The following is a 72,089-nucleotide window of genomic DNA, read 5'->3' on the forward strand; positions in this document are numbered from 1 at the left end:
AACAGTATTTGGACCAAATGTATCCATTTCAAGGTCAAAGGTAAGTAAGAAATAAAGTACCCTGTACAAAATTTACTTGATCAGCAAGTTATCTTGTGGGGGCTTCTTCATAATATTAATAAAGTGGATATATTGTTGAAATGCTCCCCAACATTGACTCCACTTCTTCTGGTAAAAGTACTTGTTTCTCTTCAGGGGACTAGCTTGACCCCACTGTATACAGTCTTGTCAATTAAGATGCCCCAAAGCTTTCCCAGCCAGAGCTGTGCCAATATCCAAAGCCCAAAGCTACTGAAGTTGACTAATTCTGATAACAGAACCCTGAGAACAGTTCTAGACCCCAAACTATTCAGGTTTCTCTCACCTCCAGGGCCTCATTCTATGTTTTTTCACTTGAATCTGTGAGTTATTACATACTTTGCCACTATTTACTTCCCCCTAAGTTAGAGTCCATTCCTCTTGCTTGCAAGTCAAGAACTCTGAGAGCCATGTATCTTCTTTCTCTCCTTAAACCTGGCTCAGATTTTCTAACCTCAAGTCTTAAACATAGAAATATAGACAGGGCTGCCTGGGTGGCTGAGTCAGTTAAGCATCCACCTCAGCTTTGGCTCAGGCCATGATCTCATGGTTCGTTAGTTTGAGCCCCGCTTTGGGCTCTGGCACTGGTGGCAGAGAGCCTGCTTGAGATTCTCTCCCCATCTGCCCTTCCCCTACTCGCGTGAACACGCTCAATAAATAAAACATTAAAAAATACAGACATTAAGTAAATGAACGTTAAAAAAAAAAAAGAAGTATTCACAGACATTACATGGAAGTTCAGATAATAGACTATCAGTGTCTGGGAGTCCATTAGATGGTTGGAATAATCCTGGCTAGCAAGCTGTTCAGGCCAGCAAGTTGGGAATCAAGGCCAGTCCTCAGTACCAGGGAGGGGTGATAGCAAGAGGCCTAGGATAAAACTTAGGTCCACACAAAACCTGCATGCTGTTTATAGCAAATTTATTCACAGTTGCTAAAACTTGGGAGATAACTAAGATGTTCTCCAGTAGGTCAATGGATAAATAAACTGTGGTACATCCAGAGAGTTGAATATTATTCAGCAGTAACTATCAAGCCATGAAAAACATGGAGGAACCTTCAATGCATATTACTGAGGGAATTAAGCCAATCTAAAAAGGCTGTATACTGTATGATTCCAATACATGGCATTCTGGAAAAGTCAAAAGTATGGAGACAGTAGGATCACCAATTGTCAGGTGCGTGAGTGGGGAGATGCATAGGCAGAGCACAGAAGACTTTTAGAACAGTGAAATTCTGTATGAGACTATAATGATGGATCATGTCTTTATACATTTGTCCAAACCCATAGAATGCACAACACCAAGAGTGAAACCTCACGTAAACTGTGGACTTTGGGTGATCATGTGTCAACGTATTAATCAATTGTAACAAGTATACTACTCTGGTGGGGGATGTTAACAGTGGGGGCAGCTATGGATGTGTGGGGGCAGGGTGTATGTGGGAAATCTCTGTACCTTCAGCACAATTTTGATGTGAACCTAAAACTGTTCTAAAAAATGTTTCCAAAAAAATCTTCCTTTCTTCAACAGCTGTCAATCCAAATACCATAGCACTCTTGCTAGGGTCAGACATTACCTCTTCCTCCTTCAGGGAGCAGGAGGATATTTGTGAACATAGTAGACTCTTCAGATCAGACAGAGTTGGAATTCCAGTAGCTTCTATGCAAGGCTGGCTTCATGGGTGAGTCCATTTCACAGGACTCAATGCTTACAAGGGCCTGTACATGGGGCACCTGGCTGGCTCAGTCAGTAGAGCATGTGTCTCTTGATCTTAGGGTTGTTAAGTTCATCCCACGCTGGGGGCAGAACTTTACTTTAAAAAACTGGGGGGACTGCACTTGGCTTAACACTTTACCGTCACGGTCTTGTAATTCTTATTTTTGAATGAAGAATACATTTTTATTTTGCACTGGGCCCATTACTTCTATGCCCTGGGAGTATCACTTCTCCCAAATATTACCATACTCTATCTAAATTCCTTGAGAAAGTCTTTCATTGCCAGTATTTAAAATCCAAACATGTTATTTCAAAAATAATATATATGCGTGGATTGTCTCCATTATACGAGCAGGGGATTGGGAGAGGAAGCACAAGCTAGAAACTTCAGGTCCTTTAAGTGGGTGCCAGATGTCTAATGGGGTGAGGGAAGGATGCAAAAACAAAACAGGCTGGGCACCATAGAAGATTCTCTCTGGTGATGTCACAATTCTAGGATTTGACCTGTTTAGCTCCAATTGAACATAGAAAAATAAAACTCGGGAAGTCATCAAAATCCTTGAGGAGAAAGTAGGCAAAAACCTCTTTGACGTTGTCCACAGCAACTTCTTACTCAACACATCTCTGGAGGCAAGGGAAACAAAAGCAAAAATGAACCATTGGGACCTCATCAAAATAAAAAGCTTCTGCATGGCGAAGGAAACAATCAGCAAAACTGAAAGGTGACCTAAAGAATGGGAGAAGATATTTGCGAATGACATATCAAAGGTTAGTATCCAAAATTTATAAAGAACTTATCAAACTCAACACCCAAAAAACAAATAACCGAATGAAGAAATGGGCAAAAGACATGAATAGACACTTCTCCAAAGAAGACATCCAGATGGCCAACCGACACATGAAAAAGTGCTCAACATCACTCATCATCTGGGAAATACAAGTCAAAACCACAATGAGATACCACCTCACACCGGTCAGAATGGCTAACATTAACAACTCAGGCAATGACAGGTGTTGGCAAGGATGCAGAGACAGAGGATCTCTTTTGCACTGCTGGTGGGAATGCAAACTGGTGCAGCCACTCTGGAAAACAGTATGGAGGTTCCTCAAAAAATTAAAAATAGAACTACCCTAGGACCCAGCAATTGCACTACCAGGTATTCATCCAAGGGATACAGGTGTGCTGTTTCAAAGGGCCACAAGCACCCCAATGTCTAGAGCAGCACTATCAACAATAGCCAAAATATGGAAAGAGCTCAAATGACCACCAATCAATGAATGGATAAAGAAGATGTGGTATAGAGGCGCATGGGTGGCTCAGTGGGTTAAGCATCTGGCTTCGGCTCAGGTTGTGATCTCGCGGTTTGTGGGTTCGAGCCCCGCGTCAGGCTCTGTGCTGATGACTCGGAGCCTGAAGCCTGCTTCGAATTCTGTCATCTCCTCTCTCTGCTCCTCCCATGCTCATGCTCTGTCTCTCTGTCTCTCAATAATAAATAAACATTAAAAAAAATTTTTAAAAAAAGATGTGGTATACATATACAATGGAGTATTACTTGGCAATCAAAAAAGAATGAAATATTGCCATTTGCAACTACTTGGGGGAACTAGAGGGTATTGTGCTAAGCAAAATTAGTCAGTCAAAAGACAAATATCATGACTTCACTTATATGAGGACTTTAAGAGACAAAACAGATGAACATAAGGGAAGGGAAGCAAAAATAATATAAAAAGAGGGAGGGGGACAAAACATAAGAGACTCTTAAATATGGAGAACAGAGGGTTACTGGGGGGGGGGGGGTTGTGGGAGGGGGGATCGGCCAAATGGGTAAGGGGCACTAAGGAATCTACTCCTGAAATCGTTGTTGCACTATATGCTAACTTGGATGTAAATTAAAAATAAATAATTAAAAAACAAAACAAAAACAATAAAAGAAAAATAAACAAAAGTGTGCCTGGAAGGAATTTTGCCTCAGAGTGTAAAATGTAAGCAGCTCTGTTTTGCTAAGTCTTTCGGGACTCTAAGAATACAGCTCCCTTTTCTTTGAAAAGGCATTAAATTCCTACGAGATTTCTGAAGGTATTCCCAAGTCATATTTGATTTGATTTGCAACCATTTCAGGGTTACACAGTACTTATTTCCTCTTCCTAGTGTGCTCACTATCCCTCCATCCCCCCTCAGCTCAAATAAGAAACTAAGAGGTTTCTTGGGTGTGATGGCTCTGACCCAATTCCAATGTCATTCCTTCACAACTCCATTTTCCTTCTTGCTCTGTGCATCTCCTGTATATCTTTTTCTCTGTCAAACCAGTCTACGAGATTGCAACTTTTAAGTGAGTGAACATATTTTCCAGATTGTTGTTAAATTTCTAATTCTTTAATTTCCATACACAGTGCTCTGATTTGGGGGACCCTCTAGTGGCCACATCAGGAATTGTTTTAGCTAAAACGAATTTTCAAATGCACTTAAAAGATAAAGATATTAGACATACCATAAAAACTTTTAGAAGTGTGCTTTTCTGACTCCTAACTCAAGAGAGAAAAATAAAGCACTGAATTTGCCACTCTCCTTGAGAAATGCCAGGAAAGGGGCAAAGCAGCAAATCTATGGTAACACCGGAAAGATGGCAATGGCCTAGAAACTGTAAAAACTCTAGAAATACTATTTGGCTTACCTGTCATCTCCGCAACATACCAAGAAAAAGGTGAAGTAAAGACAGGAGCTGTTCGAGCCCCAGAGAGGTTCCAGGAACCAGGTAGAGCAATAGAAAGGGAAGGAGTGCACGGTGAGACAGCAAATTGAGCAGCTAATTTGAGTAGGCAGTCATTTCTGCGTTAAGAAGCCTTCAGTGCAAATAGGTCCCCACAACTGCAGCAGGGCTCCCATGCCTGACACCTAAGCTTACTGACCCTAATGTGGCTAGGTTGTCCCTGTACAGTGGTTGGTAATGTTGCTGGGGCCTGAGGCTGACCCCTCATGCGATGGAGGGGTTAGACAGTCTCAGCAGGACTATGGCTGTCAATAGACGTGTCTTTAGGTACCTAGACAGCGAAGGGACCAAGATTAAAATGTTTACCTTACAATTTACTTTGGGAAAACTCAACATCTTACTTTTTTCACGTTTCACAGACTTTCTGATATGAAATTTCTTTTGGAATTTACACATATTTTCACTTGCCGAGGGTGTATAAATTCAGGAAGTATTTAGCTTAAAAAAGTAATGTAACAGTTTATCTGAAGCAGATTGGTGGCCCATGAAGTCTTTTCATTAACCCTTTGAATAATAAAGGTTTAAATGGTTAGATCCTCATCAAAATCAATCTGGTCCATTGTCTTGTTTCTTAAAAAACAATTAGGTGTTAAGATGCCAATTTGCAATCATTCATGATATTCACTCAAGTAACTCGATCATACTTTCATCAAATAAAAACAATAGTCTCAAAGAGATAGCAATGCCCAAGATGAACACAGATTGACTAAAAAAAACCCAAAGAGGTGAGATTGGTGAAGAAAAAAACAATAAGGGGGCATTTAAGTTTTTAAATATGATGTGACCCAGCAAGGCCACTGCTGGGAATTTATATAGTGGAAACTATAAGAAGCAAAATAACTGTATGCTGCACTATAATTATTTTCATTTATTCTGTATTCTTGTAAAGTAGAAGTCAGCAAACTCTTTTAGAAAGGGCCAGAGGAGAAATGTTTTAGACTCTGCGAGCCATACAGTCTCTTCGACCTACTCAATTGCAGTTGTAGCATGAAAGCATGTATGGCTGTATTCTGAAAAAACTTTAAGGATCCAGAAATCTAAATTTCATGTAATTTGCACGTCACCAAATTATCTTGTGATTTTCCAATCATTTAAAAATGCACAAACTACGCCGTGCTGCACGGGATTTAGCCCACGGGCTGTAGTTGTGAAGCTATGGGCTGCAGCATCATTTTCATAAGGTTGCATAGCGTTCCATTTTCTTATTAAAATTTTTCACTGTCCTAAACATCACACAGTTTTGCAGACATTTACTTCCCTCTCACGCTACCTCGGAAATCAGATATGCTACCAAAGAGTAAATGAATTCCACTCAACTTCCTTAACACTGAGTCCGAATCTTAGAAATGAAAGGTGTATGGCAGTCACAAACTGAACTGCAAGAACAGTTCTTATTTATTCTGAAGTCTAGTCTCAGCTGATTATGATTTTTTAACTGTACAAAACTATAATCTCCTTTATATAAACAAAGTAAGCACAGCAAATCAGGCTAACATTCCTTCTGACCACTCTCCATCCTCATAGTCAATGTCCTCAGTTTCCACTAGACTTTTTCTATTAAGTTTACGTATTTTTAAATGTACATGGAAAATACAGTGTTAGTTTGACAATATTCAGTATTCCTTTTTCGGTAACATACAGAGCATGTTTTGACGCAGATTATCTATTTCTTTTCTGAGAAAAGAATTCCTTTTTTTCAAGTGATAGTGTTGGGTTTTGCTCTTTTTCTCTTCCCTCACTGGGAAGCTTGCTTAACTCATGAAAAGACAAGGAGAGCCTTTGTGTCTACTGAAGTGCTTCCCCTCAAGATTATAATGCTCTCCAGAGATGTTTATGAATGAATGCATTTTTGAGACACTCTGAGCAAGGGAGATTTTTATGAGAATCAAGGATTTATAGATTTTCCTTTATAATGAATACCAACGTATTTAAAATCTCATTTTCAAGCAGACTTTTATAACCTTACCCTTTTTTTCCCATCACCTTACTCTTACTCCCAGAGGATAATGTTTAAACTAAAAATCAAACAAAATGTGTAGTCAAAGAACCTATTAGTGATTTTTATATTGACATGTGCTCAGAAATGAAACCTTTCCTTGGAAAAAGTTGAATGGATTAGATGACTACAGAAATAAAGACAATTCTAAAAAATGAGCCTAAGAATTTTGGTAAGAACAGTTAGCCTGGAACAATTTAAAAGCATCTGACTAAAACAAAAGTCAAAGATACTACCTCTGAGATAAACATTTTAAAGATAATTATTAACGGTTACCGTAAATTGTGTTATAAATGGGTAATTAATTTTTTTAATGTTTTTATTTATTTTTGAGACAGAGAGAGACAGAGCATGAGCAGGGGAGGGGCAGAGAGAGAGAGAGAGACACAGAATCCAAAGCAGGCTCCAGGCTCTGAGCTGTCAGCACAGAGCCTGACGCGGGGCTCGAACTCATGGACTGTGAGATCATGACCTGAGCCGAAGTCGGATGCTTAACCTACTGAGCCACCCAGGCGCCCCAGTAAATGGGTAATTAATTTTTTAAAAATAGACTGCCAGGTCAAAAAAAATTACACTGTCTCAGGATGCATTAGTTAATATTTTATTAGAAAAACGATTTTTAAGGTAATACACTGTAAAAGTAATCTATCTGCTTAAGTTTTTATTATCAGAAATGAATTAATTTTGAAAGCAATTATATGTATGTGTGTTCACACTCACACTCACTCACATATACTCTCTCTCTCTCTCTCTCTCTCCACACAAAATATTTAAAATAACACTCAAATTTTAATGAATTAGGTCTTTACCAAATCTTATTAGAAGTTCTGGGGTGTCAGTAAACTCAGTTATCTGTTTTTGTTTCTCAAGGTGTTTCTGGATTCTTTTACCTATCAGTTTAAATATTACCTCTTGGAAAACGGGTCATCAATGCAAATGAAAAGTAATTTCAAATGTTGGGGTGCCTGGCTGGCTCACTGGAAGGGTGTGAAACTCTTGATCTTTGGGGGTTGTGAATGCCAGCCCCATGTTGGGTGTAGATTACTTAAAGTAATCAAGCTTAAAAAAAGAAAAGTAATTTCAAATGTAAACCTGATTAAAAAAATTAATTGCAATAGACTCTGAAACCAAATATAAATTAGTTTTGATAGATGAGCGTCTGGCATTATCATTACATCTTTTTTTTTCATCATATGAATAAACAATCAAAACAATCAAGACTCAACTACAACAAAATAATCATAGTTCATGTTTGGAAAATATTTACCTCATCCTTAAATCACTAGATTTATTATTTGAAATACCAAAATAAAATGTTTTACTATTTTCCATTTTTCAAGTCTGTATTTTAGAACTAACCAGAAAAACTATTCCAAATACTACAAATAATATAATCAATTTAATATATTTAGTAAAATCTGATATTTAAGGCTTTTCTTTCAAGTTTGGACAGTATAAGAATGCTTTAGGATAAGAAAAAAGCCATATTACATATTCAAAGGAAAAATTTCCCAAACTTGTCTTGTAAATTAATAAAGGATCTGTTAACTTAGCAACTTATAACAAAGCCAACAATGATTAAATTTAAATTGTTTTTATTCACATATATGGTAAATACTATCCTCTACTAAAAAAAGCAATGACATCGTCTTTCAATCTGTCAGGCTTACTAAAGAAATTCATGTATTTCTTTTCTACATCATGTGTTGACATGGCATAGGATGCAGGATGTAAAAATCAATTTAATTGACATTATTAAATAATTTTATACATATGCAGAATCTTGGATAAATGGTTAAAATTATAGATGAACATTAAATGTAGGTACATGGGTATTTCATGTACACCAATGGGTCTATCAGAAAATGTGTTTGCACTGATTTCTGGTAACAATTGGCTTTCTGTGAATGTTTAAATACCCAATTCCAAATCTTCCAGCTCCTGGAGAAGGGCTTTCTCTTTCTGAATCTTCTCCAACTAGAAAAGTTTCAAACAACAAAGTTATTAAATAGGAAATGAAATAAAGTAATTATTGGATCTTTACCCAAAACAACAAAGCAGAAAAAATTTGTAAAAGGTGTATTTCTGACATTTTAACAGATCCACTGGTAAATACAGATTTAAAAATACAGAGTAACAAGCTTTAATTTGTTGCGTGGTATAAATCAAGGGGGCAAAGCACAAATGCCGCCTTACTGCAACTCTGAGGGTCCAATAAATTTTCATTCTATACTTCGGCATCCCTCAGAAGGCGAGAAAGGAATAAAAACAGGGCAGTGCAACCTGAGATATAGGAAGGAAGAGAATCTTGTGTTTATCTACTATAATACATCGTCTTTATTTTCAGCAGCAATGGCCTTACTATGCCTCTTAGAAATCACGATTCTCTCATTTACCATGGTCTACATCCGGTCTTCCCCTGTGCTTCTCCGTTTAAGTATAAAAGGGTTTTACAAAATATATGGTTTTCAAAAGAAGTTTTTAAACTCATGTGCTCTTACTTGATTAAATGATTGTGTATAATAAAAAGGGAAGAGTGGTAGTGACTACACGCGCGAATGAAACACGTAAAAATGACCTGATTTTTTTCTAGCTGTTTTCCAGCTGCGGCTTGTTCTTTCAGTTGTTCGATTGCTTTCAGTTTCTGCAAACATCAAATATATTATGAGTCAAGAGGAAGGAAGAATAAGTAATTTCAGAATGCAAATTTTTTTAGTATCAACTCAATCACATAAATGGGAAAACTGAGTAAGGAGAATCAATTATCTCATCTTTGGATCAAGGATAGTCTGGTAAAATGCTAAGGTAAACTCTTTTTTTAAACTTAGATGTAAAACTAAACATGTTAAGAACACGGGATTTGGCAAATTTTCAAGTTTTCAAGTAATGGTATTATATATGTACGTGTATGTATAGACATACATGTATTCTTAGGTAAATATATCACTAACTTCACTGTTTTCTCTAGCACTCCACTGTACCTAGACAATGTCTGTGGCTTAAAGAGACCCTTCATAATGCAGCCTGGGCAGGCTCCAGAAACCCGATTTTATACCAGGGCCATCACCACAAACTGGCTGCAATTTGGCAAATTAATAAACTTCTTTTTGTCTCCGTTTCTTCACCTTTAAAACTGGGATAAATAGCTGTTCCCCCTGATCTCGTAAATGTCTAATGAAATACTGAGTATAAAATAGTTCAGCATATTTCTGTACAAATGGACCTTTTTTACTGCTCCAAAAATCAATAATAAAAAGACTTACAGCCTTTAGACATTTATGAATAGAACTGAAACCAGTGCCATTCCTAAATTATAGTATTTCATAGTGAGAAAGCAATAATCAGAGCTGCTTCTAACTTCTTAGATGCCTATCTTTATATATTTCTCATGTATGTCTTTTAATAAACACATCTGCTTTTTACTTAAGTCTCTTACTTTCTTTAGGTTCTTGATTTTTTTGTCTACTTCAGGGTCTCCAGAGGTTGACTGCGAGATAGTATTTCGTGGTGTGCTCTGTGGGGCAGGAGTAGGTGCCAAATCGGGACTCTTTTCATTCCTTGCTTCCTGCAGGAAATATTTTCAAAAAATCAATTTTCTAAAATCAAAACATTAAAGTACGTCAACCAACAGAGCCTTGATATATAAAATGCTAAAGCCAAAATGTGATTTTATCTTTTATACTACATTTTATGTCATTGATCTGAATTGAATGTCTCATGAAATATGCCACATTGTCCCATAACAGAAAGATACAATGCAGCTTAAAAAAAAGTATCACAGTATAAGGAAGACACCCAGAAGGTTTTTACTATGTAATTGTCATAGAGACTACTTTGCTAGATCTAAAATTTAAAGTAGCATAATAATTTGAGACCCATGTTGAGCACTGTTAGTGCAGAGCCTACCTGGAATTTTCTCTCTCCCTCTTTCTTTGCTCCTCCCTCCCCCCTGCCCCGCTCCCATGCTCATGAGCATGCACACTCGGTCCCTCTTTCTCTCTCTCTCAAAATAAATACACTTAAATAAAAAGTTATATTTAAAAAAAAAGATACTTCTGGAGATGAAATATATTAACTACAGAAGAGCACACTGATTTTTTTTGAAGCTCAGATTTTAGCAGACTATGGCTGCATAATGCAATTCTATACCTTAAAATAGTAATTGCCTGTCAAAACACGTAAGCAACCTAGAGCTGTCAAAATTCAAGCATTGCCAGCAAGACTGCCTTGTCCGAATCTCAAAACTATGATCGCCATGACTTCACGAACAGATACTCCTAGCTTAGCTGATCTCACCATCACTATAAGACATACACAATCATAATCTGTCAATTATGACACCGCTGTGTTTTTTCAACTATAAAATCATATAACAATCCACCGTTTTGGGTACTTCTGGTGTTGAGATTCCCAGCTGAATAATTTCCTATAGTAACGTAATACTGAGAAACAAAGTGGCTTTAGTATCGTGTCATTTCTGATCTCTCCTAACAAACGTATGCTTTCAGGGAGCAAACTGCACCACTTCACACAGGCTCCACCAAAAGGGTCTACGACAAGTAACGTTACTACACAATCCTATCAGGGTTTCAGGTTTTAAGATCAGGTCGTTTCCTCGCTTCCTCATTTTATTTTATGGAACTATTCAGAAATTCACAGGCAAACACAAAAAGAAAGATATTCTGGCTATTTATATCTAACTCCAACTACATTTTATAACGGAATAGTCAAGTCTTGAGGACTAGAATCTTTAAACTTTGAGGCTTAAACTAAGCTAATTTAACTGGTTTTGTTTGTTTTGTTTTGAAAAGATTGGTGCCCCAAATACCTGTTTTGCAGCTTTCTTAGCCTCATGCTTCCTTTGATTTTTCAGGGCTGTTTTTGATAATGGCTTATCATTTCCTGCTTGTGGTTTCATATTCTGAGGTGGTTCCTCCTCATGCTGTGGAAAAGTAAAATAAATGACTGTGAAATGCAGTCCATGTTTTTAAAAACAGGCATCACAAATCATATAATTTTGCTAGTGTGGAATAAACTTATTAAATTTGTTTTACAATCACTGGCAAAGAATATTTCAAAATTCTTATTAGTAACAGGCACACTCCAACTGTCAGGATGGATTTAATAAGGATCTTCCTATTAACTGATATATGGTGTCTTTCATTTATACAAGATCTGGCAAAATTCACTTCAGTTTTGCTTCAACAATGGAACTTTTTTTAGTACCACTATGACACATGATTCTTCTGAAAGTAGATACTAACGGTAGCTCCTTCCGGAGTCTTTTTGGATCGGACTACTGCCAACAGAAACCTAGTTGCCTCATTTGTTTTCTCTGCACAAAGAATTACTTGCTAGATCTTTATATGCAAAATCAGAGATTAGAAGATTAAAAATGAAAGCAAATTGAAAAACTAAAACAGACTAGAAGAAAACAAAACAAGAGGGGTGACCAACTGCATACTTATAAATCCAGTATTAACATAATGAAGAGGCATATGAAAAACTCAATGACCTGTCAGACTATACAATAAAAACACATCATCATTTCCATCATGAGATATTTATATAACCATCCATCAACTATATTCTACAACAGAAAGAGGGTGAATTAAGGAGTGGATCAAGGAGAAATTTGTGGAAACTCAAATGTTCTCACCACACACACACACACCCCACAGTGAGGTGAGAGATTCATTAATTAACTAGATGGGAGGAATCCTTTCACAATGAATACATCTAACAAATCACCATGACAGACACTTTAAATATCTTACAATTTCACATGTCAGTTAATTTCAATCAAAGAATACACACATACAGGTTTACGTTATCTCCGGAGCTGCTTCAGGCAACATACAGGATACATGACAGTATGACAACTTCTTATCAGGTTCATCTACTCAGTGATTTCCCTCTAAACTGCCGTTATCTTAGCGGTAACTGTCTCTTGGACTCTATCATTCTCAGCACATCAAAAGAACCAGATCTCCATGAAGGTTCTTAAGGACTAGCTCTCAGATCCATGTTGTACTTAAAAGTGCTATAAGGAAATGGGCAGGGTCAAACATTTAAGATGACGGAGGAATAAATAAGAAATCATACCGTGACTTCATCTTAGCTGCATGAACCGTAACAGGTCATCAAAGTTGTGTGTGCATACATGTTCTACTTGAAGCAACTGAATATATGAGAACCCACAATTGTAGAACAGATTTGATGGCACGTCTCTTTCACTTTCTTATCTACACAGCACACAATGTTAGTTGAGACATGGCTTTATTTGCCGAACATTTGTTTTACACATCAAAATTCTCTCAATAGTGGGCTCTCCTATAGTACTTTGCTTTGGATAAAAAAGTTTCTATTCATGAGAACTCCAGGGAAATGACAAAGCAATTACAAATGATGTAAGAAAGGATAAGTTACAAGGCTATTCCACAAGGCTCTTATCCACAAAGGATAAGTTACAAGGCTCTTCTACATTATGAACATAACGTAGCCATCAACAGGCTTTCGTTTTAGACAAAAAGAAAAAAATATCCACACAGCTACTACGGATCATGAGCTTTTCTGGCTTTAGTACTGTGCCTATCGTATACAATTTCATCCATATTAATATATTTTTTTCATCTATGTCAATTACAATGGGACTGTTTTAATGAACACATTACAACACTGAAGGGTGATTTTGGAAGCCAAGAAATACTTAAGTATAATTTATAGGTGAGTTTTTATTTATAAAAAAGTTTTTTCTTCAGAAAGAGAATCTCATCATTTTTTTCCCCTTGTGATACATAACCATCCTCCTTTGTGAAGTTATTTACTAGAATGTCTTTGTTTCTACTAATTTCTTAGCAGTATTTTTTTTTTTTGCCATTTAGGTCATTTCTAGAATTTGATACAAACAAAAAATTCTCATTAGCCTGTGGTTCCTCCATTTAAAATCATTTGATAAAATCACATAATCATCATGTTACGTACAAAAGCAAAAATTTAGTGGAAATCTTAAATGGTAAAACAATTTTGGTTTTAAATGTTCTTACTAAGTTTTATCACTATTTTCAAAGTATATCTTTCTCTTCCTCCCCCTATCAAAACAAATGAGTTTTATGGATCAAAGAATAAAAATATACAGTGATTCGGAATTTAGTCCTCTTGTGCTTACAGATATTTAGAAAGCCAGATATGTTGAGGTCACTTCTGTTTTTATCTTAGGTAAGGAAAATTTCAATATAGAGGGAAGACAATCCAAAGTCTACTATATCCTTTGTTTTAATCTATATACAAATATCATAAATGGGCTTAATTTGTTCATAAGTTTTTATGTTTTTAGTAAATGATACAACAGAAATGTTTAAACAAAACATTTCAATGAAGTCATTACAGACCACTGCTAGATTTTGTGGAGGAGGAAGGGTTCCTCTGTTTTTGTTTTTGAGAGGGTTAGGAGTGGTACAAGGGAGGCATAGGAATACTTATCCTTTGAACAAGTGTTGACTTCCCTGAGTGGCTAATAATTAAGTGGCTGAATATCCTCATTTACTTGAACCAGTTTACACTTACTGTATGGTCACCTTTATAATACCAATAATATTGTTGTTCATTCTTATAGAACAACTTTATTTCTTAACATCATCACAGAGACTCAGATCACTAATAAATGTTTCCCCTGAGCTCTGAAATGCTCACATTTTAAAGATCAGAATGTGACCAATGCTCTAGTCATAACTTTACAATACAGATGGGAAATGACAGCCTAAGGAAAATAAACATGTTTTGTTTGACCAACAGTGTTTTAAAAATCGAGCAATTTTACATAAGCATCCAGACTGGTTTTGTCTTGAAAAATCATTTTGGCAAACTGGGCCTAAATCTCCTATGGAAACAATCAGCTACTGCTGTGCGGTTGCTATGGCCTTTAAAGAGGGCATGATCTCTTCCTTCCCCCATTCTCTCCCAGTCACCAAAGCCTTACATTACCAGCCTAGCCTGACAGGCATGTGAATTTGAGCCCATGATGTCTACAAAGGCAGCATGTCATACTCCATTATCTTTCTCACAAATGTAAAATGTGAACTGTTTTAAATGGACTACTCTGTTAACAATGTCAGCTGTTCCCCATCTTCAATGGTAGGTCCTCCATGATTTCTAGAGTTTATATTCTAATCAGGTGCTAAGTAACACAAGAACATACATGAGAAAAAGGTCTCGAGAATTCCACACACTAAAAAACCTTTTCCTACCAAAGTAGTAAAAAACGTTACTTACTAGTTTGGAATTGGTGATTGGTTTATTTCTTAAAGCTGGAGGTCTATAAGCTGTTGCAACTTTAGGTTCTTCACTGGGTACATCACTTGGAACTGCTTGGTAAGTTATCGTTTTTGCTGGAAATATTCCATCTAAAAATGGCTGCCAAGAAACCTGCCATAATTCTGCATTTGATGGCACATCATGCTTGTGCAAGACAGAGCCAGTATAATGCCAAATCTTATACCCATTATTAACACGTAACCTGGGAGCACATGTGGCTGTTAAAATATGCTCACCATCAGGGCACCAAGCAAAATACGTAGAATCAGAGGCCACTGGTTTAGAAATAAGTTTGTAGTTTTTAACATCCCACACTTCCATTTGTCCCCTCAGATTTCCAAACCCAGCTAGTACTAATATATGTCCATGCGGGCTATAGTAGGCTGCATTACGAGGACCAGTTCCGAAGTCAAAAACAGGATCACATTTCAAGTTGAAAATTGTCGCTTTGGCAGGCATAAAACCATAAACAGCACAAAACTCAGTAGAACTAGAATTCCAAACGACATCATAAATGGGGCCATTTTTTGCTAGAAAAAGAATATAAAATCGAAATTAGCAATAAAGAATAACATGAATACAATATTTATTAGCTGAATTACAATTGTATAATACTCATAAACATGTCAAACAGTAAAAAAAATCCAACAATTTCAAGATACGTTACAATTAAAATATTTTTATATGATATACTATGGATACTGATGTATAACCATAAATTTATTTAAGAACCTCTAGGGAATCTAAATTTCATTTAAACATTTTGGCAATGTAGGCTCAAAGACACACGTTATTATTACTATTACCAAACTAGTTTTCACTGGAAGAGGTAATGTGGGCACACAGGAATAAAAATACACATTATATAAAATGATACACCACACAATAAGTTCCCCCACACAAAGGCAACACTCTATTCCCTGTATATACTTTCAGAATAGTTTTGTTGAAATTAAGCATCTCTCTTAACCATACACATACACATACACACACACACACAGTTCTTTGTTGTTACAGTTAGTACTCTATCTTGGAGATGTTTCCATATAAGCACACTGAGATCTGCCTCACTCTTTTCCAATGGTACTGTATTCCTATATATTCTCAACTGTGAGTGTACACAAACACATCTATAGGAGTGAAACTGGCTGCTCAAAGGTACATACGTTTAGTTGGTAATGTGCTACCAGACTGCCCTTCAGAGAAGCTGTACCATTTTATATAATCAACAGGTTTTTTTTGAAGTTTATTTACTTATTTTTTTAGTAATCTCTACACCCAATGTGGGGCTCGAACTCACAACCCCAAGAACAAGAGTCACATGCTCCTCTGCCTGAGTTAGCCAGGAGCCTCAACAGTGTGTGAGAGTACAGATTTTCTCCTCATTCTCATTCACACTGTGTAGTTTCATACTTTTATCTTTGTCAAGCTGCGGAGACAAAAATTGTTGTCTTGCCTTCCTTTCTGTTCTTTTATTATAAACTGAGCACATTTTAATATACTTACACAATCTTATTTCTGGTTTTGTGGACTATTTTTTACTGTCCCATGCCTATTTTTCTCCCCAATTATTGGCTTTTTATTGATTTACTTGATATAGCAACAAAATTCACTTTTCTCATACTCATCCCTTTTCCATCTAAATAAATTTTCTCCAATCTTTTGTTTGGCTTAGTTTATGGAATTTTCTTCCTCCAATGTAAAACTCTGTATTTTATACATTCAAATTAATCACTTTTCCCTTATTAGTTCTGCCTTGTTAGAAAATCTTTTTTCACTTTTTTAGGATTAGAAAAAAATCAACTTTAGAACCAGTTTACCTAGTTTATAAAAACGTACCGGCATTTTAATTTTTAGGTTAATTTGGAGAGAAATGACATCTTTATAAAATTCTCCTTATATAAAGGAGAATATAAAAGGTCACATTTTGTCCCTTAGAAGTTTTAAAGTTTTCTTCCTATTAGTCCTATAGATTTCTTGCCTTTTGTTGTTATGCATTTCCTTCTATTATGTTTTTTAAGTGGCTATTTATACTGTGACTTCATCTATATGTACAGAGATGATTCTGTTTTTCCTCCTTCAAAAGTGTACATTTATTCTTTTGATATGTTACACTGACAAGGTCCTTCAGGATGTTAAATTATAGCGGAAAGAGGACATCCTTGTTTCCTTTCTGACTTCAGAGGGAATACATAGTTTTTTGTAAGGAAGTTTATCCTACTCCTACATGTTCAATTCAAAATGAAAAACCAGGGAGTTGCCAGAGTTTTAAAACTTATTCTACAGTTAATTTAGCTCATCAAAACAAAAGATAAAATGGTGACATTCCTCACACTCAGTTCTGAAGGAGTGCTACACTCACAAGACCAACTCCCTGTCATTATAAGTTAAATAAGTCCCCAAAGAGCTACTGCAATGAAATTAACCTCACTCAGCAAGTTCCCCACTAAAGTGCTGGCGTAACTAAATTAATTGGATTCTGTCAAAATAATGTATGTCTGGGGATGACTTTAAGTTTATTAATCAAGAGGAATTTTACCTGAAAGGTTATTAAAATATGCGAGTTTTATCACTTGAACAAGAATTTAGATTGCATCATCTTTATGGCCCAGTATTTTTTCCATTGTTTTAGCATAAGAAGACTATGGGAATACTCACGTAGCTGCACGACAGCGCTTTCTCCGTTCACTGCAATGTAGTGCAGCGTTTGTTCTCCGTAGTAGGACGCCCCTGTCTTGTCAACGTCTGTACTAGCTATTACTAACACGGCAGTAGCTAGAACGGAAAAAACTTTCATTAGATTTAAAACACAATTTAACCTGATGCTGATAAGAAAAATTTTTTAAATTTAACACAGCACATGTAAATTTTCATTAAATAAGCATTGATATTCTTTTTTTCTATATACATATAGGAATATAAGCCTCAATGAATACTTGATAAATGAGATAAAATGTATTTATCATACCTTTTTTATTCCATAGCATTGTAACTTTATCAGCTTTAAAGAAACTTTTATTAGCTAAGGCTGCATGAGGTCCATCAAAATTGGGGTACTGATATAATCTAACAAATGAAGGTGCACCCTTACTTCCTGGAACATAGACAGCCACCTGAAATACACATATATCATCGTCACTTAATTTTCTGAGGCATATAAACTAAGATGGACATGTTTTTATAGTCACTAAGCACTAGGAAAAGGTTTAATTTCCTAAAATTCCATATGAACAAAGACATAGAAATTACCTTGTACGGTTGGGGTCCAGGTGATAACACAAAATCATTAATTTTTTGCAAATGCAATTTGTTTGCAATTGTGTCTAAAAAAACAAAAAGCAAATGGTGTTGGAAGAATGAAACTAATAGGAACATGATAAATTCTGAATGTATTATAAACGATTAATGTAATGATATAGTAATACTGCTCATTGTAGTCTCATGAGTAGACTCATGTGGAGTGGGAACAACACAGACCTACATTTTAATTTCTACCCAGTCATTTAGTAGCTGGGTGACCCTGGGCAAGTAATGAGATTATACATCTAATCCCACTGATTGATTATAAGAACACAGTGCTCTTTCTTATATAAATGGTGCCACTAGGTAATCAAATAGTAGATGGGGGAATTTCTCTTTATAGAAGTAGTATAGCTTATAAATGAGAGGGTAGGGAGGAGGGAAATCACCAATGTGCAACCAGTCATGAAATAACAGATCAGCTAATCCTACAAAATTACAGACAAGAAGACACTATGTGCTTCTTGATAAAAGAACTGAACACTGCTTGTGAGGCAGACTTGTCCTCATCTCCCCAAAAAAGAGAATCTGAAGCTGACCAGTTCTAGATGCAAATAGCTATTTAGGGGACAGATGAACATGTTAAACTATAGGACAAGATACAATAGCAAAATTCAACTATGAGAACATACATGACAAGTAACCTTGTTTCTTAAATAATAAATCTCAAGGTGGGGGTAGAAGAGATGGACAGGGAGCCTATAGCTTAAAAGAAATTTAAAAGAGGGGTGCCTGGGTGGCTCAGTTGGTTAAGCATCCAACTCTTGATTTCAGCTCAGATCACGAGCTCACAGTTCATGAGTTCGAGCCCTGCATCAGGCTTGGCACTGACAGTGCAGCGCCTGCTTGGAATTATCTCTCTTTCTCTCAAAAATAAGTAAATAAACTTAAAAAAAAAAGAAAAAGAAAAAGAAAGAAACCTAAGATTCTCTCTCTCCCTCTCCTCTACCTCTCCCCTGCTCACACACACTCTCTCCCTCTAAATAAATAAATAAATAAGCTTTAAACAAAACAATAACAAAAAATTAAAACATTTGCAATTATCAGAAATTTGAACACTGACCAGATACTTTATATCTGTGATAATGGTATTGTGGCTATTCAACAATTAAAAAGCCCTAGTCTTCAGAGATACATACTGAGATGTACAGGTAAAATTATATGATGCCTAGGATTTGCTTTAGCACAGTAAGAGAGATATTAGGTGGAGAGATGTGTGGATGAGGTAGGATTGGCAATAGGCTGAAAGTTACTGGGACTAGGTGTCTACTTTTATGTTTGAAATTCCACACAATAAGACATTTAAAAAATTTGTATCAAAGAATTTCAATAGTAACTAAACTCCGAAAGAGGTATGCAAATGCCTTAATAGCAATTATTAGATAATAAAAACTTATTATAAAAACAAATCTTTGTTAGAATTTCTTCAGTATTTAGATTTACAAGAGTTATTCAAATGAATTAATAAAACAACAATTATTAACATATTAACAGTATTTAGGAAAACCCTATGATGCCATATAAGGCAACAAAACTGTATATACATTTATAATAAGTGATAAATTGATTTCATAAATCTTTCCATACTAAAATTGTTGTTTTCAAAGAAGTGAACTTCATTGTTAACATTTCGGGCACAGATAGTTTCATCTTCTGACCAAGATGGACACCTACGTTGAAAGAATATGAAAAAAATTTAGACACGTGTAACCTCACATGTTAACCTGTTAAAGTTTGTGATACGCTTACTATTTAAGAAAAATACTTATAAATATGATGTCAAGTCAGTTCCTAATAGTTTTAGTTAAGCATTTGTAAAAGAAAGGTATTGTTCGTTTTCATCCAAATATTAAACAAAAGAAAGATCAAGTTTTTACTCTATTACATTCCCACGTATTCCAGATCCTTAAAGATCTAGATGTTAGTCTAACAAGTTATCTTCTAAACTAGTACCTGAGAAACAATATTACACAATGAAGATATTTAGAACATTTTGTAAATAATTAGCATTTTAAAGCATTTATTTACCAATTTTGCATTTTTTTCTGAATGAAAGACTTCAAACATGTACCAGTTTTCACATCGTAAAGTTGTAGGTTGGGTACCCCAGCTGTGCCATCTTTAGAAGCTAAAAGAAACACAGATGTCTTTGCAATAATTGTCTCCTAACGTTAGTAAAAAGAATTTATTCTTAAAACAACTTTCAACAAGATTATAAAGATCAAGTAAAAGAGTTGCTTTAAATCAACTTTCCCTTTTGGGTTTAATCTCTATTCCTAAAGCCATGACAAAAGTTCAGCATTTCTGAAATGACTTGATTACTATAGATTTTAAGAATACTTAAAAGATTTGTTTATTAAGTGTGACATGTTAAATGGATTAAATTATCTTATTATGAAATCAATCTTGTGTCTCTAAGTCACACACACACAGTTACACAAACTATTCATGAGTCTCAATTTCCCATTTATTTACTTGGAAAAAGAAGATTCATTCAAGTCTGTCTCTTGGAAGAACCAAGCTAGAAGGTTTATAACCAAACAATGAACTATTATCATGTATTTAACTCAACACTGCCCACACTATTAAAACATTTTTTTAAAAGCCCCTATACCCCGAGTGTTTTCTTACTCATCTATGAAGTGCAGCTGTATAAAATGTTCATATAACATACCATCATATCGTTAAATGTGTTAAAAAAAAATGGCACACCATCTTCCTATTCTTTGTCATATCTTACACATTTCTTACATGTTGCGTCTATTGAACTTCCTCTTTGATTTACAATGATTATTTAAAATGTTTTCCATTTAAAGGTCGTTATTATTCTTAATTTTTGAGATTTTCTCCCTAAGCAACCACTGATGATTCACTTTCTAAAATTCCCCTTGAGCTTTTTCTTTTCCTCTATCTCACGATAAATCTTTTCACTAACTTACTGTACCTTGAAATTACTTAAAGTACATTGTATTGGGGGAATACAAGATTCATTGTTGAATAAAGATTTTCACAAACACTATTTACTATCTAAAGATTAATTGCTTTCTTAAAAGGTTGTAAACTGTCTCTTTTTCCCCCCTGAATTGAACTTATCTTGTCAATATTCTTACAATTGGAAAATACTTACTAGTGTAAGGCTGCCACGTTGCCAGGACAGTGTTTTTTGGCGAGAACTCAAGGCAAACTGTCTTTGGGAGGTCGAAGGAGTGCCGTAGTCCCTTGTTAGTGACATTGATAATATTTATTCTGGTTTCAAAAGAAATTACTTCAGCAATGAAATACTGTTTTAAAATAGCCAGCACTATCCAAAACATTCATACCTCTTTTCAAATACAGATCACTGTAAAGTGGTTGTTTTCATAAAAATCAATTTTCAGGTAAGTTCTAGAAAACATCCAATAAACACCTTAACAACAACAACAAAAACCAAGTGTATGTTTTGCCAAAAGGCCCCTATGTAAAGCTGGTACTGGGGAATACAGAATTAGCAGAAGGATGTAACACATGATTCTACTTTTAGCTGAAAAGAAAACAACAGGCCTTTAAGTGGACACAGAGCTAACCTACACATAAGCTGAGGTGTACTAGACTAAAGCAAAATAGAAGTGCTAGGCCAAAAGTATTTTTTTCAATTTGACTAAATGGAAGCTGTAGCAGTTGTGAGATCAATAAGGACGCTTTCGATGTCTATCAAAATATCAGAAGCCATCTTCAAAAGATAAAGGTAAAAGTATGAATCATCATAATACGATAATGATGAAAATTACAGCAATTGTATAATAAAAGCAGTTTTCCATTTTTTGGATGCTTTCTATGAACCATGTTTTGCTCTGACCACTTTATGTACATTTTCTCATTTAATCCTCACAAGAGATTTGTAAAGTAGGTATTATCATCTCCATTTTACAAATGTTAAAAGTGAAGCTTAGAAAAAGTAAATGATTTATGATTTGTCCAAGATCATACGACTGATAAATGCCAGAGCCAAGTTCTAAAGTTTCCCAAGTTCTAAAACCAGTTTTGCCTGACTTGTCTTATGTACTCTTTGGGGGGAAAAATATATTCCATCTTATTTTAGAAATTGCTAAAAAAAAAAAAAAATTGCTTAAAGTTACTTTGTTCTATTCAAGTTTGGGACACTGGTTTAGGATAAGCAGAAATTGCTAAGAGTGAACGATTACTGCATATTGTTTAAACACAACACACACACACACACACACAAATATACAAGATTCTTTAAAACTTACTGTAAATTACATATTTTAGAATTACATGAAACTTTCTTTTTTTTGGTTTTTAATAGCCTTTAAGAGTTATTCTTAGTTAAAAATAAAGAGTATTTATTTTAACTAAAAACCTCACATATTTAAAGAAAAATCCGTTATAGTTTTTGATTAACTATGACCTCAGCAAAGCCACAATCAATACACTACATCTGTTTCTCTTGACCTCAGGAACATTGTATGTTGTTGTGGCCATAGCAGTTTAAGGAAATAAATGCTAGAACCAGGTATAGAAAATACCTATTAAAAAGATGGACACAACAAATGGGCACAACAAAGGGTTCAGGGGCACCTGGGTGGGGCTCAGTCGGTTAACTGTCAGACTCGATTTTGGCTCAGGTCATGATCTCACAGTTCATAAGATCAGGTGCGCTATCAGCACAGAGCCCCATTGGGATTCTCATTCTCTCTCTCTCTGCCTCTGCCCAGCTTTCATGCCATCTCTTCTTTCTCTCTCAAAATAAACAAGCTTAAAAAAAAAAAAAGGTTCAGAGTTGAATCCAATAGAAAGCCAAGTAAGGATACGAAGTATAAAAAATAATTAATAACTGTGAAGGTGAAAACAGGCTTATTCAACAAACTCTAAGCTAGCAAAATAAGGGATACTTCAAAAAGATAATAGACAAGAAGTATGGTATGTCCCATTAAATAGTGAATTTCTATGAGCTCATTACTCATAGTATAAATTACAAGATAAATTTTAAAAAATAAAAGTCAAACACCCACAATCAGTTACACCAAAAATAAGAAAATTTGAGAGTATGTTCTTTGAGACTGAGATTAAGACTGTCTGTTAACATTGTGGATAAGGACCCAATACGATTATATTCCTAATAATTTATGAGTAGTATGCTTATTGGATTCAAAAACTTAAAAAAAAAGAAGTAAAAAACTGATTAACATAAAATTACAAAAGCTAATTCTGTCAGGTACTTACAGTCATAAAAAGTGAATCATCTAATTCAGCACAATCTTTTCAGCATTAATTTAAAAAATCACGTGTTTAATCCAATCTGACCTGACAGTTGAAAGACTTCAGCTTATATTACCACTGTGTAAAAACCAACATTTAAAATGTACTTTTTGGGGGCGCCTGGGTGGCTCAGTCAGTTAAGCGACCGACTTCGGCTCAGGTCATGATCTCGCGGTCCGTGAGTTCGAGCCCCGCGTCGGGCTCTGTGCTGACAGCTCAGAGCCTGGAGCCTGTTTCAGATTCTGTGTTTCCCTCTCTCTGACCCTCCCCTGTTCATGCTCTGTCTCTCCCTGTCTCAAAATTAAATAAAACGTTAAAAAAAAAAATTTAAAAATAAAATGTACTTTTTGTATTAATGTATGCGTTTTTCCCTTTTAAAAAACCTAACATATTACATCTGGTAAGAAACAACAAAAATAACTTTAAACCAAATTACACATATTCAGGCATTTTCCTGGTTCTTTGCCTGAAATGTAGTGCCTACAGAAAAATTAAAAATGAGTGGTTTTCTTAATACAATTATGAGTACTTAATCAAAATACTTACTTTTTTTGCAAAACCAATTTTGTGATCTGATTATTTTATGTAATATAGACTATCCTAGACATACTTTTGAATAATTTATAAAATATTTAAATAATACTTTTATATACAATAAAACTCACAGTAATAAGCAAGCAGTTGCTACTAATTTAATAGCAAAGATATAATAAAGTATCTAAATCTAAGGTAAACAAGCAAAGAGAGTTATTATCTAAGTGTTAGCACAGAACTTAAGAAATCCTAACTGATCACTTAGAGCACTATGTAAAAAAACCTTTCAGCTTCTCTAGCATTAAATTAATTGCCCCTTACCACACATTACTTTTTAATTCTAAGAAACTAGATAAGTCAAGTCATGGCATATAAACAGAAGCTAACAACTTTGGAGGTGTTCTATGGAAGCTGCATTTCAGACAATACCTAACTACATCATGACATTAAAAGATGGACTTTATTAACGACACCCAAACATGTGTTATTCAAATAATGCCAGTTATGTTTAAACTGATGACACATAAAATGTTATATAAATAAACACTAACTTTTCTCCGTTGCCCCAGGCAAACAAGGTGCCATCCTTGCTAAAGGTATAGACTTTGCAATTTTTCCCAGATTCCCTGAAAATGACAAGAAAAAAAGTTTAATAAGCATGAATACTTTTTAAAAAATCTGATTAAAAATTTACAATCTTATCACTAATTTAATGATTATGAACTTACATAAATTTAAGAAAGTAATTCCATAATGCTTTAGTCTACCAAAATACCTTATCTCTTAAAACGCAGTGCCAACAACCACTGCAAAGTAAGGTGGAAATCGATGTTACAACAACAGATCAATCTTAAGGAGAAAACAGAGCCCTTTTAGGTGAATAACTGGTTTGTGTGAAAAACCCAAAAATGTAGGTGAACATGGAAGTTACAAGCTATCAACCGTGATCTTGAGGGCTGACGGATTTCAATATAGAGACTTTGTGAAGAATGTCCCAGACCACCTGCATAACAAAACAAGTGTGGCTACAATATCCTGAAGTAGACAAGAAGTGTCCTGGATTTGAAGGAAAAAGATCTTCCATCGATTTCTGATGTGCAGAGACGGAAAGTATAACAACGGTAAAGAGGATCTTCACATTAAATAAGTGTGGATGCAGGATTCTCTACAAAAACAGACCTGGGGAAATCAGACTTCTTGGCAATATTCTATCCAGTGGTCAGAACTCTAAGTACTGTATCTCTCAACAGGAGAAGGCTACTACGAGTACATCTCACAGTGACAATCAACACCCAAACAGAAATGTGTATGTGGGAACATGTAAATGTCCGTAAGTGTAGTCACATAAAACCAGAACTTCATAGCTAATGAACATCTGAATTACTACGTAACAAGCACTGAGAACTGACCAGTACGTCCCCCTTAAACTGGATACTATCTTTACATTAATTCATCCGAAGATGACCTTTGTGTTTCTGCATCACATAATAATGGTAGCTTGTACTCAGCTTGTAGTTACTGAAATATCCTTTTTTGCCCTCTTTTCACATAAACAACTAGACCAAGATGTCCCCCATCCTACACTTGTACCGCAACTTATTTCTGAACCTAAGGGCAGACTGTGCAGTTATCCTTATTAATTCCACCCAGGCTTTGGCCTATTAATTAGTTCAGCCTACTGAGATCTATTTACATCTTCATTTTCTCTTACAAAACATTAGTCATTTCTTACAGACTTATGTAATGTATAAATTATAAAACTTCATTCTTAGCTATCCTCTAAATTCATGATAAGAATGTTGAATGAGCTTTGGACAAGATCATATGGCTCACCAATATAGTCCTTCCCTCAAACTAAAATCAATTCATTAATCAGCTGACTTTACCACCATGCCACTTCGTCTCACATAAATAATAACAATAATCCTTACTATCATTTAATACCCAGTCCTTGGATATCTAGGTTTTGAAAAGCTCCTCAGGTCATCCTAATGTGCAGCCAAATTTGAGAACCACTCATCTAAAAGCTTAACTGGCCATAGGTTTGTTTTTTGTTTGTTTTGGTTTTGGTTTTGGACCTTCCTAGAAGTTAAGTATCATGTAGTTCCCATTACTACCCACCAGGGGGTAGGTCTCCTGGTGTCTCCTTGTTCTACCCTCAGTGATGCTGAGGCTGTACTGGACTCTTTAAGTGCCTCCTCGGATTCACCCTACCTTTCCTGCTCCCAGTCATCAGCTATTCAATGAAGAAACCTGGCCACCTCATGCCCTAACACCACTGGTTGTCTCAGACTCTCTAGGAGTGAGGGCCACATTTCAGCACGGCTTCCACTATGCCTAGTGAAGTAGCAGGAAGAGGAGGTGACATTCAGATTCAACCTGAATAGACCAAAAAAGGCTCTGGCTGTACATACATTTCTTACCCTTCCTCTCCACGACTGTTCTGAGGCACAGTGGTTCATTATAGCCTCTCCGGAGACATTCTGCATGACCAAGAAACCTGGCTATATTTTATGAATCTGTGGTCAGCTCAGTGCACTCCACGTTAGATTTACTTTCACTTCTTCCTTGCCTTATTCCCTTTACCCCTCATTCCTGCTGCCTTGGGATTGTACACCCCACTGAAGTGCTTGCAGCACAAAAGCTCTGACACAGACTTGTTTGCTAGAGTAGTGCTTTTCAAATATTAATATGCATACAAATCACCTGAGGGTCTGGTTAAAACACAGATTCTGATTCAGTAAGCTGAATCAGGGACTGAGATGTTATACTGGTTCAAGGTGATGGCAATATAGCTGGTCTTGATACTTCCTGTATCATGGTTCTAAAGAACTGGGTCTAGTAAAAAATTGGTCGACAGACTTAGGTGATGTCAGCCTGATTATAAAGTTCCCCATCCATAGTTCTTCTAACAGGCTCAGCATCTTTTGATGATCATTTACCCAGATCAGTGGTTCTCAAAGCAGGGTCCCTAAACTTGCAGCTTTGGCATTACTGGGGAACTTGTTAAAAATTCTAGTTCTTGGGCCCCACCCCAGATCTAATGAGTCAGAATATCTGGAGAGGAAGCAGCAATCTGTGTTTTAACAAGCTCTTCAGATCACTCTGATGTATGCTAAGTCTGAGAACTGACACAAGAGTTCTTTAAGATTACAATGATTATCTAACCCCAATGTTACTTCTGTATTTATCCACTGGAATTCTCCTCTAAATAAGTTTTCCTCATCAACAATCTGGATACTTTGAAAAGCCGTCTGTATGGGAAAGACAAAATAAATGCGTGATTTCTTCTCTTGATTTGTCAATTTTCAAAATAATGCGCAAGGACCCCATCAACCTCCAATGCTGACCAATAAGATTTGGAGAGAGAGGAATTTGGGGGCGAGTGTTTACATACTTGAATGTCTCAATCCTTTTAGTCATGATTCTTTCCAATGCTCAAATTGCCTCATCTTAAGTTGCTGTGAATGCCCTGAAGTTGCCTCTTGTGACTCTTCAACAAAGCCCTGGTAATCTTTTATAGCTTCCTTGCTTTCTGGACCAAAATGTCTCTAGCTCAACTCGTACTGTCTTCTGTACTAGACCTGGAATCAGTCGCTTCTTCAAGGAACGAGTTCCTGTTACTGAAGAATGGTGTTTAGAGATCATAATCTGTGAGACAGGGGTATTCACTGCTACTACCTTATCACTGCCCCTTAACCTTTTTCAGTGGACATTACTAAAAAATACAAGCGTTTTTATGAAAAGAAATCATGAGTTCATACTGACATATGCAAGTCTATCCCTTCACCCTTAGGCTGAAAATCTTGGTTTCTGAGGATGTTAATGTAATTGTTTTATCCTGTAATAGATTTAAAATGACAATATCAATTTTCTGTTGCCAATAAAGCTACTGAATGCATTTAAGAATTTTGAATGTCATCATATAGTTATGCCACCAACTTAATACTTTTATTCGTTTTTGGTTTAGCCTTTTTATTCTTTTTAAGAAAAAACCATATCTACATCTATCGATCGTATTTCCTTCCTTTCTTATACATTTGTCATTCTCTGATTTCACGAAGACTGTAGGCAGAGGTTTGACTATCACATTTGCAAGTTTTTCTTCATCCCCTAAGATAAAATTCTTCTAAGTCAAAGGCTTCAACACAATTATACTCGTGTCTACACTTTTTCTTTTAAACATGCTGAAGCTATTAGTTTCAAATCTAAAGATTGATCATTTTTCTTGATAGAGAACATACATTCTTTCCATCTTCTGTTAATATTATATAACATACCCCAGGAAACTTGCTTATCTGCTCTTTCTTTCTTGTTCAGAATATAACAACAACGAAAATAATTTAGAATTATTATATAGTTCCCTATAACATCACTTAACAAAATAAACCATACCTTGGAAACAATGTGCTTTCTGTAAAATGTGGTGGTCCATTTACCATGTAAAGTCCTTCTGATCCTCGGACTAAAAAAACAAAACAGAACCACCATTAGTTTGTTAATAAATACTCAGTAATCACAAATATTTTATTTTATATTTTATTTCTTTTCTTTCTGAGAGAGAAAGCATGAGCAGAGGAAGGGCAGAGAGAGAGAGGGACAGAGGATCTGAAGCACGCTCTGCACTGACAGCAGCAAGCCCAATTCACGAACCACAAGATCACAACCTGACCCAAAGCTGGACGCTCAACCGACTGAGCCATCCAGGCACCCCACAAATATTTTAAAAAACAAAAAGCTTTCAGTCAAAGTATCAATGAAACTATTAAACATTTCATAAAACTATACAATGTTGGCATTACAAAGGTAAATTTTTCTTAACCCTATTGCACGAAATTATGTAACCCTATTGCTGGGAAACCAATAGGTAATGTCATGGAATGTTTATGTCTCCCCCAAATCCTCATGTTGAAACTCTAACCCCAATGTGATAGTATTTGGAATTGGGGACTTTGAGAAATAATTAGATCATGAGGGTAGGGCCCTCATGAGTGGGATTAGTGCCCTTAGAAGAACAGTCCCAGACCTAGCCAGCTTTCCTTCTGCCGTGTAAAGATACAATAAAGAGTTGGCAGTCTGCAACCTGAAAGAGAGGAAATATTAGAACACAAGGTGGCTGTGTGCTTTATGCAAAACAATAACCTAAAAATATAGAATATATTCAAAGTTCTTAAAGAAAACTAGGCATTATTAATACAATTCTCAAACTAAGAGAACAAGTGGGATGAGACACATTCATTACGAAGTTCCCAAGGACAGTAATATCCTAAAAAATTAAGTGGGAATAAAGTCCAAGATTAAGAACATCTATACAATTAATTATATATTTTTAAATGGCCGAATTAGAAGTTTCTAAAGCTGAATCAAATAAATTGATTCGTTCATTCAACAAATGCTTACTGAGTAAAAAATAAAAACTGCCTCCCAGACCCTCTGTTGAGTACTGGAGATACAATAGGGAGGAAAATCAGACTTGTTCCTGAGCTTATTAACCAAATAGTCAAATACATGGAATGCTGTAAGTGTGCTTAGTGCTACAAAGTAAAGAGATACGGGCTAATCCAGTGATTAATAGGTGAGTTTTGATCTAAAAATGGAAAGTTAGGGAAAGTGTCCTTGAGCACAGGATTTGTGTGCTGAGATGTGAGGGACGAATGGCAGTTAACAAGCAAAGACAACAGTAACAAGTGCAAAACCTCCATGGCAAGAGAGATGACAGAGCAACACAGAAATGGAAAGAGGGCCTTTATGGAAGGAACTGGAGCTGGAGAGGAAAACAGGGTTCAGACCAAGCAGGATCTTATGGCCTAAGTTAGGCAATGTTGGTCTGTAGCCTAAGAATGGTGGGGAACTTCATGGGGTGCCTGGGTGGCTCAGTCGGTTAAGCGTCCGACTTTGGCTCAGGTCATGATCTCGCAGTTCATGAGCCCCACGTTGGGCTCTGTGCTGACAGCTCAGAGCCTGGAGCCTGCTTGGGATTGTGTCTCCCTCTCTCTTTGCCCCTCCCTCACTCGCTCTCTGTCTCTCCCTCTTTCAAAAATAAATAAACACTTAAAAAAAAATGGTGGGGAACTTCAGAAGGGTTTTAGGCAAATTTTGAGAACCACATCTGCATTTTGTAATGGTCAATCTGGTACAAGGTAGAGAATAAACTGGAAGAGAGTTAAGAGTGGATAAGAAAAGACTATTCAAGACAGTTCTGCAGGAATCCTACAGGAGAGCATGGAAACTTGGACTGGGGTGGGCAGTGGAAATGGAGAACGAGTGTGTTTAATTTTAGGAGATAAAATTAGCAGGGCTTGGTGATGAGTTACTATTTTATCAGCTAAAATTCTTGCTAGCAGCAACAGTTTAAGAGCTGAAGAGCAGAAAAACTTTTACTGAGGTTCATGGTTATAATTATATCTGCTTCCTTTTCTGCCAGCTGTTCACAAATATCCCCTTCCTCTCTTTACTGAGAAGGCAGCAAAGTTGGTAAATAGGGGCCACTCTCAGCTCCCTTGTCAAGGGACAGTTCTCATTAACACTGATTTTCTACCTGAGAATTACTAGCTCAATTTTCAGATACTAAAAGTAATATAATTTATAGACCCAAAGTAAATAAAGTTAGCATGAAAGGAAAAGAACCACTGATGAACAAGACAAAAATTGATGTCTTCCTGGAGCCTCCATTCTAATGGAGGGATAGAAAATAAGCAAACATACAACTAAATGAAATTTCTAGTTAGAGATCCAAAAGTATACAAGTAGCTACCATGTTTCTTCATATGCAGAGCACCAGACTGAACTGTCAAACTGTTATAGGTCCTTTGGCCTTGAATGGAATGAATTCTAGCAAAGTGTTCTGCATGTATCACAATCTTTTTTAAGTTTATTTATTTTGAGAGAGTGTGTGTACGCGTGCTCTAGAGTTGCGGAGGGGCAGAGAGACAGGGAGAGAGAATCCCAAGCAGACTCCGTGCTGTCAGCACAGAGCCTGACAAGGGCTCGATCCCACAAACCATGAGATCATGACCTGGGCTGAAACCAAGAGTCAGACACTTAACCAACTGACCCATCCAGGTGCCTGTGCATATATTAAAATCTAAACTCCTTATACTACGGCCTATAAACTTCTATATGATTTGGCCCCTGCACAGTTCTATGGGCTAGGTATTAGGGATTTAAAAAAATGAATCCATCACTGCACTCAAGGTAACGATGTCAAAGGAGCTCAGTCTGTGGCTATGCCTTGAATGAAACACTGAAGTTATCTATTTTAAAAATCTCTAATGACATTAGAAAATTTTGCGCCAGAAAATGTTTTCCTACAAGATTTTAAAACTATGAAGTATAATCCTTTACCATGAAAATTCTCACTTGCTTCTCGGTTTTTTGGTTAAGATCAAATGCAGCACCAATATACTACACAGGCAAAACGATGCTATTTCTCATTACCAAATCATCTGCTGCAATATCATGTATGACACATTCTGATTTAGAAGAAAACAGGCCATTCTTTTCTTAATACTATAATAATGGTTTTAACAAATCTTTATTTGAGGAATTAATCAAAAATGATTTTACCAAACTAGGGAGTTTAGTTACCAGATTACACTTTATTATAAGGGTTACATAAAACCTTGTCAGCCTAATGAGGTCCTCCCACAAGCTGCTGTGGCAACTTAACACATTAAGGACCCTCTTACAGAACTCACATATAGGCCTAGGAAAATAAAACAGCATATCATCAGTGAAGTCCCACTGAAGCTGAAGTGTAATTAGATAATGTGCTATATGATGATGCAATCAAACCATGTTCTATTGCCTTAACTGCCGGCCCTTAGAACATATGCCTGAGGTGACTAGCAAAAAAGAAAAAAGAAAAAAAAAAAAAGCTTTATCGAACTCATCTCAGCTTTTTGTGTTCTCATGAACTTGCAACTAGTGACCTTGGTCCTCTGTATTTGTTGACTTTGCTGTTATCAACAACCACAATGTTTACTTGGGGTAAAATTCAAAGTTTTTGTACATTATACAGTTGACCCTTGAACAACACAGGGGTTAGGGGTATTGAATCCCGCACAACTGAAAATCTGTGAATAACCTGACTCTCCAAAATATTTAACTATTAATAGCCTATAGCTGACCAGAAGTCTTACTGATAACATAAATGGTCAATTAACACATATTTTGTTATATATGCATATATACTATATTCTTACAATACAGTAATTAACTACAGAAAAGAAAAGTGTTATTAAGAAAATCATAAGCAGAGGTGCCTGGGTGGCTCAGTTGGTTAAGCGCCTGACTTTGGCTCAGGTCATGATCTCATGGTTTGTGGGTTCAAGTCCTGCATTAGGCTCAACGCTGATAGCTCGGAGCCTAGAGCCTGCTTCAGATTCTGTGTCTCCCTCTCTTTCTGCCCCTTTCCTGCTTGTGCTTGCTCTCTCTCAAAATAAATAAATAAACATTAAAAATAAATAAAAATAAAAATAATGTTTAAGTGGACCTGCATGGTGCAAACCCATGTTACTCAAGGGTCAATTGGACTAAAGTGGCAACTATATTGCCAAACCCATGAAGGTAGCAGTGGGAATTTCCAGGGTATTCAGGGCAATCAGTACAAGGTTTTCCTTTTCTAAAATTTCTGTTTCATACCTACATACCAAACTAAGACAGGTGGAAAACCCCAAAGGATCTACTATAGACTGAATGATTACCACCCCCCTCATTCATATGTTGAATCTTAATCCTTAAAGTAATGGTACTTGGAGGTAGGCCTTTGGAAGGTAATTAGGTCAGGACAACAGAGCCCTCAAGAATGGGATTAGCACCCTTATGAAAGAGATCCCAGAGAGCTCTTTTGCCCTTTCTGCCCAGCAGTCAATGGCTATCTATGAACCAGGAAGTAGGCTCTCACCAGACACCAAATCTGCCAGTATCTTGATCTTGGACTTCCCAGACTCCAGAAGTGTGGGAAATAAGTGTTTAAGCCAACTACTCTAGGGTATTTTTGCTATTGTAGCTTGAATGGACTAAGACAGGAACAGGAGCAAGGAACAAAAACTACTTAATCCACATTCTTTCATATAGATTGTTAACTCAAAATCTTAAAAGGCAACACTTGACAGAAATGTCAGTGTGAAAAGTGTCACTCTTTCCTGCTCAAGTAGCATTCAGTCTCATGTGGTTTTTACTTCCTGGTTTTAGTTATGTTTCTGGAGAAGCAAAATCTTGAGTCAAATTAATCAAGTGCTTTCAACATGCACATGTTCACATTCTAAATAAAGAACAGTTTTCTTCTTTTTTTTTAAGTTTATTTATTTTGGGAGAGACAGAGTTAGAGTGGGGAAGGGGCAGAAAAAGAGGGAGAATCTCAAGCAGACTCCACACTGTCAGCACAGAGCCCTACATGGGGCTCAAACTTATGAAACTGTGAGATCATGACCTAAGCTGAAATCAAGAGTCAGATGCTTAACCAGATGAACCACCCAGGTGTCCCCAAAACAGTTTTAAAACACAAATCCGCAGGCTTCATGTTCTATGATTCCATTTATTTAACACTCTTGAAATGACAAAATTATCATGATAAAGGACAGATCAGTGGTTGCCAAAGTTTAGAGCTCGAAGGAGATTCTGACTATAAAAGGGTAGCATCTTCTTTATGATAGAGTAGTTCTACACTCCGATAGTGGCGGTTACAGAAATCTATATATGTGACAAAATTTCTTAGTGTGATATACGCACACAAACTGGTGAAATCCAAATAAGGATTTTAAGTTAGTAAATACTACTGTGCCAGCACTAATTTCCTAGTTTTGATAACGTAGTATGGTTATGTAAGATAGTATACAAAGCTAAGTGAAGGATACAGGGGAACTCCTTTTACTGTTTTGCGACTTCTTGTAAGTCTTAAACTGTATCAAGATATAAGGTGTTTTATAAGACCATCATTTTTGGTAGTGCTTGTTCACAATATGGCAAGAAATTAAACCAATCAAAAGTTTGGAAAAAACGTTTTCCAACATTTCTCAAGAATGGATTTGCTTGCAAATACCAGGCAAAAGTGTTACATTAAAAGAAAAAATTGAAGAGACCACGACTTATGTACTAAGGTAAAAACAAATTCCATGAGACAAAAGTACAAAACAGGGCTACTTTAAAACTGGTGATACTGTTGGTCCCCATTCAATTAGACAACCCTTCTTTGTACATGATGCTTTATAATAGATATGTCTATTTTAGGGGAACTAATTATCAATTGAATTCATCATAAAAATCATAATGAGTCACTACAGTCTTGTTCGCACATGTAAATCCCTACTTATATTTATATTCATTTCACACCTCCTTACACAGAAGCAGAACTAGGAGAAAGTGTTGCAAGACGTTTTGGAACCACTAAGATATTTTACTGGATTTAATCAGTTTGAGTAACTTCTACAAGAATAAATGGGTATACAAAGTTTATTAGAAGACACACAAAATCAGATTCTTAACAACATAAACTGTATTTTGACTTAATAAAGGCAAAATAAATATGGATTCAAAAGTTCTTTTCAGTAACTAAAACAATTTTTCTACATATTACTTTCCAATGAGAAATTCATTTTAATTAGAAGTGACTAAATATGAAACAGTGAATACAGTGTAGAGATAGTTTAATATAGTGTACTGAGAGTTGATATGATCCCTTGTTTTTAATGACTTTCCCCTGTTAATCAAAGGGGATCTGGAAATATGTTCTATTAGAAAGAAAAATCTAGAATATGAACAGTTCTCTTCAGTAAAGCAACAAATAAATGCCAGAGTTTCACAAAGAAAAACTATTTTAAAACAATCACATTAAATGTTGCACTTAAATAATATCTTTTAAAAAATTACTAGCCTTGGGGTGCCTGGGTGGCTCAGTCAGTTAAGCATCTGACTCTTGGTTTCAACTCAGGTCATGATCTCACCGTTCTTTAGTTAGATCCTGCATTAGGCTCTGCACAGCACGGGGCCTGCTTGGGATCCTTTCTCCTCCTCTCTCTCTGCCCTTCCCCTGCTCACTCTCTCCCAAAATAAATAAATAAAAACTTTAAAGATTACTAGCCTTTATAGATACTCATATGCCATTTATTGCTCTAGGCCTGACTCAATATGAGAAAACTACTAGGCTTCAACAACAAGGATCCCGTACCAGGGATATGGTGATCATTACAATGGGATACTTTTTCCAACCCTTACATTCAATGAAGTACCTATCAGTGTAGGAAAATGATTCCATTTTGAATCAATTATCTCAATGGTGGCCTCAACCAGGCAAGCTGATTAGACATACGGGTTTCATGTAAGGGCCACTGTTTTACATGCCTGGCATGGACACAGGTCCTACCTTCTAGGAGACTCTAATTTTCCAGGGGGAACTATCCAAGAGTGAGACTATAATTTGGTCCTGGTGATTTGATTAAATATTGATTCAAAGATGAACAAGATCCAGCCAAGCCAAGCCAAAAACAGCCAGCATTGAGACTAGCAAAAAAATGTGCTTTCCTTTGGGGCTATGAGCTAGTTGAATGTAAACCTGGAGAATGTTAGCCTAAGAATGAATTTAATTGAAAAGAAAGCAAGAGCCTAGGGATAAAGAAAAACATTTTTGGAGTCAAGTGAGTACCTGGGTGTAGCAGTACTAAAGCTTTACAATTACATGAGTTTCAAAAAAAAGAAAACTCCCTTTATCACCTACTCTGGCTTTTTGTCATTTTCAGTGAAAAGTTAAGACTGACAGGGGTGCCCGGGTGGCTCAGTTGTTTGGGCATCCGACTTCAGCTCAGGTCATGATCTCACGGTTTATGACTTCGAGCCCCACATCAGGCTCTGTGCTGACAGCTCAGAGCCTGGAGCCTGCTTTGGATTCTGTGTCTCATTCTCTCTCTGACCCTCCCCCACTTGTGCTCTGTCTCTCTCAAATAAATAAATGTAAAAAAAAAATTTTTAAAAAAAGTTGCAACTGACAAAACTTACTGGACAATGTCCAAATTATTCCAAACTCCAAAATCCTGTAAGTCTAAGTGTAAAAAAAAATTTTGGAAGTAAAAATCTATTATTGATTGAAATACCTATACTAACAATTTTTAAAAATTAGTGTGTTCAAGTAAAAGAAAAATGGACCACGGAGTTGAATGATTCAATATAATTCTAATTCTGCCAATTTGCAATGTGAATCTGACCACCTAATCTTTCAGGGCTTCTATGAATATGAGACTATGAGGGATAGACTGACTAGCTAACCTTTAAGCTCTTACCAAGTCCTTAATTTTAAGCATTGTAAGAAAACTGTCACTTTGTTAATATGACTATAAATGAAATGGTTATGCTTCATTAATTTATTCCTCCATCAAACATTTAGAATGTCTATTGTTTACTACACACTGTACCTGGTATTGAGAAGACGGAGATGAGGAAAACTGTGCCCAAGGAGTTTAGTCTAGAAAGGCAGAAAAGCATCTAAACAACTAGATAATTAACCTACGTGATACGTGAAAAAAAAAAAAAAATTCAAGTATATATGAAGTACAAAAATAGCCTGGGAGTGACTGATCGTCTGAGAAGAGTGAGGACAAGAGTATCCAAAGCAGGCTCTGTGCTGACAGCAGCGAGCCCAATGGGGTGCTTGAACTTACGAATCCCCAAGATCATGACCTGACTCCAAGTCAGACGTTCAACTGACAGAGCCACACAGGCGCCCCAGAAATGAATTTTAAAAGATGAAAAGTAAGCCAAATCAAGAGGACCAGGAGTCCTAGACTGAAGTAGATTTTTCAAGGGTTTTGTAAGCAGTCCAATATTGATGGAGCACAATAGGGTGGGGAGCAAAGAAATGAACGCAAAGAGCTTTTCAAGGATTATGAAGGGTTCCACATGCTATGCTAAACAGGATGGAATTTACCCTGTAAACACTGAGCAGCCCCTGTAAAGATTTTTTTCAAATTGAATTTTTTACTTGTATATAATTAACACACAATATTACATTACTTTCAGATAGAAAATTTATCAGATTTTTAAATGTACTGTTTTTTTTAGAGTACAAATAAGCATTCAGTGTTCCAAAACTGTGAATAACATACTAGTTACTTTTAAGAAGCCAGAGAAAAAAATTCATTTAGTTATGTAATTATGCCTTTTAAATAGTATCTGTCTAGCATATTATCTTACAAATTATACTCATTATTTGATAAATACTTGATGACTGAACTGCGGTAGCCAGATTGATATGAGTGGTCATGGTGCTTAATAACAAAGATCTTAAAATGTAGAATGGCAAAAAGTGCAAAAGGTTTCTAAGGTTCCTTTCAAGTTTGGGGACATAACCCCCTTCCTCAAAAGTAAACGACCTTTCTGTTAATGGTGTTTTTCCTTCTGTATAAGCTATCCATGGCTTAATCAAAGCCTCTGTTCTTTTCTCTCCCAATTCCCCTCTATTTGATACTCATGTGAGAATCTCAGCCATTACCCTAACCCAGAGTCTTCCCGGACACAGTCCAAGACTAAGTTAACTATCTTTTATAAAATTGTAAACTCTGCCTCCAATCCAAAATCTCAGGAATCCGGTAATAATCAGATTCTAAAATACTCATAAACACTTCAACATCAAACGTTGCCATCATTTCCATAATGCTCACTGCCACGACCCCAGACCACACTTTCATCACTTTAAACCTACGCTACCACAGCTCCACTCTATTTGATCCTACTAATTTCATTAAAGCAAAGAGCACAGAATTTGGTACTACTTAAATTCAGGTGTATTTAATGTGTGTGCGCATTCTAGCCATTTGTTTATGTTTGTTCTTTATTACAGAACTCAATGACTTCTGTCAACAAGATCTGTCACCACATAAGAGTACGTATAAAACCCGTGTTTGCAGACCCGGGGTAACAAATTCAACCCGCACTTTCTGTTCTTATCTCTCGTCCGCAACTCCAGTGGAATCTGAAGCGACAGGGAGTAATGATGGACGGGCAAAAGGGAGGGGAATGCTGAAGCCCAGAGGCTGGGGCCTCACTTCCGATTGCCACGCTACACCAAGCAACCCACAAGACCCTCTGGCTCTTCCATAGTCCACAAGGAAAGGTGGAGCAGACGCCAGTGCTTCTCGGGTAATCCCCAAAAGCAAAGACACAAGAGGAAAATGCTCCGAAAAAGTCTCTTACTCGTTCAGGACTCACCTGTCAGTAGTGGCGTGGAAGGCGCCATCTTGTCCCGGAAAGAGAAACCCATGCGCTGGGGTCAGAGTTCACGAGGGCCAAACCCGGCCCCTACACGTCTCCACAGGCGTGGAGACAGCGCATAGCTGTTTCCGGTATCACGAGCCTCGGGGCCAATTCACTTCCGGTGGGAGACGGCAGTAGAAAAAGGAGTCTGAACGCGCACGCGCAGCTCTGGGGCAACACTTTAAAGAGCACCGCGGGAGGGACTACTGCTCGTGCGCCAGCCTTTGCCCTCCCCTCTCCCTCTTTTACAGCAGGCGGAGTCCGCACTTCCGCGGGGCGGAGTCCGTCCAGTGCTGACGTTGGCAGCCGAACCCGAAGTAGTTCGAGGCTACGGGCAGCGTTGCTCGGTTGTTGCGTTGCGTTTCCTTCCTCTTTCACTCCACGCTCCCGGCGGCGTCCAGAGCGGCGGCGCGAGAATATCCCGGCGGCCTGCTTGTCGTCCCGCGTGTCCGCTTCTCGGCCGGCCAGTCCGGCGTCGTCAGTCAGTCGGCGGCCCGACGCCCCGCTTGCGCTCGGCACCCGAGTTCGCCTCGCTCAGGCCCAGCGGCCGGAGCTAGCGCCCCGCCTGAGAGCCTTCTAGCTCCGGCAGCGCAGGCACCCGGATCAGAGCGTCGCAGCGGCCCGAGGGGAGGCGAGCTAGCGAGTCTAAGGGGTGGCTGAGGCAGGTGGTGGCGCCGTGAAGATGGTCGCCAAGCAGCGAATCCGTATGGCCAACGAGAAGCACAGCAAGAACATCACCCAGCGGGGCAACGTCGCCAAGACTTCGGTAAGGAAAGAGCAGGCGCCCGTCCGTCCCGCAGCCGGGGTTCAGGCCCGGGTCCTAGGATCGAGTTCTCCCCAGGCCGGAGGCCACGAGCTGGACGCTAAGTTGGCGGGGCGGGGCAGGGCAGGGGGGAGGGTGGTTCGGGTAGGTGGGTGCCTGAAGCTAGGCGGTTCGGGAACGGAGGGCAAACCTGTGAGGGGACCTGGAAACCTGGCCCGCGGTGTAGGCTGCAGGAGCCCGGGATCGGATTGGGTTTTTGCATTTGAAATGGGACTTTCCGTTTTTGCAGAGAAATGCCCCCGAAGAGAAGGCGTCTGTAGGACCCTGGTTATTGGCTCTCTTCATTTTTGTCGTTTGTGGTTCTGGTAAGTGTTTTGGGGCTACCATCGGGTAGGGCATTGGATGTCGGGTTTGGGATGACGTGGTGACCCATCAGTGGTGAATCCTACCCGCGTAGTTCTCAACCCACCTGCTGGGAGCTCCACATAAGTGTCTCTCGTCTGAACCGAATTACTTGTCCCACATATGCACAGAGGGTGGTGCTCCAGAAACTTCTCATAGCTTGATTTGTGCTCACAGGAGATCAGAAAAGGAGGTCAGATCTTCAGTTTGTAATGATCAAGTTGGAAGAAATTTAGACCAAAACAAAAAAACCTCACGGAATGAGAATTTAGAATGTTTTGCAAGCATATTATGAATATATTTGCAAAAAACTTACGAACATGATGTATATGTGGACGTTGAACTGAATTTAACGTGTCCCAAAATCTAATGTTTTTATGGCAAAAATGGGTATATTTTGTAAAGTAAAGCTCGTGCGAAGAATTGGTTGGGTATAGAGGAAATGTACCTGATTGGTAACTTAGTGTAGGAGACAAATGTTTTTAGATTAATTAAAGAAACGTTTGACATATGGGAGGAAAAATAAGTTATCAGGTCAGCCTGCTATTAAAGTAATAGATTCCTGCCTGTGCAAATTGATTACAGAATATTTTTCTTCTTTTCATTTATTATTTCAATATGCAAACTGTTCATATTGTTTCTGTTTTTTATATTCTGACATTCTAAAGTTACTGAGGTTTTTCTTAAACGTTTCACTTCGCCTGCTTCCTAAACTTACTAGTTGGCCAAGAGCCAAGCAATTTATATAACCTAAAGATTATTCAATTTCAGCTTTGTGAGAATGAGGAAACATGGTTATATTATAGGCCAGGCCTTAGAAGGACACTTAATATTTTGGGGATAAATCAAAATAATTCTATGCTAGAAAAACCTGTTTGCTTTGGTGCTTTAAGCTTTTTCTAAAATGATTGTGTATTGCAAAATCTATTGGACAGTTAGACATAGAATTCAGAAAAGCTGAAAAAAATAACTCATGGACATTGAATTGGTTTATTAGGGTAGGCTTGTCTTCACTTCTTCAATGAAGTTACATAGCATTTGCAAGTAATTTTAAGGGTGCTCTTGGATTCTCATGAAGTACCTTAATAAATATTTGCTAGTTGTCATTCCTATTTTATTCAAAGTATGCTTACTAAAACATTTGTTCTTTCTTTTTACAGCAATTTTCCAGATTATTCAAAGTATCAGGATGGGCATGTGAAGTGACTGACCTTAAGATGTTTCCATTCTCCTGTGAATTTTAACTTGAACTCATTCCTGATGTTTGATACCCTGGTTAAAAACAATTCAGTAAAGCATCCTGCCTCAGAATGACTTTTCATATCATCCTTCATTTGTCATTCCAAGGTTTCTCCATGAGTCATTCCAAGTTTTCTAGTCCATACCACAGTGCCTTGCAAAAGCAACACATGAATAAAGCAATAAAATTTGATTATTAAGCTATAGTAGTGGACCCTAGTTATTCAGTCAGTAAAGAGTAAGTTTTCTTAATGTGGTTGTTAAAACCCTATCCAGTATAGATAGATAATTAGATTAAATCTATGTAGACAGAGTCTAGATTTTGTTAACCCTAATGTGTATATGCAATTAGTTTAATTTAAAATTTGGAGTCATGGTTTTTATATAGTTAGGCACTTTATTACTATATCTTGAAAGCACACTCCCATATAGGGTAATGTCACTGTCCTGTAATAAAGTGCTTATAAATGGAACAACTACACAGTTAGCCTCGTTTTCCCATAATCTTTAGCACCTAAAATTTTTTAAAAGCTTCTAAATGCCTAATATAAAAGGAGATGCTTATAGCTACAATATCTATTTTAACAATATTATTTCTATTACACTACCTTGGATTTTGCATGAGTAGTTATACTAATGTAAAATGCCATAAGAAAACTTGGTTGAGCGTTTTGTAACTTAATCAGTAACTTCAGTTTCACTAAAAGCTACCATGTGGAGTAAAGTCAGGGAAAGTTTGTTTATGTCACCATTGATTTTACCATAATTAATATATCAAAGGGGTCTACTATGCTAGACAATATTTTGGGGAAAAATACTACTAAAAATGGATGTTTCATCAGGACATCCTGATGAGTCTAATGTGCCATAAGACATCTTAGCACGTTAATAGCACTTTTAATACCAAAAAGGCACATCAACTAAAAAGTTACTTCGTTTGGAAATAATTTTCTGGGTTTATGATTAAAATTTTGGTAGGGCACTAGATACATCAGACTAAAGTGCCATCTGGAATCAAATGGATTTGCTGATAAGGATCAGTCTTTAGTCTTCCCTTTGTTGTATAATTTTATAGGTTATGATTGATCAAAGTTTCTTTTTACTAATGGTAAGGGTGAGAAGGCAGGTTTTAGGTTTTCTGATACTGTTGAAAATTGTAAGTTTTGGCTGTTTACTTAGCCATAACTTGATTAAAAAAACAAACAAACCTGAGAGGTGTCTATGTATCAATGAATTGGAAAGAAAGCTGCTTGTTTGCTTTAATTGCCTCAGGATATCTCTTTTAAAATAAGCTGTTTTAAGAGGAACAGAAGGGAAATCTACCTAGTCATACACATTGTGAACCTCAGAGTTTCTGATACCCCTCAATATAGGGGACGAGTGAGGGAGAGGAGTAGTTAAGGATGCTTAGGAACTTGACTACTCTAAAACAGGAAAGGAAGGAATCAGCTGACCTTGGGCCAGCAGGTTTTTATCTGCAGTTACCTGCCTTTCTCACCCAGGAAATAAACACTTGTTTCCCTATGAAGCAAGTGTCTTGATTGACTAATTCTATTTTATTATAACTTTAAAAATGAAAGTTACTGTTCTAAATTTATAGCAGGTGCCTTATTCTTTGCTTTGAGTCAAACCATTCCGTATAAAAATTTCCCTTGGTTTACTATAAATAATTGGCTTTAAGATGTTAGGGTTTTGTTTTTTTTTTTAAGTTGTACAATGTCTTTATTGATTTGACTGTTAAATTGCTACAGCTAGCAATCATTTTACATATGTAAAGTTGCATTCCTTTTGTATTTCATGTGTGATTTCCTAATTGAGTACATTTTATATTAAGGATGGATTATGCATGTTTGGGTCAATGAAAGCTATGTCTTGATTTATCCTTTAAAAATAAAGTTCCCAGAATATTTGATTCCTTCTGAAAGGAAATGATTTTACAGATTTCTTATCTGAGTGTACTTTTTATAGTTAATAGAAAATTAAAGAATGCTTAGTATTATGTTGTACTTGAGTTAAAAGAACTGGTACCCAGAGACTCAGATTAAAAACTTATAACTGGAAATAGGTAGCAAGAAAAACATTAAAAGTATAGGGGTGCCTGAGTGGCTTGGTGAATTAAGCGGCTGACTCTTGATAGCAGCTCAGGTCATTATCTTATGGTTCATGAAATCCAGCCCTGTCTTGGGCTCCATACCGACAATGCAGAGCCTGCTTGGGATTCTCTCTTTCCCTCTCTCTCTGCCCCCTTCCCTGCTTGCACACTTGCGCTAGCCTGCTCTCAAAATAAAAGTAAATTTTAAAAAAAGGAAAACATGAAAAGCACAGTGAATTAAATACTTCTCCACCTAAGATTTACCCTCATCTCATTATCATTCAAGAAGTCTCATTCAAGGAAAAATCACAGTTCTTTTGATCTCCCTTTCCCAATTGAATTTGGTGTCATCCAGTGTTGAACATAGTATGATGATGCTTTGTTGGGGGTTGTCTACACTGTGTCCAATTACGCTTTGTAACTTAGGTATAACGTTTCAAGGAGTTGTTCAGGATTTCACTGTATCTGTTGGGTTGTATGTAATGTTGCTCAGAATAACCAAGTGGGCTTCCAGAATGTGGAAAGATTTTCATTGTAACAGGATGTTTTGTAATGGGCTTTGACTTACTTGGAAGAAGTGTGTGTGCTCAACTGCAGGGTGGTCGCTCTTACTGATATTTGTGGTGTTTTGCTGGCATAAAGGAGGACCCTGTAGAGGTGGATTATGCTCTTGGGAGGTTCATCAAAATTTTATTGCTCTTAGAGCATCTGAAATTTAGAACATCAAATTTTCTAATTAGAAATTCTTTTGAAATTTGATTTGTCTTTACCTACCTTTAACTTACTGTTTTAGATGCAAACCAGAACTTCAAGAAGCAGGAGTTGGGTTCAACAGCAAATTCTTTGTAACTCCCTTAGAGAACCCTTTCCTATCTAAACTTCATCCCACTGTAGCTACTTGTACTGCTTTATCTTCAAGTTGAATTAGGAGAAAAATGTCCTAATTTGAAAAGAGTACGAATGAGCAGTAAAAGGCTAGAAGTCACGCTGAAGGGGAAAACTCAACTGTCAGGACTTGGATATTACAGAATCATAAATATGGAAAGGACATAAGCAATTTAGTCCAATCGCATTTATTCAATGAATATTGAGTAACTTATGTGCCAGATATCGAGTTAGAGCTGTGAAAACAGTCCCAAAGTGAAAACCGTAATTGTGGTCAGTATTTCAAAGGAAAAGTAAAACCAGATAAATGGTGTCTGCTCTCACAAAGCTAGCTGAGGCAGAGCAGAAACTAGAACCAAGGTTTCCAGACTCAACTGTACCCTAGAGAAACCATAGGAATGATTGCAAAACGTCTATACAGAGCACTTCTGTTTTCACGAGCTCTTTACTTCTGCATTTAGAAAAAAAATCTTAATGAAAAAAAAAATGTTTTTGCATGTTGCCAATTCAAAGAAGAAAAAAAACTTGTCCTTTTATAGATGCAATTTCTTTTGAAAATGAATTTAAGTGACAATTTTACTATTGATGTTTCCTGTATAGCACAAAAATAGATCAAATCAGTAATGTTATCCACTGTAACATATTCAAGAGTACATTTTTAACAAATATTTTGCTATATATTCTTCTGTATTTTGTTTTAAAATTTTCATCTGTGATGTTGAAAAATCTTACTTGATAGTCTGGTAGCCAAAAATAAATGCAGTCATGTGCCCTCCATAGATTCTTTTTATTACAAAATTTCAGTGAATAAACCATGTGTGACTTTTTTGTTTTTACCATGTACAAACTTCTACTTTGGGATGTAGATAGAAAAAATCTGCAAATTTAAATAAAACTATGATTTCAAGGTCATTAAAACAGGTTTTTCTTCTTTTCTCACTGTTGTGAAGAAAGTCTGGACCAGGAGAATGAAAATAATTGATTTTAGAGCCAGAAAGGAACTTTAGAAATTATCTTGATTAGTAGCCCCTTTATTTTATGTTTGAGGAAATTATGGCCTAGAGAAGTTCTCTTTCCCATCACCAATAATGAATCAGTAGCAGAACAAGGATTAGAAAGTAATTCTGATTCTTTAGGAATATCTTATTTTATTTTAGATTACATGTTAATCTCAGAAAACCCCATAAGTGTACTGTGAAGGCAAAATCTGAATATTTACTAAACTTCAATGGCTTCCCACTGCCATTGGAATCAAATAACTCTTTAAGCTCTGATTTTCGGGAGACTTCACAACATGGTCCAACCTACCTTTTCAGCTTTGGCCCCCTCACTCTCCCACTTCTCTCCATTGCCAAGTTAGCCCCCAAAGTCTGCTTTCATTTTTCAAATACCTTGTGCTCTGTTTTTGCTCATTTCCCCTACATTACAATACTACCTATTCACAAAGTCTAGCTTAAATCCACCCACCCCCCCACCGTGAAGTCTTCTCTTATGGAAATTAGAAACACTTTCTTTGGGATTGTTGACTCTGAACCAGTTAGCATTTATTATGTTGCCATGTTTATTAGTTTTGTTTGCTTAGTTTCTCAGCTAGAGTATAGAATCCTTAAGAGAAACAATATTTTTATTTCTTTTTCATTCTTTTTTCATCTCCCATCACCACCCTCAAGGTGAATATGCAACTTTACACACATGGAGTTCAACATTTAAAAAAAATTTTTTTTAGTGTTTGTTTATTCTTGAGAGAGAGGGAGACACAGAATCCGAAGCAGGCTCCAGGCTCTGAGCTGTCAGCCCAGAGCCTAATGGGGGGCTCGAACTCATGAACTGTGAGATCATGACCTAAGCCAAAGTCAAATGCATAACCAACTGAGCCACCCAGGTGCCCCTTAGGTGAGTGATAAAAGAGGGCACTGGAGGCCCTATCATATCAGAATAATCTTTAAAGTAAGAACATGTCTTGTGAAATAATCTTCCTGGTACAACAGTCACCCCAACTACTTCCAGTCTTGGCCACCTCTGCTTAACGGCTGGGCTTAGCACCAGAGTACAGTCCACCTTTGAAACGGACTCTCTCAGGATACACTTGATATTTAGAAATAAGTCAACAGTGGTATTTGTCCTTCGGGCATATTTGAGAACTGCTCGTTATGAGTGTCCTTGAGAAAACCATTATAAGTGCTGTATAAAGAAAGCTGACACCTCACCACACCTGTCTGTCCAGTTATAAGGAAAGAGTCAGACAACCATGCTGTTCAGAGAAGGTGCCTGGGGGCTGTCAGCTGCCCTCTGTCCTGGGCCCCATCCCAGAGCATAGGAAGGAACAAGGATGTCACAGGAGGTGCGCCTTTCCCCAAATCAGACCACAAACCCAGAAGGCTTTGCTTCTCCCAAACCAGATCCAGTCCATGAAAGGGACAGCTTGTTCTCTTCGCAAGGAAATTCCCTCCAGCAAGGCCACACCACACAGACTAGCATTTATGATGTCATGTGGTCACCAAACCAGATCTCATCCATTGGGCAAAGGAGACTCTCAGGGCCCATCTGGGAAAAGGCCATCCATGCAGCCATGTGGAGCTCTGGACAACCACTTAACTCTTGACACCCAGTTGTGCCATGGGACCAGGGTGAACCACGAAGACGCTGCGAGTTTGTTTTCTGCCTGACACTTGCACCATTTAATGAACAACTATAGATGCCAAGGCACGAATGCATCTGGGGTTCAGACAGATTATAATTTCTGACAAAGCCCAAATGACAAAGATAAAGAAACCCTGGCAGTATCCAAGCGTATTTCTACCTAGCTCCAGTCCTGGTTACTTATACACAACCTCCTGTTAATTACAGGTGGATTACATGGAGAAGGGAGGTGTAATAGTCCTTTCTGCTTGACTGAGAACAGCATCAGATTGCTCTTCAAGGGAAAAGCTGGCTCCGTCAGTGGACTATGCAACTCTTGATCATGGGGTTGTGGGTTCAAGCCCCACACTGGGTGTAGAAATTACTTAAAAATAAAATCTAAAAAAAAAAAAAAAAAAAAAAAGAATGCTTTTCAAGGCCAGATCCCTTTCTTCGCTGAACATTATGTGAAAGTCCACCTGCACTTTCCAAGTACACACAGGGAAAGTGGACCAGCAGAGTTTAATACCCAGCCTAGGTCAATGGTCTAATCTATTAATCACAGTGTGGCAGGGGGACCCACAGAAACCTGGAAGCCTATTAGGAATACAGACTCTTGGGCCCCACCCAAGTCCCACTGAATCAGAATTTTCATTGTCACGGGATCCTTAGGTAATTCATATACATTAAACTTTGAGAAGTGTTGAAGAGATCTCAGAGTTCTGGTTCCCTGGCCATAAACAAATACCCAATCTCCTTGGGCTTCATTCTCTTTGCCTACTGAAAAGGAACCACTTAACCCTCCCATTTCATGCAACTGTTATGAAACCTCATGATAGTAAAAGCACTTTGAAAAGCTAAAATACTCTATGTAAATAAGATTCACTAGCTTTGTGAACTGCAAACAGAAGCCATCTCTGATAGGGTGAGGGGCCTTCCTCACTGAAAACAGAAAGTAACACTAGCCTCTGTATTTGACTTGGCAGGAAATCACCTGTTTCTTAGGATCACTTGCTATTTATGCATTTTGAACTATAATTTTACTTTCCCAAAGTTCTGCCTTCTGAACAGTCTCTTAAAACTTATGGGACTGTGAATCCTATCCAGCTAATTAGGAATGCGATAAGATCGATCACATTTGGAAACTTGAAGAGAATCCAGAGTGTACCCTGGTCTCAAAGACCGCTTGTGACACAGGTATCCCTGCTTTCGAGGCTCTTGTGACATCCCTTTTATCATCCCACAACAAAATTGCCATTTCTGGGGAAGTACAGAGGGCACACTTGCAGGTAATGCTACCTCCAGTGTGAAAAGGGTGCTTGGTAAATATATAGACTCTGAAATTTGTCCTTAAAAAAGACCTGAATCCATGTAAAGAGAAAACAGAAAAACGTTTAGAAAAAGATATATAGACTTTGATTTGATACCTTCACTCATTAAGAAAATATTTTAAAATATTTTTTAATGTTTATTTATTTCTGAGAGAGAGACAGAGTGGGAGTGGGAAGGGGCGGGGAGAGAGGGGAACACAGAATCCAATGCAGGCTCCAGGCTCTGAGCTGTCAGCACAGAGCCTGACATGGGGCTTGAACTCACGAACCATGAGATCATGACCTGAGCTGAAGTCAGTCACTTAGCCAGCTAAGCCACCCAGGTGTCCCTACCTTCACTCATTTTAAAGATAAACTTAGGGTAGCCTGGGTGGCTCTCAGTTAAGTGTCCAGCTCTCGATTTTGGCTCAAGTCATGATCCCATGGTTGTGGGATTGACCCCTGCATCGGGCTCCATTCTGAGCATAAAGTTGCTTAGGATTCTCTCTCTCCCTCCCCCCCATCTCCCTCTCTCTCTCTCTCTCTCTCCATCTCTGCCCCTCCCCTGCTTGTGTGCTCTCTCTCTCTCTCAAAATAAATAAATGAACATTAAAAAAAAGAAGAAATTTAGGGCACCTTGGTAGCTCAGTCAGTTGAACGTCCCACTCTTGGTTTCAGCTCAGGTCATGATCTCATGGTTTCGTGATTCGCTAACAGCAAGGAGCCTGCTTGGGATTCCCTCTCTCTCCCTCTCTCTCTGCCCCTCCCCTACTCATGCTGTCTCTGTCTCTCTCAAAATAAATAAGTCAAATGAAAAAAATAATAATAAACCTACATTTTTACAGGAAAGTTACAAAGATAGTACAGAAATTTCCTTTACCCCTTCACTCAGCTTCCCCTATTGTAAATATCTTACATAACCATGATACACTTGTTAAAACTAAGAAATTAACACTGAAGCAATACTATTAACTAAATTGCAACTCTTTGGATTTCACCAGTTTTCCCACTATGTCCCTTTTGTGTTTTAGAATCTAGTCCAAGCTGCTACCACATGTTACTTTAGCCTTCACCCCCATCTTTTTTTCTTTTTTTAATGAGCCTTTTTTTAATTGTGCCTCATAGAGGATATTGTGCTTTGGATATATACACAAAATATATGAGATGCCTACATGCTACCACCAATATGCCAATATTTAACAGTTGTTAAAATTTTGCCATATTTCCTTTAAATCTCTTTTTTGAAATATAATTAAAATGTTAAGGATATAACAAAGATACCCCTTTTTTGCCTTCTGAAGTCACTTTAAGCCATTCAAAATCATTAAAAATTTTTTTTAATGTTTATTTATTTTTAAGAGAAAGAGAGACAGAACGCAAGTGAGGGAGGGGCAGAGAGAGAGGGAGACACAGAATCCAAAGCGGGCTCCAGGCTCTGAGCTGTCAGAGCAGAGCCCAACACGGGGCTCGAACCCATGGACTGTGAGATCATGACCTGAGCCACAGTCTAATGCTTACCCGATAGAGCCACCCAGGAGCTCCTAGACATTTTTGTACCTTTACTACACATATACAAATTCACAAATAATACATACTCTTGCTTTGTGAACTTTTAAGATTGACATAGGTAGTGTCAAACCATACATTTTATATGCAATTTTACTTTTCTCTCCACATAATTTTGAGGTTTCTCCAGTGTATCTGATTCATTCATTTTAATTGCTGTATGGAGCATACTCTTTATGAATAAGCCACACTTTTGCATCTAGACTCTAGAGAGATGCTGAGGCTGTTTCTGCTGGCTCGCTGTTGTACTCTGGGCTGTAATGGAAGTGGATGTTTATACATTTTTCCTTGTATAAATATATAGAGAATCTAGTCTAGAAGTAGAACATCTGAGCGTGAGGCAGGTACATCTTCAAATGTATTAGGGATGGTAAATTAACTATCTAGGAAAGGTTCTGAGTTTCCATCAGCAATGTGTAAGAGTTTTTATTTCCTTGAGAGTTCACTAAAATTTTATTTGATCAGACATTAACTTTTGCCCCTCTAATAAGAGGGTAAACTTGTCTCGGTGCTGTTTTAATATGCCTCTCTCTGATTACTAGCAAGGTTGAGCCACTTTTCAAGTGCTGGCTCTGAAGCCTGGATTTGTATCTTTTTTTTACACTCTGTACCTATGTGACCTTGGGCAATCTGTTTAATTCTGCTTTTTCAGTTACAAATGAATTAAATGAACAAATACAGGTAAAGCACACAGAAAAGAGACTGGTAGAACAAGATGCCCCAAATTCACCTGAGATATCTCTTTCCCTAGACTTGGAACCATCAGCCATGGTTCTTTTTACCAGGATATGGTATTTAGAGATTACAACCTGAATTCTACAGGAGCTTATTACAACTGTGTTGTCATTGCCTCTAAGACTTTTAGTGAACAAAACTAAAAAAATATGTATTTTTATGTTGTATGTTTTAAAGTTTATTTATTTATTTTGAGAGAGAGAGAGAGGGAGCATGCACACATGAATGGGGGAGGGGCAGAGAGAGTGGGAGAGGGAGAATCCCAAGCAGGCTCTACACTGTCAGTCCAGAGTTTGATGTGGGGCTTGAACCCACAAACCATGAGATCATGACCTGAAATCAAGGGTCAGATGTTTAACTGACCAAGCCACCCAGGTGCCCCCCAAAATATGTATTTTGAAGGGAAAGTACATCATGATTTTATATTGGTGTTTCCAGTTTAAACTTAAGATGACAGGTTTTCACTTGTTTCTTGAATTTTGTATTTGTATCCTTTTTTTCCTTAAGTTTGGAAATCTTGGTTCCTAACAACATTAATGCAATTATTTAGTTGTTTTATCCTACTAAATATATAATAGTTTCAAAATATAATAACCATTTTATTAACAATATGGTTATTGAAAACAGTTTTCTTTGCAGTTCTTTTTGTCGTTAGGTGATATTTCATGAGGGATATAGGACCAAATTAGAAGCTTCTAAATCATCTGAAATTTCTCTGTGTGATGATGCCACTAACTTGATATTGAGTTAGGATCATTTGTTCCATTTGACTTTGATTTTCAGGATTTAAAAAAAATTTTTTTTTTAACGTTTATTTATTTTTGAGACAGAGAGAGACAGAGCATGAACAGGGGAGGGGCAGAGAGAGAGGGAGACACAGAATCTGAAACAGGCTCCAGGCTCTGAGCTGTCAGCACAGAGCCCGACGCGGGGCTTGAACTCAGGGACCGTGAGATCATGACCTGGGCTGAAGTCGGACGCATAACCGAGCAAGCCACCCAGGCGCCCCTCAGGATTTTTTTTTAAACAGCTTTATTGAGATATGAATCACATGCTATACAATTCACCCATTTAAAGTATGCATTTAAATGGTTTTCAGTATATTCAAAGTTGTGTGATGATCACCTACAGTCACGTTTGCATAACCTCAAAAAGAAATCTAGTACTTTTTGGCTATGAACACTCAACTATTCTCCCCACCCCCACTCCATAGCCTAATGCAACCACTAACTTATTTTTTCTCTCTCTATTGACCTATTCTGGACATTTAATACAAATGGAATCATTTAATATGTGGTATTTTGTGACTAGCTTCATCCATATTGTAGTGTGTAACAGCACTTCATTTTTTTTATGGCTAAATAATATTCCATTATATGGATATACCAGATTTGGTGGAACATTTAGTGGAGATTGAGGTTTTTTTCTACCTTTGATTATTAGGAATAATGCTGCTACTGTACATTTGTGTACAAGTTGTTGTGTGGACATATACTTACATTTCTCTTGGATAGATACTTAGGAGTAGAATTGCTTGGTCAAATGGTAACTCGATGTTTTAACTTTTTTGAGGACCACTGGATTGTTTTCCAAAGTGGCTGCCCCATTTTATATTCCAGCAGTGTAGGAAGGTTCTAATTTCTCTATATCCTTGTCAACACTTGTCAAAGGATGTCAGCATCCTTTGTTATTATTGTCTTTTCTATTCTAGCCATCCTGGTGGGTATGAAGAGGTAGCTCATCGTGGCTTTGATTTGCATTTCCCTGATGGCTGATGATTTTCATATGTTTATTAACCATGTGCGTATCTTCTTTAGTGAAATATGTTTGGAGGTCCTTTGCTTAGTTAAATTGAATAAGAACACTCGATGTAAGATCTCTTTTGTCCATTTAAAAACTGAGCTATTTATTTCTTATTGAGTTGTAAGAGGTCTTTGTGTAATTCTAGATAGAAGTCCTTTATCAGATATATATGATTATGATTTGCAAATATATTCTCCCAATCAATGTGTTGTCTTTTTAACTTTCTTGATTGAGTCTTTTGAAGCACAAAATTTTCAATTTAGATGAAGCTCAATTTATCTATTTCTTTAGTTGCTTGTACTTTTGTTGTCATATCCAAGAATCCACTGCCAGATCTAAGGTCATGAAGATTTACCCCTGTTTTTTCCTTCAGGTGTCATAGTTTTGGCTTTTACATTTAGGCCTTTGATCAATTTTGAGTTATTTTTTTGTATATGGTATAAGGAAAGCATCTAATTTTATTCTTTTGTGTGTGGCTATCCAGTTGTCCCAGCACCATTTGTTGAAAAGGCTACTGTTTCCCCTTTGAATTGTCTTGGCATCATTGTTGAAAACTCAGTTGACTCTACATGAGTTTATTTCTGGACTTTCAATCCTATTCCACTGATCTATTTGGCTAGATTTAGGTCAGTAACACAATGTCTTGATCACTCTTGCTTTGTAGTAAGTTTTGAAATCAGGAGGTGAGTCATCCAACTTTGTTCTTTTTCAAGATTATTTTGCCATTTTGGTTACCTTAAGTTTCCATATGAATTTTAGGGTCTGCTTGTCAATTTCTACAAAGAAGCCAACTTACATTCAGGTAGGTATGATGTTGAATCTGTAAATCAATTTGGGGAGCATTGTCATTTTAACAATATCAAGCCTTCCAATCTGTAAACATGGGATATCTTTCTATATACAGTATTTACATTTCTTTCAACCGTGATTTGTAGTTTTCAGAGTATATGTTTTAAACTTTTGTTAAATTTATTCCTAAGTATTATTCTTTTTGATTTCATCATAAATGGAACTGTTTTCTAAGTTTCATTTTTTATTTGCTCAATGCTACTATATAAAAGTACAATTTGTGTCTTTATGTTGACTTTGTGCCCTACAATCTTACTGAACACATTCATTGGTCCCAATAGTTTTTAGTAGATTCCTTAGGATTTTCTACATACAAGATTATGTTATCTGCAAATAGAGATAGTTTTACTCTTTCTTTTCCAATCTGTATGCCTTTAATTTTTTTTTCTTGACTAATTAATTACTCTGGCTGGAACCTCTAATATAATATTGACTAGAAGTGGCAACAGCAGATATCTTTGTCTTATTCCTGATCTTAGGAGGAAGGCATTCAGCCTTTCACCATTAAGTAGGATGTTAGCTGTGGGTTTTTTGCGGATGACTTTTTCAGGTAGAGATTTTAGTTTGCTACTATTTTGTTAAAAATTTCTGCATTGCATTGAGGGGTGACTGGGTGGCTCAGTTGGTTAAGTGCGTGACTCTGGCTCAGGTCATGAACTTGCGGTTCATGAGTTTGAGCCCCATATCGGGCTAGCGGCTGTCAGCAGAGAGCCTGCTTTAGATCCTCTGTGTCCCGCCCCCATCCCCCCCCCCCCCCAACTTGCTGGTGCTCCCTGTCTCTCTCAAAAACAAATAAACATTAAAAAAATTTTCTGCACTGATGTCCGTAAGAGATCTTGGTATGGTTTTCATTTTTTGAGATGTACTTGTCTGGTCTTGGCATCAGGGTAATAGTGGCCTCAGAAGATAAAATGGGAACAGTTCTTCCCTCTTCTATTTTGTGGAAGAGTTTATGAAGAATTGTTTATTATTCTTTAAATATTTGGTAGAATTCTCCAGTGAATGGTAATCATTTTGCAGTATGTACCTACCTCAAATCATTATGTTGTATACCTTTAACTTACATAATCTTATATGTCAATTGTATCTCAATAAAACTGGGGGAGAAAAAAGGAAGTCACCAGTGAAGTCATCTGGGTCTGGACCTTTCTTTGCAGATAGTTTTAAAATGACAAATTCAATCTGTTTACTTATTTAAGGCTATTCAGATTTTCTATTTTTTTCTTGATTCAGTCTGTGTCTTTTTAGGAAATTGTCCATCTTATCTAAGTTATCTAATTTATTAGCATGTAAGTGTTTATCATATTCTTTTAGAATCCTTTTATTTCTGTAAGGTGAATAGCAATGTCCCCCCTTTTATCTGAACCTTCTCTCTCTTTTCCTTGATCAATCAAGCTACAGGTTTGCCAACTTTGCTGTTCTTTTCAAATAACCAACTTTTCGGTTTATTAATTTTCTCTATTATTTTTGTATTCTTTATTTCTTTCATTTCTGTTCTGTAACCATTGGTATTCTTGGCTTCCTTGTCTGGGCATGGAAACTCTGCTTTATGAATGAACTGGGGCAAGGTGAATCAGATCCCAGTACTTTCAGTGTGCCAGACCCAGCATAGAGTCTCTGTCCCCACAAGTGGGAGCTGGGTGAAAGAAGGGAACCCTATGTTCCTGGCTGCATCTGTCTGGAGTGGGGTTTTTATCACATCGAGTCGGGAAGGAGAGGGAGAGGGTCGTGGGTCAGATGCCACCAATTCTCATTGTTCTTACTAAGTTTTAATAGGTTTTCTTGAATAAATGTTTCTTCATTTGCTATATGGCCTGAAGAGCATTTCTAGAGAATGAATATTTAAAAGTGATTTTCACCAATTTCACTGTGGAGAGGGAACACAGAGGTCCTAACATTGCCATGCCAGAAGTACACCCTTAAGGGTTGCTTTTTAATTTTTTTCAAATTGATTGTACAACTATGTAACATATTCACACAATTCTAAACTTAAATCCACTGAAGAAGATATATTCAGAGAAATCCATTCCTATTACTGCTCTTTCCACTGTGTTGCCTCTATTGATAAAGTTAAATTTTTTTTATTGACATATAATTAACATACCTTAACATTTACCCTTTTAAAGAGCACAAATTCAGTGGTTTTTAGTATATTTTAAAAGTTACGCAGCAATTACTATCTTATTTCAGAATATTTCATCTCTTCCAAAAGAAACCTCTGTTAGCAGTCACCCCCAATTCCCCACTCCTCCCAGCCCTGGCAACCACCAATCTACTTTGTTTCTTTGTGAGTTTGTCTATTCTGAACTTTTCAAAGAGTGGAATAATATGGTATGTTGCCTTTTGTGAGAGACTTATCTCACTTAGCATAATGTATTCAGAATTTCTTCTTCATGGCTGAATAACATTCCATTGTATGCAGGTAATGCAGTTTGTTTATTCATTCATCAGTTGATGGAGAGTTGGGTTGTTTCTATTTTTGGCTATTATGAATAATTCTGCTATGAATATTCATATTCAAGTTTATGTGTGGGCATATGGGTGTTCTTTTCTCTTGGGTGTATGCCTAGGAGTATAACCAACCTTTTAAAAAGAGTTTTTGTTTTATTCCATTAGTTCTTTTGTCCATCTATCTTATCTAGATATATACCACAACCACTTTCTTAGATAAATGGTAGATTGTGCACATACACTTTTCTTCACTTTCCTCTTTTCATTTAAAATATATCCAGGAAAACAAAATAAAAAATACATGTGCTGGGGCCGGGGTGGGGGGTGCCTGGGTGGCTCAGTTGGTTAAGCGTCCAACTCTTGGTTTCAGCTCAGGTCATGATCTCACCGTTTGTGGGATCGAGCCCTGTGTTGGGCTCTGCGCTGACAGCACGGAGCCTGCTTGGGATTCTCTCTCTCCTTCCTTATCTGCCCCTCCCCTGCTCTCTCTCTCTCAAACTAAATAAACTAAAAAAATTAAATTAAAATAATACACGTTGGGCATCAGTCCCTATCCATATGTAGAGATATTCCTCACTTCATTTTACAGCTGAATGATCAGGATGTGCCGTGATTTATTTAACTTCAGCCAGTAACCTATTCATGGATATTTGTTTTACATTCTCTTGCTATTACAAACTGAACTGGAATAAACTGCCTTATGGATATGTTTTTTGCAAATTTATTTTTTCATTGTTTTTCATTTTAATCCCAGTATAGTTAACATACAGTGTTATACTAGTTTCAGGTGTACAATATAGTGAGTCAACAATTGTATACATTACCCAGTGCTCGTCATGATAAGTGTAGTCTTTAACTCCATCACTTACTTTACCCATCCCCTCTCCCACCTCTGCTCTGGCGACCACAGTTTTTTCTCTATAGTTAAGAGTCTATTTCTTGGTTTGCCTCTCTCTCTTTTCTTCCTTTGCTTGTTTTGTTTCTTGAATTCTACATATGAGTGACATCATATGGTATCTGTTTTTGACTTATTTTGCTTAGCATAATACTCTCTAGCTCCATCTATGCTATTGCAAATGGCAAGGTTTCATTCTTTTTATGGCTGAATAATATCTCAGTGTATCTATCTACTACATCTTCGTTATCCATTCATCAATCAATGGACACTTGGGCTGCTTCCATAATTTGGCTACTGTAGATAATGCTACTATAAACATCAGTGTGTGTGTATCCCTTTGAATTAATATTTTTGTATTCTTTGGGTAAATATTTAGTACTGCAATTGCTAGATCACGGGGTAGCTCTATTTTTAACTTTTTGAGGAACCTCCATATTGTTTTTCTCCATATTGTTTTCCTCCATATTGTTTTCCTCCATATTATTTTCCATGCCACAGTGGCTGTATCAGCATTCCCACCAACAGTGCAAGAGCTTTCCTTTTTCTCCATGTCTTTGCCAACACTTGTTGTTTCTTGTGTTTTTGATTTTAGCCATTCTGACAGGTATGAGGTGCTACCTCATTGTACTTTTGATTTGCATTTCTCTGATGATGAGTGATGTTGAAAGTCTTTTCATTTGTCTCTTGGCCAACTGTATGTCTTTAGAGAAATGTCTATTCATGTCTTCTGCCCAATTTTAATTGGATTATTTATTTTTTGGGTGTTGAATGTTTTAAGTTCTTTAGAGATTTTGGATACCAATGCTTTATTGGATGTTATTTGTAAATATCTTCTCCCATTCACTAGATTGCCTTTTAGTTTTGCTGTTTCCTTCACTGTTCAGAAGCTTTCTTATTTTATTTTAAGGAGAGAGCAAGTGCATGAGAGTGGGGGAGATGGGGAGAGAGAAAGAGAATCCAAAGCAGGCTCCATGCTCAGCGGAGCCTGGTGCAGGGCTTGATCCCAAGATCCTGGGATCATGACCTGAGCTGAAATCAAGGGTTGGAGACTCAGTTGACTGGGCCACTCAGGTGCCCTATGTTCAGAAGCTTTTTATTTTGATGTAGTCCTAATAGTTTATTTTTGCTTTTATTTCCCTTGCTTTGGGAGACATATCTAGAAAAATGCTGCTATAGCCAATGTCAAAGAAATTACTCCCTGTGCCCTCTTCTAGGATCTGTATGGTTTCAGATTTTATATTTTGATCTTTAGTCCATTTTGAGTTTATTTTTGTGTCTGGTGTAAGAAAGTGGTCCAGCTTCATTCTTTTGCATGTGGCTGTTTAGTTTTCCCAACACAGCTTATTGAAGAGACTGTCTTTCCCATTATATATTATTTCCTCCTTTGTCAGAGATTAATTGACATATAATGATGGATTTATTCCTGGGTTTTCTGTTCTGTTCCATTGATCTATGTGTTTATTTTTAGGTCAGTGCCATACTGTTTTGATTATTACAGCTTTGTAATATACTTGAAGCCTGGAATTGTAATGCCACTAGTTTTATTGGTTTGTTTCTCTTTCTCAAGCTTGCTTTGGCTATTCGTGGTCTTTTGCGGTTGCGTACAAATCTTAGGATTGTATGATCCAGCTCTGTGAAAAATGCTGTGGATATTTTGATAAGTATTGCATTAAATGCGTAGACTAATTTGGGTAGTATAGACATTGTAACAATATTTGTTCTTCCAATCCATGAGCATGGAATGTTTGTCCATTTCTTTGAGTCATCTTCAATTTCTTTATCAGTGTTTTGCAGTTTCCACAGTACAGGTCTTTCATCTCTTTGGTTAAGTTTATTCATACATATTTTATTGTTTTTGGTACAATTATAAATGAGATTGTTTTCTTAATTTCATTCTCTTCCGCTTCATTATTAGGGTACAGAAATGCAACAGATTTCTGTACATTAATTTTGTATCCTGTGACTTTACTGCATTCATTTATCAGTTCTAGTGGTTTTTTGGTGGGGTTTTTAGGGTTTTCTATATATAGTATCACGTCATCTGCAAATAGTGAAAGCTTTAATTCTTCCTTAACAATTTGGATGCCTTTTATTTCTTTTTGTTGTCTAATTGCTGTGGCTAGAACTTCCAGTGCTATCTTGAATAAAAATGGTGAGAGGGGACATCTTCGTCTTGATCCTGACCTTAGGGAAAAAGCTCTGTTTTTCCCCCATTGAGTGTGATGATTGCTGTGGGTTTTTCACATATAGCCTTTATTATGTTGAGGTATGTTCCCTCTAGACCTGCTTTGTTTAGGGTTTTATCATGATGGATGTTGCACTATATCAAAGGCTTTTTCTGCATCTATTGAAATGATCATATGGGTTTTATCCTTTCTCTTATTGATGTGCTGTATCACATTGACTTGCAAATATTGAACCACACTTGCATCCTGAGAATAAATCCCACTTGACTGTGGTGAAATAATTTTTAATATGTATTGTTGGATTCAATTTGCTAGTATTTTGTTGAGGATTTTTGCATCTACGTTCATCAGAGATATTGGTCTGTAGTTCTCCTTTTTTTGTGGTTCTTTATCTGGTTTTGGTATCAAGGTGATACTGGCCTCATAGAATAAATTTGGAAGCTTTCCTTCCTCTTTTATTTTTTGGAATAGTATGAGAAGAACAGATATTAAGTCTTCTTTAGATGTTTGGTAAAATGCACCTGCAAAGCTTGTTTGTTGGGAGGTTTTATTATCATCATCATCATCATCATTATTATTACTTATTCAATTTCACTGCTGGTAACCAGTCTGTTCAAATTTTCTATTTCTTCTTGTTTCAGTTTTGGTAGGTTATATGTTTCTAGGAATTTATCCATTTCCTCTAGGTTGTCCAATTTGTTGGCATATAGTTTTTCATAATATTCTGTTGCAATTGTTTTTATATCTGTAGTATTTATTGTTTTTTTATTTCTCCCCTTTCATTTGTGATTTTGTTTATTTGGCTCTCTCTCTCTGTCTCTGTCACCTTTTGTTTCTGATGAGTCTGACTAGAAGTTCATCAGTTTTGTTGATCTTTTCAAAAAACTAGCTCCTGGTTTTATTGATCTGTTCTTTTTTTTTTTTTTTTTTTAGTTTCTATATCATTTATTTCGGTCTAATATTTATTATTTCCTTTCTTCTGCTGGCTTTGGTTTTGTTTGTTCTTTTTTTTTTTTTTTCCTAGCTTCTTTAGGTGTAACATTAGATTGTTTATTTGAGATTTTTCTTGCTTCTTGAGGTAGGCTTGTGTTGTTATAAACTTCCCTCCTAGAACCACTTTTGCTGCATCCCAAAGCTTTTGGACCTATGTGTTTTCATTTTCATTTGTTTTCATGTATTTTTAAAATTTCTTCTTTGATATTTTGGCTTGCCCATCCATTCATTATTTAGTAACATGTCACTTAACCTCCATGTATTTTTGCTCTTCCAGATTTTTTCTTTCTTTTCTTTTTTAAAAATGTTCATTTATTTTTTAGAAAGTGGGGGAGGGGCAGAGAGAGAATTGCAAGCAGGCTCTTTGCTGTATGCACAGAGCCTGATGTGAGGCTTGAACTCATGAACCATGAGATCATGACCTAAGCTGAAATCAAGAGTTGGATGCTTAAATGATTGAGCCACCCAGGTGCCCCTTTCCCGATTTTTTCTTATGGTTTATTTCTAGTTTCATATATTGTGGTCAGAAGAGACGCATGGTATGACTTCAATCTTTTTTAATTTGTTGAGGCTTGTTTTGTGGCCTAATACGTGATCTGTTCTGGAGAATGTTCTATGTGCACTTGAAAAGGATGTGTACTCTACTGTTTTAGGGTAGAATGTTCTGAATATGTCTGTTAAATCCATTTGATCCAGTGTGTCATTCAAAGCCATTGTTTCCTTGTTGATTTTCTGTTTGAATGATCTGTCCATTGATGTAAGTGAGGTGTTAAAGTCCCCTAAAACTATTATTGTTTTACTATTGATTAGTTCCTTTATGTTTGTTATTAACTCTTTTATGTATTTGAGTGCTCTCATGTTGGGTGCATAAATATCTTCTTGTTAGGCTATCCTCTTTATTATTGTATAGTGCCCTTCTTTATCTCTTGTTACAGTCTTTGTTTTAAAGTCTATTTTGTTCTATATAAGGATTGCTACTCTGGCTTTATTTTGATATCCATTTGCATGATAAATGTATCTCCATCCCTTCACTTTCAATCTGCAGATGTCTTTAGGTCTGAAGTGAGTCTCTTGTAGGCAGCATATAGATGGGTCTTGTTTCTTAATCCACTCTGTCATACTATGTCTTAATTGGAGCATTTATTCCATTTGCATTCAAAGTAATTATTGATAGGTATGTATTTATTGCCATTTTGTTACTTGTTTTGTGGTTGTTTTTGCACTTTTCCCCTGATACTTCCTTCTCTTGTTTTTTTTTTTTTTTTTCTTTCTTGTGGTCTGTTGGTTTTCTTTAGTGATATACTTGGATTCTTTTCTTTTTATTGTTTGAATATCTGTTACTGGTTTTTGGTTTGTGGTTACCATTAGGTTTGTATATAACATCTTCTGCATATAGCAGTGTATATTAAGTTGATAGTTGCTTAAGTTTGAACCCATTCTTTACTCCTCTCCCCTCCCATGTTTTAGGTATATGGTGTCATATTTTATGTCCTTCTATTTTATGAATTCCTTGACTGATTTTTACAGAAATACTTATTTATTTATTTATTTATTTATTTATTTTACTGTTTTTATGCTTTTTCCTTTAATACTCTCACTTACGGTCTCTCTTTTCCACTTAAAGGATCACCTTTAATTTTTCTTGTAGGGCTGGTTTAATGGTCATGAACTCCTTTAGGTTTTGTTTGTCTGAGAAACTCTATCTCGCCTTCTATTCTGAATGATAAGCTTTCTGGATAGAGTATTTTGGCTACATATTTTTCTCTTTCAGCACTTTGAATATATCATGTCACTTCCTTCAGGCTTGCAAGGTTTCTGCTGAAAAATCCTCTGATAGCCTTATGGGGTTTCCCCTTGTATGTAACTAGCTTCTTTTCTCTTGCTGCTTTAAAATTTATTTCTTTATCTCTGCTTTTTGCATTTTAATTACTATGTGTTGGTATAGACCTTGGGTTGATTTGGGAGTGGGGGGAATCCTGTGCCTCCTGGATCTGGATATCTGTTTCCTTCCCCAGATTAGGGAAGTTTTCAGCTAGTATTTCTTCAAATAAGTTTTCTGCTCCCTTTTCTCTCTTTTCTTCTGTGATCCCCATGATATGAATATTATTACATTTGATGGAGTCACTGAATTTCCTAAGATTATTCTCAATTTTTATAATTTTTTTTTTTTTTCATTTGCTCAGCTTGGTTACTTTCCATCACTCTGTCTTCTAGGTCTCAATTTGTTTCTCTACTTCCTCTAGCCTGCTATTTATTCCATCAGATGTATTTTTAATTTCACTTATTGTGTTTTTCATCACAGATTGGTTCTTTTTTTTATCTCTTTGTTAAGGGTCTCACTAATGTCCTCCACTCTTTTCTCAAGTCCTGTGAGTATCTTTATGATCATTCCTTTAAATTCTCTATGGGACACATTATTTATATCTGTTTCACTTAGGTCTCTTGCTATGATTTGGTCCTCTTCTTTCATTTTGGACCTATTCTTCTGTCTTTTCATTTTCTCTACCTCTCTATGTCTCTTTCTCTGTGTTAAGAAAGTTAGCTATGTCTCTTGCTCTCGAAGGTAATGGTCTTATGAAAAAGAGATACTATAGAGTCGTGTAGTGCAGTGTCTCCTGTTCCCCAGGACGTGGCACTTTAGGGAGTGTGTCTTATGTGTGTTGTGTGTACTCTGCTGTTGAGTCCTAGCCTCTTTTTCCTTCAGTCCAGTCATCTGCAGAGGCTATCTTTGCGTGTTGTGGGCAGTGTTTGGTCCCTGCCAGGTAGGGCACATTTTAACAAGGTGTGCACTGGTGTGCTTGTGAAATGAAACCTGCCACCACTGCTGCCAGAAGAGAGGCCATGCACAAGGCAGGTCGGAAGACCCAGTGCCAGTGAAGTTTGTGCCAGTCTTCTGGGGGAGGGGGCCTGCAGTGCTGGGACTGAGGCAAGCATGACTGCTAAGGGCAGACCTGCCAAAGTGCAGGGGGACAGGGCTTGGTATAAGCAAGTTAGGCAGCGAATGTTGATGCTCAACTGGTTCCCACAGCAAGTGGCCCTGTGCTCATGTTGAAGGGAAGAGGGAGGAAATGGCACTTGCCAGTTTCTTTGTTCCCAGAGGGGACTCCTTGTGATCCTTGCTTCTCAGGGCCATGCTCTGCAATGAGTACATCACTCTCCCTCCCATATGCCATAGGTCTTTTTCTTTTCTTTTTCTTTTTTTAAAGTTTATTTATTTTTGAGAGAGAGACAGAGACAGAGAGTGAGCAGGGGAGGGGCAGAGAGACAGAGAGACACAGAATCCAAAGCAGGCTCCAGGCTCTGAGCCATCAGCACAGAGCCCAACTCGGGGCTTGAATTCATGAACCATGAGATCATGACCTGAGCTGAAGTCGGATGCTTAACTGACTAAGCCACCCAAGCACCCCTGCCACAGGTGTTTTTCAAACTGTTCCTTCTGTGCTGTATTTTCACTGGCTCTGGTGCTGTCTCCACGCAGGTGGAGACTCAGCTTCCTAACACCCTCCAGGCTCCCCCCAAGCTCAGTAATTTTTAAAATTCCAGTATTTAAGTTCTGTTAGTTGTAAGAACTTGCTAAGTTTGGCCAAATGTTATGGGGATTCATCTTCCTTGTGCAGGCTCCCCAGCATGACAGTCTGTTTCTTGCCCTTCTCTGAGACCCAGCTCTGTCCAGCCATAAATGGCCATGGTTTCTTTCACTCCCAAACCACACCTTCACTCTTCTTACCTTCTTCAGTATGGCCTCTTCCCTACCTTTAGTTGCAAAGTCTGTTCTTCCAGTCTTCGGCCCATTTTCTGTGTTATTTACACTGATGTGAGTGCTATCTAGTTGTGTCTGTGGGATGAGGTGAGCTTAGGGTCCTCTTACTCTGCCATCTCCCCAGCTTTCTGACCTGCAAATAAATTTTTGAAATGAATTCTTAGAAGTGAGAAGTTTGTGTCAAAGAATATATGCAGTCAGATACTACTGAATTCCCTTCCATTCTATTTTATATTCCTAGCCAGTATCCCTATGTAGTTACCTTCTATAATGTGGTATATATGACTGAAAATAACAATGTGTATTCTCGAATTTTTGGTGTCAGTTCTGTTTGTTCCTTTGGTAAAATTGTTAATTATGCTGTTTAAATATAGTTTTATTAATTTTTTAACCTCCTTTTTTAAATGTTTGTTTATTTTGAGAAAGATAGTGTATATGTGAGTGGGGGAGGAGTAGAAATAGAGAGAAAGGGAGAGAGAGAGAAAGAGAGAGAGAGAGAGACAGATAATCCCAAGCAGCTGATAGCACAGAGCCTGATGCCGGGCTCAAACCCACAAACCATGAGATCATGACCTGAGCTGAAGTCAAGAGTCTGGTGCTTAACTGACTGAGCCACCTAGGCACCCCTGTAGTGTATTTTTCTGTCCCTTTATGTTCAATCTTTCTATGACATTGTTTTGTGTCTAGTTTGAATAGCATATACTTGGATTTTGGTCATGTTTTAACTTGTTATGATGATGATCATAATCATCATCACTATTTTATTTTGCTTACTTTTAATTTCCATTCCTACCTTCTGTTGGATTTATTGAGATTTCAGGTTGCTGGGGCTTTTTAAGGGCAAAATATATCTTAAAAGCACAACATTTTCTTTGTTATAATTTTTACCTGTGGCTTTTTTGTTTCAGAAATTGGAGACCATCTTTTCATTAAGCTGTAGTTCCTTCCTTCTCTTCCAGTTTAGGGAAAGTTGGAGAAAAGCTTATTTTGTAGAAACTAATTCGAAATTATTTTCATTTTTAAGTCATAATTTAAGTGTATATAAAGCACACAAGATGGTATTTCACAGTGTATGAGGCTTTTGAAAAAATAACATTTTTATTGTAATCTTTTGTACTGTAAAAATTTCCTATAAATACAATCAAAGAGACTCTTCTGAATATTCCTGTTATTAGGAAATATGCACTAAAATATTTATGGGTAAAGATTCATGATGTATGTAACTTATCTGCTGATGGTTCAGGAAACTAACTATAGATACGTAGATCTGTTAGAAGAAAAGGAAGAGAGGGAATGATGAAAATCAATGGTATACAAGAGGAAACAAATGTTGGTGGGGATGTGGAGAGAAAGGAACCCTCTTGTGCTGTTGGTAGGAAAGCAAACTGGTACAACCATTGTGGAAAACAGTATGGACATTCCTCAAAAAAGTAAAAACTAGAACGACCCTATGATCCAGCGATTGCATTAAAATTATTTACCTAAAGAATACAAAAACACTAATTTGAAAGTATATATGCACCCCTATGTTTACTGCAACATTATTTACAATAGCTAAATTATGGAAGCAGCCCAAGTGTCTAATGGTAGACGAATGGATAAAGAAGAAGTGGCATATAGATACAATGGAATGTAATTCAGCTATAAAAAAGAATGAAATCTTTTCATTTGCAACAACATGACGGGATCTAGAAAGTATAATGCTAAGCACAATAAGTCAGTCAGAGAAAGATAAATACCACATGATGTCACTCATATGCAGAATTCAAGAAACAAAACAAATGAGCAAAAGAAAAAAAGGGAGACAAATGAAGAAACAAATCCCTAACTATATACAGCAAACTGATGGTTAGCAGAGGGGAGGTGGGAGGGGGGATAAGTGAAACAGGTGATAGAGATTGAAGCATACACTTATCATGATGAGCACTGAGTAATGCATAAAATTGTTGAATCACTATATCATACGCCTGAAACTAATATAACACTGTATGTTAACTAGCTGGATTTAAAATAATAATAAAAATTGTTTTTAAAGGAAAAGAAAGTGAATGGTATAAAATGCTAACAACAGGTAAATCAGGGTGAAGGACATATGTGTACTTGGGGTAGTATTTTTATTTCGGAATATTTATAACTTTGAAATTATTTCCAAAGGAAGAATTTTAAAACTCCATATTTAATAAAAGGTTAAAAAGACAGTTCCTTTTGTGAAATTTTTCATTTCACAGTAAGTAAAAATAAATAAATAAACCAATACATTAATATTTTTGATGATTGGGTGCCACCCAGTGCTCAATTTCTGCAACTACAAAACTTGCCAATTCAAACCCAACTTCTCAAAACTGTTTTTGGAAATAGCTTTTGTTGATTTCTTTATGATGGCAAAATAAGATTATGAAAAAATGTGTGTGATATCAAAATCAGTAAAAAAAGAAAAAATGCCACAAGCTACTAAACTATGAAGAAAAGAGCCATGCATTGTGATCTCAAATGCAGATTTCTGCCTCCTTTAAATTTTATCAGAGTCTAAAGAAGACACCAAAGTAAAGAGAGTATACAGAAGGACTCTGATCAGTACACAGAGTAGTCAAAAGCAGAGGTTTATATATAATCCATGATAATTATATGGTATAGAATTTATTTAAAACATTCATATACTTGGGGTGCCTGGGTGGGTCAGTCGGTTAAGCATCTGACTTCAGCTCAGGTCATGATCTCATGGCTAGTGGGTTTGAGCCTTAGGCTCTGTGCTGACAGCTCAGAGCCTGGAGCCTGCTTTGGATTCTGTCTGCCCCCTCTCTCTGCCCCTCCTCCACTCACACTTGGTCTCTCTCTCAAAAATAAATAAACATTAAATTTTTTTTTTAAAAATAGGGTCTTATTTTATTTAGTTTTGATTATTTAAAAATATTTTTAATCACTTCAAAGATAGTTATTTTATTCTCCTTCAGTTTGTCTTTTTAGTTATCTCAAGTTCTGGTACTTACAGTCACTGATTGTCACTCATGGTGGAATAATTTCTCATGCTTTAACAATTTTTTCCAGCAAACTCAGCTTTAGTTGGGGCTGTGTTTTCTATGAGTCTAGAACAGACTAGACATCTTCCTGTCTTGGAGAACACATTGCATTCTGATCTACTCTTTCACTGAGGGTGTAGACCTTACCTCCACCTCCTTACCCCTTGTGAAACCAAGTCCCTTATAGCCTGTGAATTTATTCTCTTGAGGGGATTATTTTTATATTTGATTTAGCAATTCTTTGAATGGGAGGGTAGATTTTTCTAGACCTCTTATTGGACTCGGGATGCTTGACCTTGTTAAAGGATGATTTTTTTGAAAAGCTAAAGTCAGAACTTTCATACAGATATAATATGAACATACAGATATAATATGAACATGTATTAAAGATTTATTTAACTCATTGTTAACGAAGGAGCCAGTACAACGTTAACTAATCCAAAGGGGAAGCCAAAGGATCACAAATTTATATGGAATAAAGACATGTTGAAATGAATTTACGAATGAACAAGAAAACTGGCTTTTTCCATGGGGAGGAGGGAAGTCAATCCCAAACATCCTCGGACAGAATATATTTGCACATCTATGGACAAGACATACTTTGCATGCTATCATTCATCCACAGTTTACAGAGCTGTAAAATAGCTGACACGCAGTGAAAGGCTAGAGTAAGATACCTGAAAAAGTGGGCTCTAAATAGTGCTTAGTTTTGCATTGAAGAATCCCAATAATCTTTTTTTGCTATTTTCAAATATTCTTAGGACTGACAGTCTCCCTTTGACCAAACTTTAATCAGTCTCCTCTGAACTCTGTTGTTGTGGACTAAATGTGTCCTTCCCAATTCCTATGTTGAAATTCCAGGGGCGCCTGGGTGGCTCAGTCGGTTAAGCGTCCGACTTCGGCTCAGGTCACGATCTCGCGGTCCGTGGGTTCGAGCCCCGCGTCGGGCTCTGTGCTGACCGCTCAGAGCCTGGAGCCTGTTTCTGATTCTGTGACTCCCTCTCTCTCTGACCCTCCATCGTTCATGCTCTGTCTCTCTCTGTCTCAAAAATAAATAAACTTAAAAAAAAAAAAAAAGAAATTCCAACCCCCAAGGTAATGATATTAGGAGGTGGAGACTTTGGGAGGTAAAAATGATTGGGACATGAGGGTAGCGCTCTTGTGAATGGGATTTGTGCCCTTATAAAAGTGGCCCAGAGAGTCCCCTCACCTCTTCCACCTTGTGAGGACACAGCAGGAAGATGGCCATCTATGAATGAGAAACTGGGCTTTCGTCAGACATCAAATCTGCTAGTACCTTTATCTTGGGCTTCCCAGATTCCAGAACTGTGGGGAATAAATGTTGTTTAAGTCCTAGTCTGTGATATTTTTGTTGTAGCAGCTCGGACTGACTCAGACATCTCTTTTAAACTCTTGGGCTTCTGTATTTGCCTTTTCATTGTTCAATTGTAGCAAGAATCCTGCTAAGCAAGTTTGCCTGAATCCCCTGTCCTCAATATCTGGTTGGGTTCCTTGGTCTCCATCACCTCCTAGGTGACGTCTGATTACCCTGCCTGCCTTCAGCAAGAGTCCTACCAAGTCAGCTTAGCCCGAATCTTCCTTACCACTGATGTTTCCTCTTAGTAATTTTCCACTCACTGACCCCCACCCCATCCTTGGCTATAAATTCCCACTTTTCCTTATTGATTTGGAGTTGAGCTTAATCTCTCTCCCCCCACTGCAAAACCCCATTTCAGTGGTACCTACACCTATAGAAATGGTCCTGAATAAAGTCTGCCTCACTGTTCTTTAATGAATGTCATGAATAAAGTTTTTAAACACAACCTTGGATTTCATAGTAATTTCACAGAGAAGATCTTACCTTGGTAATGATTTCTTTATCTTCATAATGGAAAAAAAGAAAAACCACAGTATTTTCTCTTCAATCTGTTGCTCAGTTGGTGGAGCCTAACCTGAGGGTGGGAGTCAGGGATAGCGAAAGAAAAAGAATTACTTTAATATTTCCTCCATGCTCTCCTGAAATTTCTGAGAAAATATAAGGGGCCATAAATAAACATTTGATTATTTATTGAGCAAATAAACATTTGATTGACCCTCGGGAATTTAATGTATCAGGCTCTTTATTTATAGAAGAGTAGCGGATGATGGGAGCAGGAGAAGCAGTTGCTGATTGGTAGAATACGCACAGGGCACAAATACTTTAGGTTCTAGGGACAGACAGTCCATTCTCCCCCACCTACCACCCCAGACCATTCCTTGTGAAGCATATGTTGAAAACCACTACAGGAATTTGAGAGATGAAATTGCATTCAGGATTTTCCTTTATATTTCAGGGTTGGACCTTATGGTTTCTGTTTCAAGGAAGGAAGATGAAGCCAATTTGGCTCCTAGATTGTTACCGTAGGGCTGAAAGCCCTTTAGGGACAGCCCTGCATGCCCAGCCCTAGGAACTCTAAAGAAGTTAGGGGGATGAAAAGTCTCTGTGGGGGGTAGAGGGGGATAAAAGTCAGGAAAGATGACCCCTTTCTCTAGCAATAGGCAAGCAGCTGGCATTGGTTTTCACTGACTTTATGCCTTTGTCTGTGAGGCAACAGCAGTGTCCTGCACAGGGAGGCCCCTGACAGGGGCAACTGGTGTTTCAAGTAGAAGAGATTAAGAGGATGGGATAAAATGCGGAAGCATTCTGTTTTCTTCTCTTTCTTTCTTTCTTTCTTTCTTTCTTTCTTTCTTTCTTTCTTTCTTTAAATATTTATTTATGTGGGGGAGAGCACAAGTGGGGAAGGGGCAGAGAGAGGGGGACAGAGGACCCAAAGCAGGCTCTATGCTGACAGCACAGAGCCTGACATGGGACTTGAACTCACGAACTGTGAGATCATGACACGAGCCAAAGATGGAAGCTCAACCAACTGAGCCATCCCAGGTGCCCTAGCATTCTGTTTTCTTAAGTGGGGCGAGCAATGAAAACTTTACAAGATAGAAAAGGCTGTTAAGTTTGTTCCAAACACTTGTGTGAAGTAGAATTCTGAGGTTGTAGGATCTGTGCATATTTTAATTAATTTCACGCAGACCTTGTAAATTAATTTGATAACATTTATATGGTAACATTGAAATCCTGAATAAATGAGAAGGTCAGAATGTAAAATAACATGTGTACTGATATATCCATACTAAAATGGGAAAGAAATTTGGATACTATTAACTTGTTTTTTTTTTTTTTAAATCATAATAGGGTCATTTGTGTATTTTTAAAAATTGTTTATATTTTGACAACCATAATAATTACCAGATAATTTTAAAAAGCCAAAGTAAAGCATAAGAAAAAAATACGCATATGTTTGTTATTGCCATTATGACTTAAGGGCAATCTTTCACATTTTGCCCTTATACATAACCTTGAAGTGTGATAAATAATACATATCAGGTTATTTCAGTGATAGTTAGAAATACCTATGGCAAGATAGCTTACAGAATTTTTAAGTTGTCTTTGTCCTCTCTAAATTTCAAATCCTTAGGGTTTGGAGGTTTCAGGGATACTTGCAGGATTAAATGCAGAAGCAACCAGAAGTCAAATATTCTTCCGGTCTTTTGTAAAAGAAGCAATGAAGCCAGGGGTTGAGACAGGTGGGAGAGCCAAGAAATACGGCTCTCAGGGTTCCCTGGGGCTGGGAGAGACCCTGTGGAGACTGCCCAACCCTTTGCAAGGGGTGAAGGCTGAGAGCCCCCACAGACCCACTGCCCCTGAGGATGTCAGCAGGGTGGTGAGGGGCTAACAGCGAGGCCTATTTCCAGTTCCCTAGATGTTTCCCAGGAGCTGCATGGCTCAGGGAGGGGACAGGCCCCCAGGCAACCAACCAACATGGCATCTCCCTCCACCCCAGGACTGAGGGTCTGAATTAAGGTGGTAGAACGTGAAACAAGCCAGAGTTTGCGATCGGAGATTCAAACTGCAAAGCAGATAACTTCGGCAGTGAGTGAGGAGAGATAGTTTGAGGGGCTGCGTCCAGTGTTGGTGAGCAGAAACCAGGTGTGTGACATGTTTGATCATCTCTAAAGGCCTTGCCTACAAAAATAGGTAAGTGGGTACAGCAGTGGTTCTCAAACCGAAGGGTGCTCCAGAATCATCTGGAGGGCTCTTAAAACACGGGTTGCTGGGTCCCACCCCCAGATCTTCTGATTCCAAGATGTTTGGGTTGGGGCCTGACAATTTGCATTTTCTAACAAATTCCCAAGTTGGGCTGATGCTGCAGGCCCCAGGGGAATACTTTGGTAATTGGCGAGTAGAAAGTGTTTTTCAGATACTTTGTTATCAAACATCTTGACCACTGCCACTGTCTAATGTGGCATGATGTCAGTGTTAGCCAACATTACTGTCCTCTAGATTTGGCTTGGTTTATTTTCAGATTTAAGAATGGGGAGCATTTGGAGTTTGTTAGATTCCTTTCGAAGACCCATTTTGGTGGAAGTTGTCCCAATCCTTTCAGTGACTTTATAAAGGACCACAATGTTACAACATTTCCATAATATAATTAAAAGGATCATTTATGTAACCTCTATCAATTTATAAAGTTTTCACGTAATTATCTGGTCAGATTTCTGTTAATGTAAATTTTCTTTTTTTAAAAAAATTTTAAAGTTTATTCATTTATTTTTGAGAGAGTGAGAGGGGGAGGGTGGAGAGGGAGAGAGAGAATCTCAAGCAGGCTCCACACTGTCAGCACAGAGCCCGACGTGGGGCTCGAACTCATAAACCATGAGATTGTGACCTGAGCCGAAACAAAGAGTTGGACACTTAATTGACTGAGCCACCCAGGTGCCATGAAATTTTCAAAAGTGTGTATTTGGGTCTTTTAGCAGCAGTCCTGTGAGGTAAATACAGAGGAGTATTGTGTGTGTGTGTGTGTGTGTGTGTGTGTGTGTGTGTGTGTGTTTTACGGTCTTAGTCACAGAGCTGGGATTAACTCCATGCTGTCTCTTAGTGAGGATGTGTAGATGTGACATCTAGGATGTGACAAAGAGGCATGATTAGGGAATAATGAGGGGAAAACCCAAACACAGCAAAGGTACATTAATCATCTGATTCTGTAATGAGGCCTCATGTGCCCATGCTTCTCCAGCCTGTCTCTTCCCAACCCCCTTCCTGGTAAGCCTTCCATTGGAAGAAGAAGGAGGCCTCAGCCAGAGAAAACACCATCTTAGATAAATTCTGGCATCTAAGGAAGGATATTCTAAAGCTGAGTGGGGACCACTTCTGGTTCTATAATGCAGGGCATTCGTTGAAACCCCAGTGTACTCTATTTCCCGCCTTGGGTTCTCTTGGATACCTTTGCTTTTGCCCCCTGAGCAGCTTGAGAATCAGAACCCCATGCCCGACTCTAGTCCTGAAGTGGACAAAAACATACAGTGTTTGACCTCTTCTGCAGGTGGAGGAAAAGAGCAAATGTGGGGGGATAGGGTAAGCAGCAAAGAAGTGAGATCTGATTGAGAGGAAACAGAATGGCTTGGCCTTGCAGAAGGCAATTCCAAAATTTCATTCACTACCCGAGCTCTGAAATACGAAGAAAGACTTGAAAGGAGTGAAAAACCATTGATATCTCTTGAGAGCAGCTGGGTTGTTTCTAACATTTCATTCAAATGACATCACCCTATGTGGCCCCTTTGTGACCGGTTTCTTTCACTTAGCACGTTTTCGGGGTTCAGCCATGTTGTAGCATATATCAATACTTCATTTCTTTGTATTGACCCAACTTTTCCATTGTATGGCTATATCACATTGTATTTTTCCATTCATTCACCAGTTGATTTCCATCTCTTCTTGGCCTTTATGAATAATGCTGCTATGAACATTTGTGTAGAAGTTTTTGTATGGTTAGTGGACATATGTTTTTCTTTTTCTTGGGTACATCCTGAGGAATGGAATTGCTGGATCATATGGTAACTATGTTTAAGTGTTTCAAGAATTGCCAGACTGTTTTTAAAGCAGCCACATCATTTTACATTCCCATTAGCAGTGTTTGAGGGTTTCAGTTCCTCTACCTCTTCAGCAGCCCTAGTTATTATTTGTCTTTTTGATTCTAGCCATGCTAGTGGGTATGAAATACTATCTCATTCTGGTCTTAACTGACATTTCCCTGATGGCTAATAATACTGAGTATCTTTTCGTGGACTGGTTAGCCATTTCTATATATTCCTTGGAGAAATGTCTATTCAGATCCTTTGCCTACTAAAAAAAAAATTGTTGTTTGCCCTTTGATTACTGAGTTGTAACTGTTTCTTGTACATTCTATATAGAAGTCTCTTATCAGATTTATGATTTGCCA

The 72,089-nt window shown here is 37.3% G+C and overlaps 2 protein-coding genes across 2 annotated transcripts; one reads left to right on the forward strand and one right to left on the reverse strand.

Moving 5' to 3' along the window:
* Positions 1-8,138: 8,138 nt before the first annotated feature.
* On the reverse strand, positions 8,139-38,313 carry EIF2A (eukaryotic translation initiation factor 2A). Its single transcript, XM_042903710.1, has 14 exons — positions 38,160-38,313; positions 28,359-28,428; positions 24,515-24,589; positions 21,301-21,419; positions 20,202-20,301; positions 19,761-19,843; positions 18,123-18,196; positions 17,842-17,986; positions 17,532-17,648; positions 14,832-15,403; positions 11,389-11,502; positions 9,997-10,125; positions 9,139-9,204; positions 8,139-8,537 (listed from the first exon to the last, which is right to left on the reverse strand). Exons 1-14 carry the CDS (start codon positions 38,209-38,211, stop codon positions 8,472-8,474), a joined length of 1,782 nt encoding a protein of 593 aa, XP_042759644.1. The 5' UTR covers positions 38,212-38,313; the 3' UTR covers positions 8,139-8,471.
* Positions 38,314-38,527: 214 nt separating this feature from the next.
* Positions 38,528-42,532, forward strand: SERP1 (stress associated endoplasmic reticulum protein 1). Its single transcript, XM_042903714.1, has 3 exons — positions 38,528-38,970; positions 39,257-39,332; positions 40,530-42,532. The coding sequence occupies exons 1-3, from the start codon at positions 38,887-38,889 to the stop codon at positions 40,568-40,570; spliced, it is 201 nt and encodes a 66-aa protein (XP_042759648.1). The 5' UTR covers positions 38,528-38,886; the 3' UTR covers positions 40,571-42,532.
* The last annotated feature ends 29,557 nt before the right edge of the window (positions 42,533-72,089 follow it).

The sequence above is a fragment of the Panthera leo genome, chromosome C2 (assembly GCF_018350215.1).
Source record: "Panthera leo isolate Ple1 chromosome C2, P.leo_Ple1_pat1.1, whole genome shotgun sequence".
Taxonomy (NCBI): Eukaryota; Metazoa; Chordata; class Mammalia; order Carnivora; family Felidae; genus Panthera; species Panthera leo.

What these genes read in the sequence shown, in the direction of transcription:
- SERP1 (XM_042903714.1), top strand. Translation starts at nt 38,887, where the DNA reads ATGGTCGCCAAGCAGCGAATCCGTATGGCCAACGAGAAGCACAGCAAG. An exon ending in GCAACGTCGCCAAGACTTCG is followed by an intron (nt 38,971 to 39,256) that starts GTAAGGAAAGAG and finishes CCGTTTTTGCAG; the next exon opens with AGAAATGCCCCCGAAGAGAA. An exon ending in TTTTGTCGTTTGTGGTTCTG is followed by an intron (nt 39,333 to 40,529) that starts GTAAGTGTTTTG and finishes TTCTTTTTACAG; the next exon opens with CAATTTTCCAGATTATTCAA.
- EIF2A (XM_042903710.1), bottom strand. Translation starts at nt 38,211, where the DNA reads ATGGGTTTCTCTTTCCGGGACAAGATGGCGCCTTCCACGCCACTACTG. An exon ending in AATGCTATGGAATAAAAAAG is followed by an intron (nt 17,649 to 17,841) that starts GTATGATAAATA and finishes TTTCCGTTCTAG; the next exon opens with CTACTGCCGTGTTAGTAATA. An exon ending in CAATCACCAATTCCAAACTA is followed by an intron (nt 11,503 to 14,831) that starts GTAAGTAACGTT and finishes ACTTTTCCACAG; the next exon opens with CATGAGGAGGAACCACCTCA.